Source organism: Nuphar pumila, chromosome 10 (assembly GCF_984573655.1).
Source record: "Nuphar pumila chromosome 10, dmNupPumi1.hap1.1, whole genome shotgun sequence".
NCBI lineage: Eukaryota > Viridiplantae > Streptophyta > Magnoliopsida > Nymphaeales > Nymphaeaceae > Nuphar > Nuphar pumila.
The window spans coordinates 79,574,157-79,646,245 of NC_143258.1; the positions used below are offsets into that span (position 1 = coordinate 79,574,157).

Below are 72,089 nucleotides of genomic sequence, written 5' to 3' on the forward strand. Positions count from 1 at the left end.
AGTACGTGCATGCACAATCACAAAGGGAGCAAAGAAGCAAGGATGCAAAAAGCTTCTTTATAGATACTTGAAAGCAAAGTACATCAAGAGGAGAGGAGAGGGTCCGAATACACAGGGTTCTTAAGTCGTAAGCCCTTTTGGGGCACTTGAGAGTGCCAAAGAGGTATATACATCATAAACAAAAAGGTGAAAAACATGACTATCCAAAACAATGTAATTTCAGGGCAAAAAAAAAATCACTTGACTTTTGTCGCACCATCAAATACGAGTTGGGATTCGGGAAATGCATTGCATGACACTAGCCATTCACATGACAGCATTGCATGGGACCCATAACAACAACAGATTCCAGGCCCCACATGAAATGTTGTCAGCTGTGTCGCATTGCCGGTTGATAAACAGGACGCACCTAGTCAGGGACCGACCGACTGGTCCCTGCCCGGGGCTGTCCTGCGTTTGATACATGCAGACAACATGCGCAGCACAGGACGTGCTAGTCCTATGCAACTGATGTATCCAGGAGCAAATGCCGCAACACACAGGGTTTGTCTCGTGTGTCAAACACGCCCTTGAGTACTCCCTGGATCCCCTTTTCCATCAAATGCACCCTTAATGTATATCTGGAAAAGCTAAAGTTTGACTTCACAAAGCTTGTAAAGTTCACATATGGACACAGTTTGAGCTCCGGAGCTCTGTAATTTTGTCCCTAATTCAGCTTCATCCAAACCCACATGATAACTTGCATTCATGCTTAGGTGCAACTCAAGCTAGACCACCAGCTCATAACGAGACGAAAAGCTCATGAGCTGATGACGAGCCAAATTTGCTCGCTATATAAACGGCTTGAGCGGCTTGTTAACGAGTAGCTCGAGCAAATTGGTTCACTTGAGCCAGTTTTATAAGCTCAAATTTGCCCGTGACAGGGCCGAGTCAAGCCAAGTGTGGAGCAGATGCGTTGGCCAGCCTGACCTATATTAGAACATCTTGTTCTTAAAATGGAAGGGCAAGATGCTCCCCTTGAGGACACAAGTATTGATGCTAATTGTCAATAAAAGCAGGCAAGTGCTCGCTGATCTCTCTAGCTGCAAACCAAACCAATGGGCTTCAGATGATAGTACTTGGCATAGATCATTAATATGAGACAAGAGGAGGACCCTGCATTTTCCTTGAATACCGGTTGGGCGGTTGCTCTTCTCCGTGGTAGTTCAGTCGTCTCGACATCTTTTCTTTGTATCCTCAACTCTGCAACAGTTGCATGCATCTAAATTAAATAGCCAAGGAATATTTTGTTTCATTTAGCAAGTGGCCGATACACGTGCAAAAAGGATGCATCTGGATGGTTAGGATCAGACCACGTCTAGGTTAGAATGTGCACTAATCCTGTCCATTGGTTGGACAGCTAGGATTGGTTGTAAAATAATTTTATCACATGCTTGAACAAACTGCAGGGTAGGTCATACTGGAAAATGTGGGATGTATATTTTGCTATATGTACAATATATTTGGAAAGTCATAGTTGCAAGTCGTATCTACTCAATTCGACTTTATAGATGTGTCCAACATGGTTTATTTCCTAGGATCATACAAATTAAAATGTGCCCTTCGTGTCAATAGGTGATTGTCCCTTCCAAAATGAATCCAACTCCTCGGGTTTATAGTGACAAAAGTTTAAAACGGCAATTTATCGACATGATTTTTCTAGTGAGATTTTGAAAATTTTTATTTATCTCACGTTTTTTCAGCAAACTAGCGGCTAAAATAAATAAATAAATTAAGTTTTAAAAAAATATGAGGCAAAATAAAAATATTGAAAAATGATCCAAGTTTAAGAACTTGTTGAAAATTCAAACTTCTAGTTAAAATAATTCAAAACCTTTAATTTTCACAATGGATTTTAGGAACATTTAAGGCCATCAATTTCCAAGATGAATTCTAAGAAACCGTTTATATTCTCAACACTCACCAATCATGCATTTTTTAAAACTCGTTTGGTATTCTTGGTAGATGAGAGGACTGTTTAATAGTATTGAATGAGAGAGAGATGCATTAAAGAACAATTTAATGATATTTTATTCACCTAAAGATAACGTTCTTAGTGCATTTTAATTAAATTTAAAGCAATCTTTCTCCAAAAAATTAAATTTAAAGCAGTTAACTATCTGTTAAATAAATTAAGGCAAAATAAAAATGTTAAAAAAATGATCCAAGTTTAAGAACTTGTTGAAAATTCAAACTTCTAGTTAAAATAATTCAAAACTTTTAATTTTCACACTGGATTTTAGGAACATTTAAGGCCATTGATTTCCAAGATGAATTCTAAGAAACCGTTTATATTCTCAACACTCTCCAATCATGCATTTTTTAAAACTCGTTTGGTGTTCTTGGGAAATGAGAGGACGGTTTAATAGTATTGAATGATAGAGAGAGATGCATTAAAGAACAATTTAATGATATTTTATTTACCTAAAGATAACGTTCTTAGTGCATTTTAATTAAATTTAAAGCAATCTTTCTCCAAAAAATTAAATTTAAAGCAGTTAACTATCTGTTAAATAAATTAAGGCAAAATAAAAATGTTAAAAAAATGATCCAAGTTTAAGAACTTGTTGAAAATTCAAACTTCTAGTTAAAATAATTCAAAACTTTTAATTTTCACACTGGATTTTAGGAACATTTAAGGCCATTGATTTCCAAGATGAATTCTAAGAAACCGTTTATATTCTCAACACTCTCCAATCATGCATTTTTTAAAACTCGTTTGGTGTTCTTGGGAAATGAGAGGACGGTTTAATAGTATTGAATGATAGAGAGAGATGCATTAAAGAACAATTTAATGATATTTTATTTACCTAAAGATAACGTTCTTAGTGCATTTTAATTAAATTTAAAGCAATCTTTCTCCAAAAAATTAAATTTAAAGCAGTTAACTATCTGTTAAATAAATTAAGGCAAAATAAAAATGTTAAAAAATGATCCAAGTTTAAGAACTTGTTGAAAATTCAAACTTCGAGTTAAAATAATTCAAAACTTTTAGTTTTCACACTGGATTTTAGGAACATTTAAGGCCATTGATTTCCAAGATGAATTCTAAGAAACCGTTTATATTCTCAACACTCTCCAATCATGCATTTTTTAAAACTCGTTTGGTGTTCTTGGGATATGAGAGGACGGTTTAATAGTATTGAATGATAGAGAGAGATGCATTAAAGAACAATTTAATGATATTTTATTCACCTAAAGATAACGTTATTAGTGCATTTTAATTAAATTTAAAGCAATCTTTCTCCAAAAAATTAAATTTAAAGCAATCTTTCTCCAAAAAATTAAATTTAAAGCAGTTAACTATCTGTTAAATAAATTAAGGCAAAATAAAAATGTTAAAAAATGATCCAAGTTTAAGAACTTGTTGAAAATTCAAACTTCTAGTTAAAATAGTTCAAAACTTTTAATTTTCACACTGGATTTTAGGAACATTTAAGGCCATTGATTTCCAAGATGAATTCTAAGAAACCGTTTATATTCTCAACACTCTCCAATCATGCATTTTTTAAAACTCGTTTGGTGTTCTTGGGATATGAGAGGACGGTTTAATAGTATTGAATGATAGAGAGAGATGCATTAAAAAACAATTTAATGATATTTTATTCACCTAAAGATAACGTTCTTAGTGCATTTTAATTAAATTTAAAGCAATCTTTCTCCAAAAAAAACTAAATTTATAGCAGTTAACTATCTGTTTTTTTTTAATCTCGCGACTAAAATGTAAATATCGAGATAAAAACGCAATATTTAGATTTTGACATAAATACCACGATATTTTGAAATTATCACAGTATTTAGAAGTTTAAAATGGTGAGATAATATATCACATTTTTTTGGCAATATTTCCAAAATATCACCGATGTTTGTCACAATGCTCGCCTCTCAAACCAATATAACAGTTTTTTTATTAACCCTTTTGCTGCATGGTCTTGGAGACCATGGCAGATGAAGCACTACAAGCACGTCAATTAGGACCACCAAGTCACGTAACTCTTACCCGTGTGGAACTTGTGTAAGATCAAACATATGGCTGTTGATGCAGCATATGTAGGTGATCTAGTTATCTTCATGCACATGTTTTATGGCTTGTTTGGTTGAGATTCTAAAATTTTAATTTTCTACTTTTGGGCTGTTATGTTTAAAATTTCAGGTTTTTGAAATTCTAGAAAAAGTGAAGTGTTTGGATGCACTTGGAAATCTGAAAAGATATCCAGATTTTAATTTTTCGCTTTGGTGGTTTATGTGGAATCTCTCTCTCTCTCTCTCTCTCTCTCTCTCTCTCTCTCTCTCTCTCTCTCTCTCTCTCTCTCTCTCTCTCTCATGAAGTATGGGGAAATTCAAGCTTAAACTGGAGCATATTGGCTTCGTTTTGTAGTTTCTTAATATTTGATAGGGAAGGCCCAAATGAAGAGGCAACTTGTCAACAGATAAATGAGATATTAGAAAAAAATATCATATATTCAGAACAAAAAAGCCCCTATCATCAAACGTTCCTAGTGAACGATAGAAATAACTTGAACCGCATGCATGTTATAGCTCATGTTCTAAAAGGTCAGTTACGAAAGATCCGCAAATACAGGAGCAGCAGCAGCACGCAAGGGCAATCAAGTACTAATCACATGTATACATAAAGAACCAAGCGTAACCATATTCTTTTCACAGACTAAACATCTAATAAATTCTACCAAGAATTTAAAACACGCCAGGAAAACATAAAGACCATAAACTTTCAGTAAATTTGGACAAAAGGGTAGTTCAACAAGCCTAGGCACATAGCAACTTATGAGGGAAGATTTGTTGGACCAACTGTCATGACAGCACTGATCCTATCTGCTCACTGTTGGCAAAACTCGGAAACTTGTCCCCCCAACAAGGATTTGTTTAACATCCGAACAACCAAGACTGGGTCAAGCTGACCTAGTCTTGCCAACTCACCATGCTGAAAGGTCAGCTTTATCCACCTGATCCACAATGTCTGAAACAATTACCATATCAGAAAGAGGGGATGCACAAACAACAGATAAATTAAAGAGGCTCAGATCCTGCAACTAGTTTATTCTTAATCAATAACCATCATTTTCATTAGATAGCATATTCCTTTGCCTTCCAAATTTATCATTCGGCCAACAGGTCTCCTACATGCCCTGAGTTGCATCATGCGAATTTCAAGATGAAACTACACTCTTTATGAAAGAAAAAGTGATCAATAAGGTCAGGATATAAATCTACTGGTATCTTCCATTGGGTTTTCTGTGAAATCAAAAAACCTTATGCAAGCCTACATCTTTCATAACATAGCAAATCACCTTGAGTTGGCCCAGCCCATAGTCTGTGATTTTGTTTTAGTCAAGCAAGAAAAAAATTTACCTTGAGATAGTGTCCACAAGCTAAAGAATCAAAATTTGGACTATGACTTCTCGGTTTTGTCATTCCTTGTAGTTTCTAATCATATTTTGGCAGGTAAAAATAAATTTTCACCAGATGATGAATGTCCTAAACCGATCATCCTCACCACCTTGAATCAGGATAAAAAGAAAAAGGACAAGCACGCCGTGGTTGATTGGTAAGGGCAGAGTTAATCAATAGGGTACTGCTTGTTAATGAAAGGTATCTTGGCTTATAGAAACCATTCTCAAACTGAAAACATCTGTGGTGATCCTGTGAACATCCTCTGTGAAGGAGCAAGTATAAGAAAGCTAACTGTGACAGTCAATATGGGATGACACATCATATTGGCATTCGGTTGTATCGTTGTTTGAGTGTTTGTTTTATAGCTTCTCAATGAAACCTGCTTATCCTATTTCCTGCTGACTCCCACTTGTGCACAAAATTTCTTGCCTTGCGTTGTTACTTTAGCCTTCACTTTCTCTCTTTGTAAATCTCCTTGAAACCAATTATTGTGTAGCCTATTGTCAAAAGCTTTATTTTGATTTGAAAAAATCAAATTTGTAAGTATGTTTGCAGAATACACATTAAGTTGTATATGCTTTGTTGGAGCGTGGAGCATGTTTCCTTCCTGGATATAAATCCCTAATTTTCGCGGATCCAACTTCGCAGTAAGTTGATGGAGGTTGAAGGGGAGTAATGCCCCCTGCCCATAAGGTGCGGTTTGGGGGCATTAGCCCTGAGGTAATTTTTTTTAGGGTAGTTCTGTAATTTTACCCTAGACTCTTTGTTATATTCAACAATACTAGTAGACTCTTGTAAAACTCTAAGACTCCTATTTAAATGAGGCAATCCGGCTCTTGGATTGTATCTCAATCAATAAAGAAGGCTCAGTGCAGTCGAATGCGTCGAATGCAGTAACAGAAAAAGCTCTTGATGCCCTAATCCTTCGCGTTGACAGCCCTATTGAATCCTAGATCTTGGATTTTGGAACATCATTTTACTCCACCCCATGTAGAGAAGATGTAGAGAAGGTATGGATAATTATGTTGCTGAAAATTTTGGAAGGGTTTATTTTGTTTATGATGAACCATGAATAAGAGAAACATTGTAGCAGTTACTGATTCAACCCTTGATTCTAAAATTTGGCATTATAGACTCGAGCATATGAATGAGAAAGGGATGAAGATACTTTCATCAAAAAGAGAAGTTATCTGGCTTGAAGACTCTGGATGTTGATCTTTGTGATGATTATATTTTCGAAAAGCAAAAAAGGGTCAGTTTCTTAAAGGCTAGGACACCAAAGACAAGAAAATTGGAGCTTGTGCATACATATGAAGTTTTGCTTATATACCATATATTGGAAGCTCACGCTATTATGTTACCTTCATTGATGACTCTACTCGAAAGGTATGGATTTATTTTTTCAAAATACATCTGATGTAAAAATAAAGTGTTTGAATTCTGATAACGGGAGTGTGTACAATAGCAAAGAATTCAAGGAGTTTTGTGCACTTAGTGGGATTTGAATGAAAAAGACAGTTTCAAGAACCCCACAACAGAATGGAGTTGAATGCATGAATAGAACCTTGAATGAGCGAGCCAGAATCATGAAGATACATGTTGGATTACCCAAAATGTTTTGGGCTGAAGCAATGAGCACAACAATTTACTTGATTAACCGAGGGTTTTCTGTTCCTTTTGACTTTAAACTACCAGATGAAGCATGGACCGACAAAGAGGTAAATTTGTCACACTTGAAAGTTTTCGATTGTATTTCATATTTGCATGTAGATTCTGATGATAGGATAAGTTGGATCCAAAGTCTATAAAGTGTTTTTTCATTAGATATGATAATAAAGATTTTGAATATCGGTTCTGGGATGGTCAAAACAAGAAGATCAGAAGGAGAGATGTTATATTCAATAAAAATATTTTGTATAAAGATAGATCTATTACAAAATATGAGAATGCAGGAAAGAGTGTGCAAGTTGAATTGGAGGAGATCTCTGAGCAGGATATAGCAAGGAGAGTTCAGAAGAATCCTAGAAACATTATGCCACCACCAGAACCTAGTAATGGAGCTGAGAAGATCGTCTAGAGCATCTAGACCTACTCAATGATATTCTCCTTATTTGCATTACTTATTTTTGACTGATGGTGGTGAGCCAGAATGTTTTAGTAAAGCAATGCAGGTTAATGATTTTCTCCGGTGAGAGCTAGCCATAGAAGAAGAGATTGACATGCACATCAAACATGGGTTCTAACCCAACTGTCAAGGGGCAAAAGGGCACTTCATAACAAATGGTTCTACTGAATCAAGGAAGAACTTGATAGCAGCAAGAGATACAAAGAGGCGTTGGTTGTGAAAGAATTCCAATAGAAAGGTAATGACTACACTCAGATTTTCTCCCTTGTCGTTAAATTGACTACAATAAAGCTTGTATTAAGTATTGTTGGAGCTAAAAAATCTACACTTAGAGCAGTTAGATGTGAAAGTTGCTTTTATTCATGGTGATCTAAAAGACATTTAATAATGCAGTAAGAAAGGTTTACCGTGCAGGGTAAGGAAGAGCTTGCGTGCAAACTAAATAAAAGCTTGTATGGCTTGAAGCAAGCCCCCCCCCCCCCGACAGTTATATAAGAAGTTTGATGGATTCATATGTAACCACGGTTTCATGAGATGCCAGATGGATCATTGTTGTTACCTTACGAGGTTTGATGATGGATATATTATTTTTCTCTTGTATGTAAATGATATGCTTATTGCAAGATCTAACATTCAAGAGATCAACAAGTTGATACATCAATTATCAAAGGAGTTTGTAATAAAGGATTTAGGAGATGCAAAGATAATACTTGGGATGAGAATTTCTCGAGATCGAGAAGTTGGCTCTTTGAAGTTGTCTCAAGCAAATTATATTGAAAAAGTGTTAAGCAGGTTTCGTATACAGGGTACAAAACACGTAAGTACTCCTTTGGCAAGTCATTTCAAATTATCGAAAGAGCGACTACCTATGTCAAATGAAGACTATAAGTATATGTCAAAAGTTTCATATGCTTCAGCAGTTGGCAGCTTGATGTATGATATGGTTTGTACCAGGCTAGACATAGCACAAGCAATAAGAGTCGTGAGCAGGTACATGGCATATCCAAGGAAGCAACATTGCAAAGTTGTGAAATGGATCTTTCGATACTTGAAAAGTACCATGAACATGGCACTTTGTTTTGACAAAGGTGACACGATTTTGCAAGGTTTTGTTGATGCATATTTAGGTAGTGATACTGACAATTATAAAAGCACCACATGTTATGTTTATAATTTCAGTGACATTACTATAAGTTAGGTCTCTCAATTGCAGAAGACTGTGGCTCTCTCCACCATCGAAGTTGAACGTGTTGCTATTATTGAAAGCAAGGAGATGATCTAGTTGAATAATATTCTGGAAGAGTTTGACAGAAAGCAGAATAGTAATGTCCTTTTCTGTGATAGTCAAAGTGTGATTCATCTGGCAAAGAATTCAATATTCCATACCAGAATGAAGCACATTATCACTTTATTCATGATCTATTGGCTGATAGGGTAATATCACTTGAGAAGATACGTGGATCGAAAAACCCAACAGATATGTTGACCAAGACCAAAGTTATCGGAAGCTTATTAGGTAGGTGGGAAGCTCGCTTCCCGAAAACTCGCTTCGAAAGCGCGATACTCCTCGCTTCGGAAACTTCATGGGAATCTTGATTCCCCCACGCTTCTTCTATGCTTCCCACACACATGGTCTATGCTTCCTACATGCTTTTCTCATGTTTCTTTTCATGTTTTCATGTATTTTCTCTCACGCTTTCACTCACTTTTCATGTACTTTATTTAAATTAGTAACCATTATTGTTAGATTTTAACAAAAATTTAACTCTTTTACTCAAAATCATGAAATATAAGAATGATCAATTTTATTTTAGTTTTTATTTGTTTCTTGTTCGATTCCTATTCAATTACCATATTGCTTCATTTTTTTTTAATATTTCGCTTTTAAATTGATACTTCGCTTCCTGCTTCCTATAAATTTTAAAATGCCTCGCTTCTCGCTTCAGCTTCCCGTATTGTTTCCTGCTTCTGCTTTCGCTTCCTAGTTTGGCAACCTTGACCAAGACAGTTATTGCAGAGAAGTTGAGGTTGTGAACAACTTCGATTGGCCTTCATAGAAAGTAGTTGAAGGTATCACACTGAGTTTTTGGATTGCATCAAGAGAGAAGGTCACAAGGTATGGTTGTTGAAAGGAAATCAATCTCCAAGTGGGAGATTGTTGGAGGAGTGTGGAGCCTATTTCCTACCTGAATATAAATCCCTAATTTCTACGAATCCAACTTGCGGGGGGTTGCAGAGGGGTCGGGGCCCGTAAGGTGGGGTTCGGGGGCATTAACCCTAAGGCAATTTTTTAGAAGGTAGTTCTATAATTTTACCCTATATTCCTTGTTATATTCAACAACACTAGTAGACTCCTTGACTTTTATTTAAAGGAGGCAATCTGGCTCTTGTATTTTATCTCAATCAATAAAGAAGAAGGCTCAGTGCGGTTGTGAACGTCGGCAATTCTTGTCGACCCATGTAAATCTTTGTTCTTCGTGTGGGGTTGTTTTCTCCTGTTGCTTTTTCTCGTGTTTGTTTCTTCGATCCATCAGTAATTTAAAGCATCGTTCCCTAACATACGTCAAAGCATGTTTTAATTTTTCCCCTTGGAAGTCCAAGATCGATATGAAAAAATTTATCCAAAATATAACGATAATCAATGGGGCCCACCATATTAGTCTTTCATATAAAGTACATTACACTTGAGCCATGTGTAGTGTCACGGGCTAAATTTTTTGCGAGACCATGCGGTAACAAATAACCCAATTTGACCAACCTAACCGCATTCAACCTTGCACAAACCCATTTTATGTTTGTCGATTCGATCGTTGGCACTACACACTACCCCATGCGCAGCTACCTAACAGATGTTCGGCCTCACATACCACCCCATGTGCAACCACTTAGCCCAAGCCACCAATCTGCGCATCTTCCTTATACGCAGCGCCACACTATTCCTCAACGAAAATCCGAAAGCAATCATCGTTCGAGTTTCGAGGAGGGGGCAACACTTATGCCCCTCTGAACCGACAACCCAAATCCAAATCCAACAGCAATGTCATGCCACTAAGGCCGCGATGTTGTCTCCTGAAGGCGTCACTCAAGAGACCTACAGGTATCTCAACGAACGGAGGAAGGTCGTTCCCATGACCGCCCAGTCTTGCGATCAGTTGATAGTTGTATGTCTTAGTGAGCAACGCTAGCCAGATCACTCATCGATGCCTAAGCTTTCACTCGCCTAGCCCTGTCACCATACGCAGTTGGGACCACCTAACGTGATCCCTGAGAGAATTAGCACTAACCCACGCGCACCACCATGCAAACCTACGCCATGTGTGGGATATCTCATTTCAGTAGAGAGGTACTTAACCAAATCTAAAAAGGCAACATCCTGTAATTTGTTGGCTCACTGCTTAACCGAACAATGTTTAAAGTCTGTGCCGCCACACACTGTCACATCAATGACGATACCATTGTCCATCGCATGTCATGCTACTACCGCACGTCACTGATAGCCCAACGCATACTGCCCGTAACTTCATCCGATGCATTTTCCACTCAATGGACCTCAACATTGCGTTGCCACATTACAACTCTCGCACAACACAAAACAATGCATACATAGCTCTTTCCCAAAGCCCATTCTACCTGAACGCCGAGGGACTTTCTATCACCTGTGTGACAGCTTGTGCCCTCAATGCTACCTCGCAAAGCCCACTGTACACGGCGAGGTCTGTTCCCCCCGAGACTAGGCATACACATCGGTCCGCCAAACATCAGGTGCCCTCTTTCACCAGCATGCCAACAGTGCATATGAACTTGGTCTGTGACATGTAGTTTGAAATGCATTAAATTATTTTCTTGATCAACTATTTGTTCTGCACTTTCTTCTTGAACCCTTCACATTATCAAGAAGCAATCTCCTCTTCAGTTCAGTTTCATTGCCCTGCCAGCTGTCACACAGATATTCTATTTATACTCCCGTGTTGTGTCCCTTTCTATAGTATGTGCGACAAAGAACTCCACAAAAATGGCTGTATGATCTACAGCATATCCACGTGACATAACCTGCCAGCTGTGTGGCTGCAAATCACTTAAACAGATTTAAAGTTTATTTCACTTTTCTTCTTAGCCTTTATATTTCAATGACCGTAGTTAATTAAGGATAACCTACGTTTATGAAGGCTGTTATTAACAGATTTAAAGATTGAAACAGATGCTCACAGCAGCTCATGGTTTCTTAACTGAACTTTCTGTGTTTTCTATATTTGCAAGGTAAACTAAAAGCTAATATAATCACAGGAAGATGTTGAGATCCAGCACTGCTACATCAGAGGTATGACTAATCAATGTGTTGTCAAATATGGCATGCCAGTGTGTCTTATGAATGACATGTCGATAGGATCATAATGTGCCAGACACTTGGCCTATGTCAAAAGAAAATTAGGTTGGTACCTATGTCACATGGGTGCAGGTGCAGGTGCAGGTGCAGGTGCAGGTGCGGCGCAATTTTAAAAATTTTGGACACGGGGACTCGGCTATATATATATATATATATATCCTGTGTGCATATATGTGGATATTGTCCTCTAAAGTTTGGCACCAGCATGAGTGTTTTTTTTTCTGGGGCTTATGTTTGAGACTCATGCTATATATATATATATATATATATATATATATATATATATATATATATATATATATATATATATATATATATATATATTAAAAATATATATATAATAATTTTTTTTGTTTTTTACCCTAAAATGGACAATTTTTGGACTCGGTCAACGTTGACCGAGTCCAAAAAAGAACAGACTCAGCCTCGACTCGTTGACCGAGTGCGACTCAGCGTTGACCGAGTCCGGGCCGAGTCCGAAGCCGCACCCGTGTCGACTCGGGTGCGGCGCCTCCCTAGCCGAGTCCGTGTGACATAGGTTGGTACTCTGTCCAACACCGAGTTTATGTTAATGCAGGCATATATAACTGGTAAGACTGGAGATCATGTTGATCAGCTGTACATAATAGCATATCACATATACTGTCCACATGCTGTTCTGGTCCACCTGAAAAATCGCTGGCTTCCAAGAACAACAGCAGAAATGCTAAGTAGATCCCACTGACCAATATATCAGTATCTCTTACTACTGATTTGCCTTGTTAATTGATTGTTAGACTAATTAATCCAAGGATGAAAAATCAATTAATATGAGACATACCATTGCAATTTAATGTTCAGTAGTACTCATGTTTCAGTGACTGGGAAGACTGAGTTAGGTGCCAGTGCTATAATCTCAATTGAAGAAATGTTTCAGTAACTGGGAAGACTGAGTTAGGTTCCAGTGCTATAATCTCAATTGAAGAAACACTAATTATAGTATCACACAGCGACTTCTGGTTGAGGAAAATAACTAAATGACAGAATTAATATAAATGTATAAAAAGAAATATTTTCTAATCACAGCAGGGTAACAATTGCTACAAATTCATTTCTATTTCCCGGGAGCAGAAAAACAGAGAATTTGGTATGTATACCTCAAGTTAGGCACTTCAGATCCTGCGAGCGTGAGCTAGAGACCATGCAATGAAACAAAGTTAACATTCAATCAGACAAAATGTCACAGAAAAGGAAATGCACAAACACATTAATAGAAAAAGGATTATGTTCCACTATCAAGATCCTTTTGAAACAATTTATCAAGATCTTATACTGGCGACTGGCGAGGTTCCAGTATAGGAGGAGCTCGTGAATGACGGTGCGGTTGTCTTTGGTCTTGGAGAAGCCGGAGCAAATCTTCTCGACATTGCTCTTCACCTTCCGCAATGCAGCAAGAGAGAGAGAGAGAGTTTGGGGCGGGGAGGGGAGGGGAAAGATATGGCCCGTGTTTTAAGATATTAGAGAGCCCTAATTTTTTTATTGTTTTAATTAATCCAGGTATCCCTTGAATTAATAAATTTCCAGATTTTTTAACTAATCCGATTTTCAAGCATCTTAATTTGCTATCCAAATGATGGAAAAATATAAATCTAATTTTTTATTTTTCCAGCATTCCATTTATTTGGATAATTCTTGCTAACCAAACGGGCCTTTAGGTTCCACATTCATGGAGGATCTTACACAAGAGAGCTTGGTGAATGTTCAAGTATGTAAATCTATCATAACAAAATCATCAATTTGTGAGGAAACAAAAGAAAAAGGAGAAAACAACCCAAATCACACGTAGCATCAATGGAGGTCCAACAACTAAGACCCACATTGAAGCTCTCTTGCACCAAACTAGATAGGGGCATGTTAAGTTTCACACAACGGTTCCCAAATTCCATGGCGTTCGAGACCAGTATCATCATATCTTTCACAAGCTAAAACCAGATGTGAAAACACCGCCCAGAACAAAATTGGAAATCCCTCTTTCCTTGTTCTGACATCTTTGAACACAGACTTGAACTTATTCATGTCCCAGAACAGTCTTGCGCATTAATTGGCGGTTAGCCAAACTTGCATGGGTTTTGAGACCAATTCGGACCATGGCTATCACAAGCTAAAACCTAATGAGCAAAAACTTCAAGTCCTCTGTTTGTTCTTTTCACTGACATCCCCCACCTTATGTCCATATCTACATCCATTATCTTTTTGCATAACGAAACTGGACACGCTTCCTATTTATTCCTTTCTGAACAATGTGATCACCCATTGACAGTTTTGGAACGTGAAATCTCGTGTGAATCAGCAAGGACAACCTTGCAAGGATAAATGCTCCTGGGTGACCGATAGCGAAGTACTACCCTGAGGTAAAGGTGAAAAGAACCCCCATTGAGAAGTTAAATAGAACATGAAACCATTAGCTTCCAAAAAGTGGGAGGATAATTTGATCTTTGACTGTGTGCCTATTGAAGAATGAGCCGGCAACACAGGCAGTGGCTTGGTTAAGGGAACCCACGTATTTCCCATGTCACCAGAGGATGGATGGTCTCCAGTTTAACAAATGATATACCGGGCACAATCTTGGCACATGAGTTGTAATTGGTTTGCTAGAACAGAATCTTAATGTTCTTTCTGTTTCTGCTAGTGGAGAAAGAGGACATGAGGAACCTCCATGTTAGCTGTAAGGAAGTTCAACCATCACTTACTAGGAAGGATTGTGCCCATTCAGGAAGCCATATATCCTTCCCTTATGGAATATGCAATGAAACCGCATGAATGTAAAATGGTGGGGGTTAACAATGCTTAGCAAGGTTTAACCAAATTCAATCCTATTACTCCTATCAAGATATAGCTTCAGCATTCTCACTTAGGGAGGAAGATCCTGTACCAGATGCAGAACTGAGTAGATCCTCATCTAAATTTATAAGAAAAACAGGTGGGGCTGGGGTTCTATTTTGAAGGCTACGTTTACCAAAAAACTTAAGTCGTCCTGTCTGTTAACACATGCAGCGAAATCAACAATGCATACTGATCAAGGTACCCTCTCTCAAGTCTATATAACTAGTGATAAAAAAAGCAAACAAAACAAATTTCAGTTTGCATTCGATTCCTACATGCAAAAGGAAACACTTTTCCCTGTTTTCCTGCATTGCTCACACATAATACAAAGAAAAGCTTGAGCAAGCGAATGAGATAGAAGAAACATATCTATTGAAGGGAGTAGAGACCCTTCTTCTTGACTGTACAAATCCAAATAAGCATGACTGCACGAGGTACCAGAAAGCAGAAACTATAAAGGAAAAGATAAAAGAAGATACACCAAAAGCACGCGCGCACACACACACACAGCAGAGAATCTGGTAAGACGGGAAACCCCCATCACCATACTTCCGAAACTTCTTGAAAACATGAAGTGGATTGATCAGCTATATAACCGATTCCTCGCCAGCATCTGCTAGAATGCAAGGGGAATGAAAATATTAAAAGAAGACACCGCCGTTCCCCCTCAGGAAGGAAAGGTTATGAAAGACATGGAGAAAAGGAAATACCTTTCCCAGGGACAATGATGACGGGAGCAGATTTGCAGTTGTGGAAACAATACTCGCTCACACTGCCCTGCAAGACACTGGAGGAAGAAAAAGATTGTCAACTTTGGCGCCTCAATTGAGTCCAAATGACAAAAAGTAAGAATGGGTGAATCACCACCCATGCGGATTCTGGAAGGGGTGGTGCTATTGCTAATCACTGTCCCTGACTCGAACATAAAGAAAGGGAAAGATCCAGATGGGTATCCACGGATCCCACCCCGGATTGCATGATGATTCCAAACTTTTTTCTATATAGAAAAAACAAAAATTTGTAGATTCGACATATGGGGGTGATGAAGATGACCTTTGAAACAAGCTTCTGCCCCTGGTTCCCATAACGACAGCAGCGGGCTTTATCCTTGCTGCTTCCTTGCATATCGCTTTGCCAGGATCCCCTTCAACGATCCTCGCCACCGTCTTCACCTGATACAATAAGAGGGACCCCAATCTGAATCTAACTAACTGAACCCTTCAAAAGCGATGGAAAACCTCTCTCTCTCTCTCTCTCTCTCTCTCTCTCTCTCTCTCTCTCTCTCTCTCTCTATACCCACCATGGCAACCTGGAATGCTTCCACGGCTAGCTTCTCCATCAAGATCTGACTGGCGTCGTAAATCACCTCATTGCTTACACCTACAAAAACACATCAACCAATCCGTCTAAGAAGAAAAAGTGAACCATAAGCAGGAGGAGGAGGGAGGAAAGGAAAATTTTGTTATTTCTTTTGAAAGAGGAGAAACTGAACTGTTGACAGCATGGAAGAGGTGAAGAGTGTCAGCGAGCCTGCAAAGATGGACGACGGCCCAGTCGAAGGCGTGCTTGCTGTTGGGGCCGTGATCAACGGCGATGAGGATGTCCCTTCCCCTCCTCCTTTCCCCATTCTCCCTCTCCAACTCCGCCGCTCCCACCACGGGAATCAGCGACGGGAGGACCACCTCCCTCCACTGGAGCTCTTCCTCCTCCATCACCGTCTCCATCGTCGATCAATCTAGCTTTTCGCTTCAGGATGTCGATCGCAGCAGAGATGGGTGAAAACGGAGATGGGACAGAATGATATAGATCACGGACCAGAGAAAGATGCAAGACCAATTCCTTTATTATGCATAACGTAAGACATTATGGGAAAGGAGTTTGCGTAAGGTAATTTAAGTGCTGGCGGCTGCATCAGCGTATCTCTAACTTTAGTTTCGTGTATGAACTAATGACACATACCCACGCTCATGATACTATTGATTGACCCAACCCAAATTTTATTTTAGATTTTGAGAAAAGGAAGGACTGGTGCGTAGCCCCCGGGTCAACGGGGCGAGGCGGGGTGGGGCTCCGCTTTCCCCCCCGGTCCACTGCCATCCCTAGGTGATAGAGACAATTGAGAGCGGTGGGGTGAAAAATATTTTTGTTTTTTGTTTTTAACGTTTAACTTAAGTAGAACTGGTTGATAAGGATATCATAGGCTTCTCCATGAAGTTCGTTCCATTCATATTCATATGTGTTTGGTCCTTAGAAAAACTAGGGGTCTTAGATAATGATCCAGATTTGCAAACCTCGTTTATATACTTCAAATGGGCCTCAAATTTGGACATACAGGTCCTTTCACAATTCTTAATGTGCTCGTAAAATTTCAGCAAAAAAGCACGAGTAAAAAGTATAGCGCTAATGTAAATTGACAATTTTGCCCAATCAATCACAAGCTTGTGCACATGCACAATACCATCCACAAAGAACCTCCCCAAAGTGGTTTTACGAGTAATGGACAATGCACATGCCTAAGGACCAATTTATTTGCAGTTTGACCCCGCTGCTCCCACGGATCTCAAACCATACTCGCTGGACTGTTCACTGTGCACACAAGCACAACTCAAATTGGTGCACACGGGTGCTGAGCATGTAAGGCACGCACAAGAGCTAGCTGGAGTAAGCACACACAGACGCTGAGCAGAACTCGCGCATAAAGGCACTGGGCGGGACTCACGCATGCAGGCACTCGATCGGCAATGCGCACATAGGCTCATAGTCGACGATGCGCACACAGGCATGCAGTGTGTTTCAGGACTTTCTTAGCATATGCAGTTGTAGGTTGCGCACACACTATGCGGTTGATGATGCTCACCAACGCGCTTAAGGTGACTTGCATATTCATTTTCAACACTTTCCCTTGATCAACTGTCACAAGAGGAGAGGAATGGATAAAATGCAAAAGGAATCTATAAGATCTAGTGAGTATACAAGAAAAATATCCTTGCTGAATAGTTATAAAGTTTTAAAACTAATATATTTTGAAACAAAAATATAATTTTTTAAACAAAAAATAAAATAATTGTTTGAATCATTAGATAAGTATTTAAGATAATCAAAAGGAGTATCCCTCATAGAGGAATTAAATCATCAACTCAGTTTTCAATAAACCATAACATTATTCATAAGAAGATTTAATCATTATATGACTCATCAAGAAGAGATAAACAATTGTGCATAAAAATATCTTAAGCATTTCAATCAAGCATAAGAAAGAGCCAATTAACTTTCATGCATACAATTATGTGAACTAAGTTAATACACACATATATGTATGATGCAATTAAAATAATTTTAATGCACATGAAACAACAATAAAAAGATAATTATTTTTATCAACAAAATGCACACAATTCACCTCAACAAACCTCTATGATTCAACAATAATAAGGTTAAAAAGATTGATGCATCATATAAAAGTCTGTTATGGACAATAAAAATGCCACAAGAAGTCAATAAATAGTCACGAAAATCATTTTTCAAACAAGTGAGTTCAAATATTGATTTGAAAAGCAAAGTTTCAAATCAAATTCAATAATGATAGATGAAAAACTTGGACTTATATGCTTATGCAATTATAAGCATTGTTAAGCAAGCTATATAAAGAAATAGCTCAATCTAGTTCATAAAAAGAACCAAAGTTCTAAGTTTAAAACTTCAATAAAGAAGATGAAATCTTAGAATGAATGTAGTGCAATCATATGTCCAACAATATGTCCCATGATAATTTTTACGATCTTTAATAAGCAAATAAGAATCATGCTTATTACAAGTAATTCTTCAAAAATAAATTCATGAATACATCAATCAAGAAATAAGTGCACTAAGGCATAATATAAAATTTTATATTTTAAGTATACAATGGGTCAAGAGTTTTAAACATGAACACGCATGTCCACCAAGTATGCAATACAATATTTAAATTATATGCAAGGCATGTAAGATAATTCCATGCGATACCTAATATCATCACTATTGCTATACACACAAGTTTAAGTAAAATTATACTTTGTGAAATACAACATCATTATTTTGAAATATTAAATTATTTTAAGATATGTACCTATACGAACATGATTGACTTTTATAATCATAATTTGTTCAAACGAACCAACTAAGACCAACAATACATGCTCAAACATACATGATTATATATATATATATATATATATATATATATATATATTAAAGCAAGTTTTTGAGAAATTTAAGACTCAAACATGTTTTTAAGACATACATATATCTAGTTTGCTAAAAAAATAACCAAAAATAATAAGAAAACAAGTTCAACGATGATTAAAATACTATTTAAAGATTTCAAAACATACACATGATTTCAAAACATACATTTATTTTTATTTTTTAAAAATAACATAAAATATATATATATATATATATATATATAATGATAAAGAAAATAAGTTTTTTCTTATGTGTAGTGCATGAACTAAATAACACAAAAAATACTTAAAAAATATAAGATACATATCGAGTAAATATTTTTCTTGAATCCAATCAAAGAAAAAGAGAAGAAAGGAGAGATAACGAATACTCCACCACCAATCTTTTACGTGATCACAATCTCACAAGAGCTTGAATAGGAATTGCAAGAGAGCTTCACCTTCTTTTCAAATTCTGAATGACACATTTTTTTATGTATCAAAAAATAAGTTTAGCTCGATCTTAACCTTGCTTTGATACCATATAAGGAAATAGGTGAAAATACAAATAACAAGTGATAACACTTGAAGGTCCAATAATGAACAAGAAATCACAAGCACATAAAGTGCAAATACACAAACCCACTAAGGGAAAATCACAAGCACATAAAGTGCAAATACACAAAACCATTAAGGAAAAATGCCAAAAGGCAATAAATGAATCAATATTATTGAGAAGAGGTGAGAGAACCACATTCAAATGTGAGGGGGTGCACCCCTTTATATACAAAGCAAAAGAGAGAGAGAGGCAGCATTGGGGCTCCCCACAATAGAGTCGTTGGGGAGCCCCAACGGTCATATTTATGACCGCTGAAGACCCCAACAACTCCCTTTGTGGGGTCCCAAATGATCCAATAAAAAGGAAAAAAATAAAAAATAAAAAATAAAATAAAGAAAAGAAAAACCTAAAATAAGTTGTAAACAACTTATATTACATGTGAAAAGATCAAAATACCCCTATCGGGTATTTTGGATAAAACATATATATATATATATATATATATATTAACAGAAGGAGGCATAATTGCTACTACTTCATCGTTTTTCTCAGAGCTCTTCTCCCTAAATATAGCATTAGACACTGAAGCACTTCCTCCCATTCTTGCATCTTTCCTCTTTAACACAGGACAACTCCTTTTCATTTGTCCCATTTCCTTATAATAGTGGCACCTAACTCCACTCATATCAAATTTGGGTGCCCTAGATTTTGCACCCCCAAAACCACCAGTTTGCTTGGATACCACCATAGCAAAATCACCAGTAGAATAGGTTTGAAGAGACTTCATCTTAGTCTTTTCTACAATAAGCTCAGATAGAGCTTGTGTGACAAAAGAAAAAGAGGTCCCGTGAATGATAGGACTTCTGACATTGTCAAATTCTGAATGGAGCCCTATAAGAAACACTATCACCTTTACAATCTCCTTAGCTTGACTTTTTGTGTTCATACTGGTTTAGCAATCCGTGCATTTGTCACACTTGTTACTTTCCATTATTGCAAGTGAGTCCCACAGTTGCATCTTGAATAAACTTATTTCCCTGCCTCAAATACCTTAATTCTTGCATTAACTAGTATTGCTTTGATCAATTCTCTTGCATCTAGACTTGTTTCAAGTAGCCCCATGCATCTTTGGTTTCTTGAAACTTAGAAATGTTCATAGCAATCCTTTGCTTTGCCGAGTCAGAAATCTAAGACTTCATCCTCATATTAGTCATTTTTCATTCCTTCATCGCTAACTCATGATCCAACGTACCAGTTTTGGGTTTCACTATCGTTCCATCCAGATATCCTCTTAACCCCTTTTAGGCATAATTGCTCCCATCAAGTTTCACGAGTATAAGCTGAATCGAGTTTCCTTTTTCATACTCATCACACCCTCCAAATTACAAAATTCAGTAGGCCTATACAAAAAATATCTACAACACACAAACCAATGCAAAGTATACTGACCACAGCTGATGCAACTAAGGACATCCAAAGGCAAAAACACAACAACAAAATAGATATTTAAAGGTCTCAAAAATAGACCCACTCAAATCACAATAGCACTCACAGTGAGCCAATATAACCCTTCTTAACAACACACTATCAACCCTACTGATACCACCCAAAATCACAAAAACATGATTATTGTTCGATACACACTCATAAAAACTTCAACAAAATTCTCAAATACCAAGTGCATATCACCCAAAATCACTCCCAACATGATTCTCTACCAAAAATGACCCAAATTCAGTAAAATAGAGAAATAAAAAACCATCGATATACTCAGAATAGAGAAAACTCTCAAATCTGAACAAAAAACGTACCTAATCTAGAAAATATTGAAAAATCTGTAGAAAATCCAATATTTCACTAAATCCAAAGATTATTGATTTGATAAACTTTTAAAATCAAGAACTAGTAAATCCCCAACACAAAACAATCAAATTCTACCAACTCTGCTAGACTACTGAAGGTTTGATGCTATGCCACATAGGTGCGGGTGCGGGGATGCGACACTTTAAAAAAACTTGGGTGTGGAGGTGTAGGGAGGGTGTATATATATATATATATATATATATATATATATATATATATATATATATATATATATATATATATATATATATATATATATATATATATTAAAAGTTTTAAGTTAACATTACGTGTATGTTTGTGCATTTACGTATTTATATATATAATATAGATAAAAATGGACTTGATTAGGGTTAATTGAATCTACTTTTGGATAGAAATGAACCTTAGTGTGGTTGACTTCACCTAACACAAAGGAAGCTATGTCCAAGTGTCTCACCCGCCTGAGTGCAGGTGCGATGCTGGTGCGGTGCCCTATTAGAAGAGTCCATGTGACATAGGTCGGATGATGTTAGCAACACACAATCCAATGCAGAAATCTGGCCGACGTGGAATGAAGTCTCCTTCGCGACTAGAAACCTTCTTCAATCTCTTCTTCGAGATTGGTATGACTTTGATACCATATTCAATCATTGGCATCCATTAAATCATAAGAAAGGAACAAGAAGAAGATAGAGAAGGCTTTAAAACTCAATTAGTTCTAAAAGAATTAGAGAACACAACACTTGTGGGGTGACCTCTTAGGGTTACACTAGAAGACAAAAGTTATTGACTATAATCCCTATGGCTAAGCTGCAAATGTACTCCTCTATAATAAACATATGTATAATGATAAAAGAGGGTAGTATACACTTGTGATTTGAATATTACATTCTTCAACAACATACACATCAGAAAAACATTATCCAAGGGCTAGCTTATACTAAACGAACATGTAGATCACATTTGCAGGGTCAGAAGTGCCAAAAAAAGGGTAAATAACAATAGAAACTGAGAATTTTTCACCAAGGAGTTTCGAACATACAAGGGTAGCAAGCATATGCTGGTTATACAAATTTGAGATTATAAACTCTCAGTACTATATATACAGTTGATCTGATGTGACACACATGTGCTCTACTTTCTCTTCATTTTGATATGCAAATTTGGTTTAGGCATTCATATTCATTTCTCCATTTGTGCAGGAAATCAAAATGATGGAACTTGAGAAGACAATTGGTTGGATTCACATACCCCTTTCTAGAAGTGACCCTAGGTAAAACATTTTTAAATTTGTTTGGCATATTTACATGAGTTTGCAATTTCTCAAGTTTGTGCCTCCTTAGGTTATTTGCTGGTTTACATGATGGCATTTATATCATACTGATCATGCATAATATTTTGCATTTTATTCATACTATTCTATGCATGATCTAGTAAAAAATAGCATTAAAAACTCATTCTTATTCGTGTTTTTGAGAAACTACTTTTAAATTAAAAATAAAGGTAAAATCACATATTTCAAGCTCTTTTCTACATTTTTTAGTGTTTAGTTTAGTTTAAAACTCTTTTAATTATTAGTCCTATTAGTTTAGAGGTGTTTAACTAGTATTTTATTTTATTTAGGAGTGTATTTTTGAGAAACATGTTTTCTAGAGAAGCCTAATTAAAATATATAAAAATTTAATGAAGTATTTAGAAAAATCATGTTCTGACCTAATTTTAGAGTATAAAATAGATTTTTCCAGCCATAGAACACATTTTTTCCTTCAGAGAAAATGCAGGCCTTTGTCTCCCTCTCTCTCTCTTCTCTTCTTCTCCTGTTTCACTCTTGGTCGGTTCCTCCCTCGGTTCTTCCGTTCTTTCTTGTTTTGTCTTGCTTCTAATCCTTGCTATCGTCAGCTTCTCCTTATCCCCATCATCGAAGGTACGCGCAACTCAAAGGTAAGATCACTTTCTTATTCTCAACCGCTCCATCAAAAATGGATCGAAAGATATGTTTATTATCCCCCATCTCTCCGTAGTTTTAGTTTTTGCATAGCATACATCATATCATTGCATGTAGTTTTGTTTATTCATGGCATATTCATCATATCTAGTTTTTATTAGTTTTATTTTTCATCATCTAAAACAATAAAAAGAAAAAAATATAAAATAGTTTAGTTTAACCGATTTTCTAGATTTACGTATAGAATAATATTATTGTATTCAAATCAGTAGATTTAGCATAGCATTTTCTGATATTTTCATGAGTTTTAATTCAGTTTATGTTAGATCTAGGTTAGATTTAGTCCAAATTATGTTTTTAATATTCAGTATTAACTAGATCAATTAATTAGTTTTTTTTATTATTAGCCAATTAAGGTTTTTGATAGAAATTGCAATTCTTTTTAATTTTTAGTACTTATATCTAATGTTTCCAATCATATTTACTAGCAAGTTAGTTTTTATTAAGTAAATCATGTCTGGATAGTTTTCATCATGATTAAATCAATTTTAATTAATTTTAATTGTCATTGTTTAGTGAATAATTAGAGATCGATAGAGTAAAGTAGATAGAACAATTAGTTATTTGATTTTTTTTAATTCAGCTGAATAAGATAGTTTAATTTTTGTTAATTAGTGGTTAGTTAAGTTTACTCTCAATTACAAAATTGCAATTCCAGTATTTAGCTTAGGATTTAGATTTTTTAATTATTAATAAATATCGCATATTTAGTGTATTTAATTCTAGTCGATTTAGATAGTTTTTAATTATATTCTTCTATTAGCAATTTTAATATCACATTTTAATTCCTGTTTTCATGATAATTAGATCAAAATTAATTTAGTAATTTCATTAGATTAATTGACATTAGTTTAGTTTGATTATTCAGCCAAATTCTATTAGCTTTATATGCATCAATAATTAGCTAGTTTAGATATTTTCATTCAGTTTTGTGTTGATTCCAGAATTAATTAGCTAGCTTAGATTCTTCTAATTGTTAGTTAGTTTAGCTTTTAATTTCATGTGTAAGTCGTTTAGATTAGATTAGAAATTCAATAGTTGATTCTTGTCTTGTGTGTTAATTCATGGAACATGTTAATTAGAATAGTTAGTCTAGGTTAGTTTTCTTTGCCAGACTTTGTAGTTAGTTAGATCTTAAAATTCGTACAACATATAGTTGATTAGATTCACTTAGTTTGTTTTAATTTTTGTCTTTTAGTAGTTTGTTGCATAAGTTAGTTTCTTGATTGTTAGTTAGTTAGTTTTGCTATTTTGTCATTTAGTGCTTAGTTTGTTACATATTAGTTTATATTTGTTATATGTAGTTAGTTTGTTATAGGTTAGTTTGATTATTATTTTTGTGATTTTTTATCAAACTAACCTTGAATTTTTGTTTAGTTTTGTATTGTTCTGTCATGTTTTGTGTGTTTTGTTTTGTTGGGAAGCGGTTGAACGTGCGGTGAGCTCTCAAATAAGCCTTCTGAGGTCTCCAAAAGGCCCTTCAAGCCCCTTAGAGAGCCGTTAAGTACTGATCATATTAAGATGTGTGAGAAACATAAGCATTGAAGATCAAAGGGACTAGAAGCTCAAGCACTTAAGACCCTTTTTCCTTTTTTTTAGCTTAAGGTTATTTTATTTAATTCATTGGGTTTGTAATAAGGCCACTTAATTAATTTGTTTTATTTGTTTAAGTCCTCCGTAGAGGGTCGTACGCTTAGTTAATTAATTAATTAATTTTTTTATTTTTCAAGGCAATAAAGAGTAGATTAGTTTTCTGTGGAATACAAAGTGTTTCTCTCATTCCCTGAGATCAACCCAGATCTCATCCTAGTATGAGCCGATTTTTAGTATTTGGTGTCTGGCTTGCATAAATCATTTTCTATCAAAAATATCCTTTAAAAATCTATTTCATAAAACTTACACCAATTTTTTGGCACCGTTGTTGAGGAACACCAATAGAAATACGAGTATTCACTTTATTGTCTATTATGTATTCTTGTTTTACTTAGGATTGCTAGTTTCATTTTTGTTACTTATTTAGGACTGCTAGTTTTTTTTTTTTGCTTATTACTTAGGATTGTTAGTTTATTTCAGTACTTAGGATTGTAGAACGGCGTGCTTATGAGACCTAGAAACCGGTTTACTATTCTTGCATGACCCACCTATTAGGCTACCCCTAGGCGGTGACTATGCACGATTGGTACAGTGCTCATAGTATGTTTTTTGCAAAATATCTGTTTGGGTGCAAGTGTGTGGTATGTGTTTACTGTTTTCTTTCCTTATTTTATTTTACTCGCTTCGTGGTTTGTTGTGGTTTGACCATGTTGCGCGTTAGGTAAATAGAAAACTTTGTTTTAGGGTGGTTGCTATACTGGTCTACCCTAAGGTGTATGCAAGGACGACACTCACTTGACCCCGAGCTTGTTGAGCCAGTTGAGGACCTCCAGTCTATTATTAGGAGAGCCCATCGATCTGACCCCATAGCTAAGGATCAACAATTGACTCATCTCTTGAGGGAGTATTTCATTGCCAATGAATATACCCCCGCCTTCTGCATCGCTGGACCCGTTGTAAGAGCACCACAGTTCGAGATCAAGGCCAGTATAATCCAAATGTTACCAGCCTTTTATGGTCTTAGCAACGAAGACCCCTACCGTCATCTCAATAAGTTCCTCGAGATCTGCTCTATGGTGCGGATCAACAATTTTGGGCATGACACATTGAGGTTGATGTTGTTCATATTATCCCTCAAGAACAAAGCCAAGCACTAGCTGAAGGCCTTAGATATGGTTCAAATTACCACTTGGAAATGCATACAGTGAGAATTTCTCAAGAAATACTTCCTAATTGGTAAGACGAACCAGTTTTAGAAAGCCATCATCAGCTTTTCTCAAATTGAGGGAGATCAATTTCATGAGACTTGGGAGAGGATGAAAGATCTTCTCCTGAAGTGCCCCCACCACTAGGTGCCTTATTGACAATTGGTGCAATACTTTTACGATGGCCTGACCGAGAAGGACATGCAGATGGTTGATTTTTTGTGTGGAGGCACGTTCATGCTCGAGAATGAGGATGAGGCATAGGCCCTGTTCACGACGTTAAGTGAAAATGCTATGCACCATGCCCTGTCCTCGAGACTTGATTGGACCACATATGTTCCTAGTGGTCTTAAAAGGAGAGAGATTTATGAAGTTGGGTCTCAACATGAATTATAAATCAAAGTGGACCAGTTGACCAAGAAAGTTGATCAATTACTGGCCAACCTAACTTCATTAAATCATGTAGGAAAAGTATGTGAGCTATACGCTAACTTTGCACACTATGTTTTGGACTGTCCGACAATGCCACTTTATCCTGAATTCGTTCAGAAGTAAGTGAGTGTTGCCCAAGGTTTCGCCAGACTGGTGCATGATCCATATGCAACCACCTATAACCTGGGTTGGCGAAATCACTCCAACTTTGCATGAAGCAATCAACAAGTGACACCCCATCTACCTTTCCAGACATAATATAGACCGGATAACCCCCCACAAGGTTACCTGCGGTCCACATTCCCATAGGCCCCTCCTCAGCTTAGCTTGCCTTCTCCCTAGGAGCCCACATCGAGTCAATCTTTTTAGAAGAAGCGTCTCGAGACCTTCTTTGACATCAAGGTGAACCTCAGTTTTTATACGTAGTCGATAGCGAAGCTAGAAACCCAGATGCGACAATTGGCTGAGGCCTTAAGCAGGCGAAGCGAGGGAAGCCTTCCAAGTGAGTCTGTTATCAACCCGAGAGATAAAGTACCCATGCACCATGACCTGCATCTCACAGAGTCTCATCAAGAGCAGGTCAACTCTATTATTACCCTTCGGAGTGAGAAGAAACTCCACCCTATTCAGAAGAAGACTAGAGAGCCTAGTGACAGACCTATTGATCAGTCGATCTCCTTTACCAGGCCTAAAGAAAGCGGGCAGGGTCCACAACCTATGTTTTCTCTTTCGTATATTCTTAAAGGCCATTTTCCTCAAGCTTTGAAAAAATTGAATGATTTTGGTAAGTAGGGGGCTAGAATGCACGAAATGCTTGACATATTTAAGTATGTTCACATAAACCTTCCCCTGCTGGATGTCATTCAACAAGTGTCTGCCTATGCAAAGTTTCTTAAAGAACTTTGCATACAGAAAAGAAAGTAAAGATCGTTGTCCAAGAAGATCTTCTTGACTAAGCAGGTGAGCTCTGTGTTTTGATACCAAGCCCCACCTAAACTGATGGATCCTGGAGCATTGATCATCTCTTGTGTCATAGGAAACATGACCATCGAGCGTGTATTGCTTGATCTTGGGGTAATTATGAGTATACTGTCAAATTTTCTTTATGACATTTTTGAGATTGGGAATTTAAAGCCCGCGACGACCATCTTACAATTGACCAACATGTCTACCAAGCTCCCCCGAGGAATCTTGGAAGACATGTTAATCAAGGTCAAGAACTTTTATTTTCCTATTGATTTTATCATTCTGGATATGGAGGGCACTGATGTCGCTCACCAAACCCCCATCATTCTTGGCAGGCCATTCTTGGCCACTGCCAACGCTCGTATTGATTGTCATACCGGGGAGTTGGATGTTTCTTTTGGCAATAAGAGACTGCGGATAAACATTTTTTATGTTGTCATAAGAGCAATAGGAAATGACGAATGTTTCCATGTGACAGATGTTAAATGAAAGCAATTAATCTGATCCACCATTCGATGTTTGCATAGATAGAATTTCAGTTTATGACCCACCATCATGTGAGAATAGTCTTCACGTGGAGATTAGGCTCATTCTTAGCAGACTAGAGAGCCATTGTACGGTCTAGAGGGGTAGAGTTGGAGAAAATATTGTGGGCAGAGTCATAGATGAAACTATTTTCCTCAGACCTCCCGATTGAGCATGACTCATCATCCATTGATCTCATGAACGATGAAGGACAACTAGAGATTCGTCTAATTGAGGATATAAAACTTTAGCACTTTATGGGAGGCAGCCCATATTAGTGTTGTAATATTAGCAATTTTTTTTTCTTTTTTGTTTTTCTTTGTAGTTCATGTGCATAAAAGATAAATCATGTATACATTGCACTTATGCATTTTTATTAGTTATAAACATTGAAACAAGTGGAATCTCTGCAGAGCCAGTACATGGCAACATCAGGCAAGATTCCACAGTATGGATCAGGTGACTTCTACTACTTTCCTCATATTTATTTTTTATTTCTCATGTGCATTCATCTAGTTTCATGCAAGCATAGGGGAGTGTCACTGAGGACAATTTCATTCAAGCATGGGAGAGGGTGTAGTTTGCACACCCAAAGTTTTTTTGTCTTTGTATTGTACATTGATGAAAACTCATAAAAATTGGGCTTTTAATGAATGAGTTTAACCTTATATAAATGCTTTACATAATCTAATGTTTTTAGAGAATTTTTAAGCCTCACAATTTTTTTAACACTAATCTAGAAAAACATGGTTATTTATGTGGATTTTAAAGAAATGGTGATAGATGCACGTTGGAGATTATTTTGAATCATAAGTATGAATATGCATAATTTTATTTTTGAAAAACTAAGCAAATGAATAACATTGAAAATAAGACCTCAAAAAGTGAAAAAGCACATATGTTTAGTTGTTTGATATCTTCGTATTCTATAATAGCTAGGCTCAGACACAAGTTGAAGTTTTTGATTCCCATGTCGAATAGGATAAGGAAGAAAATCACTTCTTTGTCTAAGTTGATATCTGTGGCCTATTTGGTTCGAGCAAGTAGAGCCTGATGGGTGTTTACACCTGGTGCTCTAAAGCCATCTGGTTTGAGAGCCATTAGCCTGAAAACCCGTTACATGAACTTTATAGAGAGCCTAATAGATGTCGACATTGCACATGATAAGAAGCAAACTATACATAAAACTATGAAAATAGAAGGTCTAGTGACTCAAGCAATAAAGTCTAAGAGATACTTTATATCTGGTGCCCTAATTAAGGTCATCTGGCTTGGGAGTCACTGACCCAAAGCTCGTTACATGAGTCACAAAAATTGAAAACTTGATATAGTGCTCAACAAAAAGAAATAAAAAAGGGTGAAAAGTTAAAAATCTAAAAAAAAAATTGATAAAAGAAATCAAGAGCATAAAGATAAAGTTCACTGCTTAGAAATAATTTTTTATAAACCTGTGCAGAAAATATGAGTGAAGATAAATAAACAATGACATGTGTGTTTGATTTTCTGAGAATAAAGCATAAATGATTATGATATTTAGAAAAGTAAAAGAAAGACTTTTATTCTATGGTGGCCTGTAAAAGACTCTAATTATATTTTGATAATGTAATGACCTAAAATATTTGTGAAAATGAACTCCTTAATTGCCTAATGATTCTTGAATTAAAATCTTTATGCATACATGATAGAGGTGTTTGTGGGTAACATCATTGTAAACCCTCACGAGACCTTACTCGTCCACTAGAGTAACCCAGGGGTTTAAAGAGCTTGTTGCATATGCTAAATGCAACCGTGATTCCTACAAAAATGAGTTAAGTTTTTGCTCTATTTAGTTGTCTTTTGCTTTTTATTTAGGGTCAATTTCCTCGAGGACTAGCAAACGATAAGCATGAGAGAATTTGATCATGCATAATATTTTGCATTTTATTCATACTATTCTATACATGATCTAGTGAAAAATTACATTAAAAACTCATTCTTATTAGTGTTTTTTAGAAACTGCTTTTAAATTGAAAATAAAGGTAAAATCATATATTTCAAGCTCTTCTTTGCATTTTTCAGAGTTTGGTTTAGAACTTTTTCAATTATTAGTCTTATTAGTTTAGAGGTGTTTAACTAGTATTTTATTTTATTCAGGAGTGTATTTTTTAGAAACACATTTTTCTAGAGGTGCCTAATTAAAATACTTGAAAATTTAATAGAATATTTAGAAAAATTGTGTTCTGACCTAATTTTAGAGTATAAAATAGATTTTTTCAGCCATATAATACGTTTTTGCATTAAGAGAAAACACAGTCCTCTGTCTTTTTCTCCATCTTCTCTTTTTCTCCCATTTTACTCTTGGCCGGTTCCTCTCTCGGTTCTTCCTTTCTCTCTTTTTTCGTCTTGTTTCTAATCCCTACTATCGCCAGCTTCTTCTTGTCCCCGTCATCAAAGGTACGTGCAGCTCGAAGGTAAGATCACTTTCTTTTTCTCAACCCCTCTGTCGAAAATGGATCAGAAGATACGTTTCTTCTCTCCCATCTCTTCATAGTTTTAGTTTTTGCATAGCATATATCATATCATTGCATGTAGATTTGTTTATTCATGGCATATTCATCACATCTAGTTTAGATTAGTTTTATTTTTCATAATCTAAAAATATAAAAAGAAAAATGTATAAAATAGTTTAGTTTAATCAATTTTCTTGATTTATGCATAGAATAATATTATTTTATTCAAATCAGTAGATTTAGCATAGCATTTTTTGATATTTTTGTGAGTTTTAATTCAATTTATGTTAGATCTAGGTTAGATTTAGTCCAGATTATGTTTTTCATATTTAGTATTAATTAGATCAATTAATTAGTTTTTTTTATTATTAGTCAATTAGGATTTTTGATAGAAATTGCAATTCTTTTTAATTTTCAGTCCTTAGATCTAACGTTTCCAGTCATATTTACTAATAAGTTAGTTTTTATTAAGTGAATCGTGTCTAAATAGTTTTCATCATGATTAAATCAGTTTTAATTAATTTTAATTGTCATTATTTAGTGAATAATTAAAGATCGATAGAGTAAAGTAGATAAAACAATTAGTTATTTGATTTTTTTTTAATTCAACTCAATAAGATAGTTTAATTTCTGTTAATTAGTAGTTAGTTAAGTTTACTCTCAATTCCAAAAATTGCAATTCCAATATTTAACTTAGGATTTAGTTATTTTAATTGTTAATCAATATCACATATTTAGTGTATTTAATTCTAGCTGATTTAGATAGTTTTAATTATATTCTTTTATTAGCAATTTTAATGTCACATTTTAATTCATGCTTGCACATTAATTAGATCAGAATTAATTTAGTAATTTTATTAGATTAATTGACATTAGTTTAACATAATTAGTTTAGTTTGATTATTTAGTCGATTTCTATTAGTTTTATATGCATCAATAATTAGCTACTTTAGATATTTTCATTCAGTTTTGTATTGATTTCAGAATTAATTAGCTAGCTTAGATTCTTTTAATTGTTAGTTAGTTTAGCTTTTAATTTTACGTGTAAATCGTTTAGATTAGATTAGAAATCCAATAGCTGATTCTTGTCTCGTGTGTTAATTCATGGAATATGTTAATTAGAATAGATAGCCTAGGTTAGTTTTCTTTTCCAGACTTTGTAGTTAGTTAGATCTTAAAATTCATACAACATATAGTTGATTAGATTCACTTAGTTTGTTTTAATTTTTGTCTTTTAATTATTTATTGCATAAGTTAGTTTCTTGATTGCTAGTTGGTTAGTTTTGCTATTTTGTTATTTAGTGCTTAGTTTGTTACATATTAGTTTATATTTGTTATATGTACTTAGTTTGTTATACGTTAGTTAGATTATTGTTTTTGTGATTTTTGATCAAACTAACCTTGAATTTTTGTCTAGTTTTATCCTGTTTTGTCTTGTTTTGTGTATTTTATTTTGCAGGAAAGTGACATGGACGTGCGGTGAGCCCTCAAACGAGCTCCTGAAGAGCTCTCTGAGATCTCCAAAAGGTCTCCTCAAAAGGCCCTTCAAGCTTCTTAGAGAACCCTTAAGTACTGATCATATTAAGATGTGTAAAAAATATAAGCAACTCAATCACTGAAGACTCATTTTCTTCTTTTTTAGCTTAGGGTTATTTTATTTAATTCATTGAGTTTGTAATAAGGCTACTTAATTATTTTTTTATTTGTTTAATCCCTCTGCATAGGATCGTACTCTTAGTTAGTTAATTTTTTTATTTTTCAAGACGATAAAGAGTAGATTGATTTTCTGTGGAATACAAAGTATTTTTCCCATTTCCTGAGATCGACCCGGATCTGTGAACCAGTTTTTAGTATTTGATGTCGGGCTTGTATAAACTGTTTTCTATGAAAAATGTTTTTTAAAAATCTATTTCATAAAATTTACATCACTTACAACAACAAATCTTGTGCGCCTCTGGCAAAACATACTGTCATATAGGCTTACTGTTTTTTTTTTGTATTAGTTCTTTTAAACTTTCATGTACGACGTTACAGTACATGCATTGCAAGAAAAGTTGCTTGTTGCAGTAATCTAGTCACAAAGTAAAGAATATGGGATAAATGGATTTAGAATATATGTTTGGAATATTTGACTGTCCTGGATTAAACTTGTTTTAGTCAGAACAACTAGTGAATGGAACTAATATATGAGTGCGAACAAGGCCTAACTGCCTAAACCAAATTTATTAACTAAATGGGCCTAATTTTTTTTTGTCAGCTGAATCTTTTGGATGCTTGCTAATTAAAACTAATGTAGCCTTTTTTTGCTTGTGTATGCTGGCCAGCTTATGGAATGGCTAAAAATATATTTGTCTCTTCAGACCGTATTTCCCCTTCGCTGTTATTGCTAGGATGGTGGGAAAATCTGTTAAGCACATCATCGTCCAATTGTCCTTTACTCAAGGCATAGGTTTGCTGCATGGTGAGGTTACCATGCTTGGGTTGTTAGTTAAAACATTTGTGCTTTTAGTTGCCTCAGATTGGGTTATTCTTGAGGCACAACTCGTCTGCCAGATTAATATTTTGGCCTGCTCTTGATTTTTTTGCAGCTCAGCTCTACTGCATAGTTTATTTACGGCCCATGGAAATTGGTGTTGGCACAAGATTATGTATAGCAGTTCACATCCCAAAAATATATTCTCTCTGCAAGAAGCCTGGGAAGCAGTTTTTTTTTTTTTTATTAACATTTTGCACTGCAATTTTCCAAGGAAGGCTTCAACAATGCGACTCTGATGAAAAAATTCTTTGTTATGCATGTTTTTCATTTGACATGTCTATGCCTAGGAAATGGAGGAGCGATCAGTCACGTCACTCATAGAGCCGTAATATATTACTATGAAAAGAACAAATGAATGGTCAGGGAATCGACTGTTCTGCACCCCTGTTATTTTTGTATAAGACCTTGTTTCTCCCGACATGTGAAGTCTTTCTTTATTCAGAATAATAGAAATTCTCCTCTTCAGGTTCTCCCCTTGTTTCAATGTGCATCAATAGCCTCTTCGGATGAACTCATTCAAGCGCTTCAGCTCTTCCTGCTGCTCCTCTACTATGGCTCGAACAACGTCTCTTATGGAGACTATCCCCACCATCTTCCCATCTATGACTGGCACGTGCCTGATTCCGTGATCTGTACTTTCACGTGCAAGCAATAGCAGAGCATTAGAAGCCCGTTTGACACGATTGCATGTCAGGAGGTAGTAGTATTCAATAAATCCTCCTCTAAATTACCTGTCATCAGTTTCATTGCTTGCAGAACATTGGTGTCAGAAGCCACGGTTATGAGCTTGTTCTGCGAATAGTTCAAAATTATACCATAAATAATGTAACGAGGAACTGAAAGACAAAAACAGGCGATGCTTTGTTAAAAAGAGAAGAGTGCAACATACATACCTCTTCGGTCATGATGTCTCCAACCTTGGTGGCTCTGCAGGGTCTTTCCTGTATAATGATCTTTCTCAAATAGTCTGCAGCACCATTCCTTTGCAAGACCATCAAAAAAAGAAAAAAACCAAAAAGAAAACCCCTCTACGACTATGATAAAGAAGAATCAGTAACCACCTCTCTCAGTAATGATTCCTGCGATCAATTTGCGCTCTCCAGGCTTGACGACCACCAAGGCTCCAACATTATGTTGTGTCATCTACAAAAATTTCGAGCTCAGTTACGTTGACAGGCCGTGCTTTTCATCCGTTTTACGCATGGTCCACAATTTTTGCTTAGCACGGATCGCTCTCTCCTACATAAACATGCACCCCATTTGGATTTACCAACCAAAAGCTTCCACAGACTCTGTTCTGGCAAAGGAAAGATCCCCTGCGGAGTCTGGGAAACACTTGGTAGATGACAGGTTACACATCAAAGTATGGCGCAGTTGTAAAGGCACCTTTGCGGGTTCAGCAAATCACGTCTGAACACCACCAAGGGCTTTTTTCTTATTCGAGTGAAACCGATAGCATTGAAGAACTTCAACTATGCCCAGGATTGAGAGAACAGTGACCAAACAAACCTTCTTGGCTGCATCATATACACTATCATGAGTATAGCACCAAGCCAACGAACCAGAGTCCTCTTCTTTTGCTTTCATGATATCTTCAATTGTGGTCTTTACGAGTCCATTTCCTCCATTATGAGTTGCAGAGGAAAGAAATCTAAAACGCGAAAATACGTTGTGCTTGAAAACTACATTACTGCTCATATTCAGATGCTGCAAAGCTGCAAGCTTCGGCGCCTGCCCACACAGGAGGATGGTTCTAATGCAGCTTCCTCTCATTTTTGCAGCTTTTGTCACTTGACGATCATGGCGCCGCGCACTTATCCTTGGACCAATATTGGGAAGATTGGAAGGAAAGCAAGCATTATCCCCTGGGTGCTGCATTGTGGTTGCTTAGCAATTTGGTTAATTCTTTTCCTGTGAAGAGGGTTCAATCCAGCTTTCATTTCTTTGGCAACACGCAACGAAGAAGTGATGATTTCTTTAAGACCTTTTTTTTTTCCTGCCCCAGCCGATAGACGAGTTGGGATTAGCCCCTTTAAAGACAGGGAGAGCACATTCATGTGTGCACGCAAACCTGAGGAAACCAGATTTAGACCCATTCAAATGCAATCAAACAAAACCAGATCCAGACCGTTCAATTAAAATCAAACCAAGCGAAAAATTCTTCCATTTATATCCGAATGAACATATATAAATGGATCCAAGCGGCTTTGCATTTTGAGTCCAAATGGATCCTAGTTAGAATCAGACCCAACCCGTTGCAACCCACGTCATATCAACTGCCTATTAGGTAATTTTTCTTTCTTTAGCCCTTTCCATTTAGGGAACCTTTTTGGTACATGCAAAGACTTTGACCTCCTAGACATTTTTTTTTCTTTGTATAAAGTTTTCTTCATTGGATGCATACAAGATAAACGGTAGCACTTCGTTTGGTACCGTAGAGATGTGGAGTATCACACTCTAGTAGATAGTTTTGGTTTGTATGCATTACTGAGTCAATTAGACCAAAGTAGATATATTTGTCATGGCTACTTTGGATTTTAACTGATTTGGTGTAAACCTTGAATGCTTTTTACATTAAGAAAAACATCAATACACATCACTGGGGCTGGTAAACGAACCGAGCAGTTTGTGACTGCGCTAGGTTCAGCTTGTCACGTACTCGTTTGTGATTGGTTCATATAACTGGCGAGCCGAGCCACAAGCAGCGCGTTCAGCTTAAATGAGTCGAGCCTGAAACACAGGGTGTTTGACTCAACTTGGCTTACGTACGCTCGTATAGATAAAATATGTACATATTTTATGTGTAATATATATTTTTAGTGTAATATATAAAGATAAGAATGTATAGAACATAAATATAAGAGAAAGATGCATGAAAAATATATACAAATTACATGCTATTATATATAAAATACATATAATTTTAAGTATAATATATAAGCATTATATATATATATATATATATATATATATATATATATATATATATATATATATATATATATATATATATATATATGTTCTATGTAATAATTAACATGGATTATTTTACATGAACAAGCTCGTGTTCAGCTCATCTCGTTCATGCACCAGCCATGCTTGAGCTCGGCTCGACTAAACACAAGCATAAACATGTGGATCTGTGGGAATTCCACCAAAAAGGCTTTTAATAAAGATAAACAAGGTTTTGAAATTGGATTTTTAAAAACTGTGAGTGCTTGGCTTGCAAGTTGATCGTCTTTCCTCCCTAAATGTTGAGAGATCTATTCCAACGGGTTCGTAGCTCTTCAGATCTTCACGTATTCGAGTGTGCATACCTCTTTAATTTTCTGAAATAAGAAATGAGACCTCGGTGATACCAGGCACCACCGAAGCTCAAGGAAAACATGAAAAACAAGGCAAAATATAAGATAAAACAAACTGATTTAAAAACAATAAATGAAACAAATAAAAAAATTAGAAAAAATGCAGGAAAAAGGGACTCACCACGCGTTTAGGTAGCCTTCCTAGACGACATAACAAGTGTGGCATGACTCTGACCGAGCTTTCATAGCGTTAAGGCTCTATGGACTTAGGTTTGCCAGAGTGAACCCAGTGGGCTTAAGGAGTTAACCTGGAACTAATTAGATTGGATTAGATGGTTTAGTAGAGTAGGGTTGACCTAGGCTAAGGTTGGATCTTCAGTACAACAAAAGTCTCCTTACTCTAGTTCTAGATACTGAAATAAGGGGAGTAGTTCTTTATTTATAGTTTTTTAAGTAGGTTTGGACCTTGAATCTAATATCCAATATCAAGATTTCATTTGACTTTGGGCCTATTATCCAAATTCAACTACTACATAGTAGCTTGAATCTGATTGGCTGATGAGAATGCATGTCAAGCTTTGGTTCGCAGGGATGCATGACTTATCCTAAGGGGTTTACTTAAGAAGAAAGAAAAAGGGCTTTGACATGATTATTATGTTTATCCAAAGATTTTGGAAGGCCTAAACTTGAAAATCTATGATTTAGTTTAGTTGGTTTGGGCCAAAATATATTTTTCTAGGCATTATTGGTCCAAAATAGTAGGTTTGAATAACTTTACTTGTTTTTATCATAACCTTCAAAATAAAACTCATTTTAATGTGTTTTTGAAATATAACAAATTTATCAATAACTTTTAATTTAATCTCAAGACTCGAAAACATAATTTGACAGGTCAAAAACGTGTACTAAATGAGGCCTAGCTGAAAATCAAGGCCGGTCTTGGATAGACTCAACTAATTTGGTTACAAATCCTTTCCTGAATATCCAATTTGACCTAAATTTGTTTTATTTAGAAGGTAAAACACTATAGGACATTTGACCTTTTTGAGAGAAAATGTCAAAAATGCCATCTTGTGGGATAAAATCATGTTGCAAGTAATTTTTGTCATATTTTTATCCCAAAACAACCCGTTTAAGAAATCTGATCCAAAATTTAATTTACCCAAAATCCAAATGAGTCAAAATTGGGGTGTCTACACAGCCAAGTCACGAGCCCAAACATACATGTCATGTTTGGTTCATTCAGCTCTTTGACCAGCCCTACACCACCTAAATGAGAGGCTTACTCGAAAAACTTGGAAAGCTTGCATTTATGAAAATAAACTTCATCGATATTGGAAATACTTTTTATTGTTAAACTGTATTTTCTTTTTAACATGATGTTTCATTCTAAAATATACATTTGCATTGAATATTTTTTGTAAAAAGCTCAATTTTCATTTTAAATGAGAATATAAATATTAACTACATTTTTATGGATTTTTCTACCCATTCCAATTGTCCATTCATTTTTTTCTTTTCCTTTTGCTTCCTAAACACATCAATTTTATTGTATCCTAGCATTTCCTAAGCATGCACTTTTTGACTTTGAGCTAGGGCTGGTTAATGGGCCAGCTCGACCCATCAACAAGCTGGGCTGACAATGAAGAATCATATGATATCAATGATGATGTATATACCATGTTGATAAGAGTTGAGAATCTGAACCCTAAGTATGTTGTATAATTATATGAACATTTGTTGTGCAGTATAACTTATTTATATTTTTACACTAATGAGAAATGGTTGAATAAGTTCTCGTTCAATGGAGTCATATAATGAAAAACAATTGAAAATCATTAAAGCAGAGACATTTCATTTGTATGACCAATTGCGTAATGAAAAGTTTAATGATTGTGAACAATCCTAATGGCTAATAACAGACTCAAATGATCGAGAAATTGCTTTGGGCAAAAGGTTTAATGAACTCCAACATTGTCATGAGTTTTTGAAAAATCATGTGATGAGAAATAACTATAAAGCAAAATTCTTAAAGAGTTGTATACGAGAAAGAACTCACACATGATGGTTGATATATGCGTTTTTTGTAGTTTCAGTTTAAGTGGAGTTTCACATATATGTTTATGCGATTTCATAAAGTCTATGTGAAACAACATAATTTTTAGGAAAAAGTAGGATTTATACAAACATGTTTATGCAAATTTATTTGAATTATATGAAAAAAAAATAAGAGATTTTTATTTTAGTGATTTCAATTTAAGTGAAGTTTCACATATATGTTTATGCGATTTCGTGAAGTATGTGCGAAATAGTAGGATTTTTGCAAAAAAGGTAGGATTTATGCAAATTTGTGTATGCAAATTTGTGAAGTATATAAGAACAAGTAGGATATTTGCAATTTTAGTGGTTTTAATATATATGCACAAACAAATTTATGTGAGATATTTTAGTGATTTCACTATTTTGGAGCAAGATACATGCTTTGAAATAATTTCTCATTAATAATAACAACCCAAATAGCAATGAATATAAGCAAATAGTGCAATATACATTAAGGTCAAACTAAACGTATAAATTCATGACATTTGCATATTATATAAAAATTTATTCATACAAACATATAAGTCATAACAATATTCAATAAAACCCCATTCAAATGACATTATATACAATCAATGAGTTACAATGTTTATCTTCAAATACATACAAAACAATAATAACATGAAGTTACTGTTGAGGATGCTGTCATTGGTGCGACCATAGCTCCTTAATGACCTTATTTGCATTCTCGAGAAGGTCAGTTTGAGTAAATATTATATCCTTTAGCATGCATATTTCTTCAAGTGTGATGCAACTTTTTTAGTAAAGCATTTTAAAAATATATTTTCAGTAAAAATGTTTGTACAAACCGTGCATCAAATAATAAAAATTGGTTCACACTAGTGGTGGAGTTTGGGTGAATCTCAAGGAATAAGGAAAATACTTTGTATTCCACAATCAACTAAGCTACTCTTTATTGCCTTGAAAACTAAAAGAATTAATTAATTGACTAAATGAGAGTACTGCCCTCTGCAGAGGGCTTAAACAAATAATTAAATGATTTTATTACAGACACAAATGAATAAATAAATAAAATCCTAATCTAAAAACAAGAGAAAAGTCTTCAGTGCTTGAGCTTTGTCCCTTGATTTGCAATTGTTGTGATCTTCCTACTTCTCCTTTACTAATTCTTATGTTGTATCCATACAAAATTTTTCCTTTGCGAGATCCTTTCGCATTTCAACATTTTTGAATGAAAAATCTTTTTTTTTAGAAAATAACTCACCTCCATTTTTGAAAAAGATGGGAAATAGGGACTCGCTCGTTGGTATGAGGTTCGACCGTTCCTAGTGCTTTTACCAGGGGTAATCGAACCAAGGATCAAATCAATGCCTTTTGCTTTGCCTAAATTTGACTAAGAAATTATTCTAAAATCCTAAATGCACATGAATCATGCTTGTGTTATGAACTTTGAAAAATAAAGGTTTAAAATATGATGCATGCTTTTGAATTTTGAAAATGGAAATCAAAAATAAAAGTTGAGTTTGAATTTGAACTTAGAATTGACGTTGAAATTGAGATTTGAAATTGAATTTGAAAATTGAAATTTAAGTTTAAATTTTGAAATTGAAATTTAACTTTGAAATTGGAAATGAATTTGGAAATTGAAATTTGGAATTTAAAAGTAAACTGTGAAATTGGGATTTTGAATTTAGACTTTGAATCTGAAATGGAAATTGAAATCCAAAATTTAAAACTATATCTCGAAATTGAAGTTTGAAATAAACTTCACTTTATTTTGAAAATAAGTTTTTGAAAATGAATTTCAAAAATGACTTAGAATATTTTGAAATTAAAATTAAAATAACTTGAAAATGAAAAATGATGAAATGATATAATTTTATGATGAATGAATTTAATAAAAGAAATTTAAAAGATTTTATTTTTAGAATATGATTTTGTACCTTTATAGAATTTAAAACAAAATTAATTTTTAATACATTCATGACTATGACCACAAATATATCTCAAATTAATTTTTATTTGAAGTTCTAATAAAGAAAATTGATCTTTGCAAATATGATATTTTTAAAAAATGACCTAAAGTGTAGATCGAATTTTATTCAATAAAAGATAAAAATCCTAAGTATTGTTCGCATTCTGACTATGGCCAAAAATGTGAATCGTCTACTTAGGGTTATTTACCTTTTATTAGAATGGTGTGCGTGCCATTCGTGTTTCACCATAGTGATCTTTTTGAAAGAGAATAAAAAGAAAATGCAACAATTGATTGTGAAAACTAAAATGAATCTACATGCTCATCCATTCTAATCTAAGTCCAAAAATAAAAATTCTTATTAAATGAAATTATTACAACCCCAAATTTAAACTGAACATTGAAATTTTCTAATCTAAAGGAGAAACCAGTATCTTCCGCGCTTCCCTGCAAAACACAAGATGATACAAAGCAACAGAGATACGAGATACAAAAATGTAAAGTAAAAGTTGCGAGAAAGTAAATATGGAATCTAAATGGTTGCAAATTAACATGCACTAGATGAAAAGTAAAGATTATGTTGTGAAATTAAAAGTGTAATGACATGAATATGTAGATGATAAAAGAAGAACAAGATATAAAAGGCTAATTTACAAAGGGAAATTATGAAATGCAAAATACACAAAATACAAAGAAGATACAAGGCTAAAATGCGAGATGCACAAAAAAGGAGGAATATGGAATATGGAATATGCGAAATGAGGATTGGGTATAAATGCAAAAATAAATTTGTCAATGAACTTAAGCACTAGATGTAAACATTCATTCTCAAAATTGAAGTACTAAAAATGTTCATTCTCAGATGCACAGATGGATGTTGTGTAGCATATACAAATACATGTCAAATGCAGAGTAAAGGCAGTGGAATGGAAGTGTTGTGGGTGAAGTGTTGTGAGTGAAGTGTTGTGTTTTATATTTTGTTGCAGAGATGCTGCTGATAATGATGCTACAACATAAATGCAGTGGATTCAAATAAAAAATGCAAATGAGGATGAAACAGAAGATGAAATGCACATGCCGATGGACTATTCAATGCAGATGCAAAGGAGATGAAGATGCTTATGCTAATGAATTAAGATGCAAATCATAATTGAAATGCAATGTACATGTTGTGATGTAGTTTAATGCAAACAGAAACACACTGATGTAATGAGATGCAACGTGAATGAAAGAAAGAAAAAAAATATAATAGGGAAACTTAGATGCAAAGGAGACAGGAATTGCAATGCTGGATAAAATGCAATGAATGATCAAGATACTAAATCACTCAGAATGATCAATCTCGATGCAAATACAGAATTCCAAATACTCAAGGGATGCAGGGATACAAATCAGATGATGCTGAATAAGCAAAATGCGATGCACTAATGGAAACTGATAAAAAAATTTTGCAGAGATGAAGATCAAATGATGCTGTGACGAAATGCAAAGATGTAGAGATGAAAATCAAATGCAGAAGAAATTGTAAAATGCGATATGCGATGAAGATGAGATGATGCAATGCAGAGTTAAGAAAGGGGAATTGCATAAGAGTTTCACGGATGAACAGGATGCGATGCGCAAGTGACTGATGCAAATGAAAAATGTGAAATGCATAAAATGAAAGACAAATGCAGAATACAATACCGTAAGATGAAAATGTCATGAAAATGGAATAAAATGCCTAAAATGAAATACCGTAAAAAGGATGAAATGAATATGCCGTGAAATGGAATGCCTAAAATGCAATGTAGTCGTGAAAATTCAGAATCAGGTGTCGTGAAGCATGAAAACAAACCTCAGTCATGAAGTGGATGTGAAATGGGATTTTAATGCAGAGATTGAAGTTGCCGTGAAGATACAACTTAGGTGCTAGAAATGAGGCTCAGGTGCCGTGAAGTGGCTTTCACGGCAGAAAGGGAAGGTCTAGCAAATCCGGTGGAGCAAATTTGCTTTCACGGCATAGCTTCCGGCAGATGCAGAGGAATTTTGGATAAGGTGCCGTGAAGATGCATTTCACGGTGGCTCAGGAATGAGGATGATGCCGGGATGGACTTTCGGCAGAGTAGAGGAGATGATTTCAGAACAGCAGATCAAATCTGCTTTGCCGGTGAACAGGAAATGTCAGTGGTTTAGAGGAGTTTTGGCTGATCTGATGACTCCAGTAGATGCAATGAATCTGGCAGCTCAATGCAAATTCAGCAGACAGAATGCCTTTGAGGTGCTTTCACGGTAGGTGATCTCATCGTGAAATTACAGGATTTCACGATGAATTTCGGCAGATCAAGATGGATTAATGCAGATGCAATTTGATGCTATGCGATGTTGTGCGACCATGAAATGAAATGAAACAAATGAAGGTGATGTGAAATGAAATGCTACATCAAAAGAAAATTACAGAAAAATTAATGAATTGGAGAGGGAAAAGAAGAGAAAAGAAGAGGAGAAGAGAAGAAGATGCTTATTGGTTCGGATCTGACTGGATTGAGAAGAGAGGGAGCCTTCCTCCTTTGCACCGCTGCCAGATTGGTCTTCTTCAGTCGTGAGAAAAGAAAAGAGAAGCTATAAGAAGAGAGAAAGGGGAAAGAGAAGAAGAAGAAGAGAGGAAGAGAGGAGGGAAAAGAGAGATCGGAAGGGAAGAGAGAAAGAGGGAGAGGAGAAATTGGAAAGGAAGAGGGAAAGAGGGAGAGGAGAGGAGCTCAATTTTCCTTCTCTTTTCAAAAGACCGAACCCCCTTTCCCTCTCCTTTACATGAGTTTATAAAAAAGAGAGTGGTTACGAAATTTTCAAAAATGCTCCTTTTGGATTTTTAAAATTTTAAAAAGAAGGCTTTAGTTGTAAAAATTTTCAAAAACCCTTTCTTATTTAACCTAAAGTCACTTTCTGAAATTTTGCCTTTTTTTTATTTTTTGAAAGAAAATCTAAAATATTATAAAAATGCCAGTGACTCAGAAAATGAGATCCATATGGAGTTTTGAAAGATTTTGCAAAAATATTGAATTTGAAGTTTGAGGATTTTGCAAAGAAGGGCTTTTAAAATACAAGAAAAAATTGAAGTTTAAAAGCGGATCTGGATCCGAGATTTTGAGTAAAGATCGAGTTTGGATCTCAAACTGAGGAAAAATGAGAGGAATGAATCCAAATAGAGATTGGATCTGAATGAAAATACTTGAGTTGTATAGAAAATTGATTTTAGATTTTCAGATTTGGATTAAAAATAGAAGAATCGGGCTCATAATTGGATTTGGATGTCTGATCTGGATCCGAGGTTGGATCTAGTATAGAAAATGAAGTTGGATTTCGAATCTTCAACAAGGAAGTGAATCCGAGAAATGATTAGAAATTGACCCAATTGCCCTTCTGAATGACTCAGAAGGTGGGACCCAAGGTCAGAAAGGATATTTTTTGGAACTTAGAAAATTTGGGTGTTTACATATGTATGAGAGCTCCCTGAGGGGCATTCTGAAGGCCTGAAGGGCCTTTTGAGGAGACTTTTTAGGGACCTCAAAGGGCTCTTTGAAGGTACGAAAAGGGGCTCACCGCACGTCTATACGCTTTCCTACAAAATAAAAATCATAAAATGCAATAAAGCGAAGAAAACTAATACCAAATATAAACTTAAAAATCAGCAAAAACAAGATTTAAACTAACTAGAAATAAACTACTAAAAGGAAAAATATCGAAACTAACTAACAACCTGTTGTAACAACTTAGAAACTAAATTAAAACAATAAATACAACCCGTGAATCTAGAGTAAACAACTATGATCAAACTACCGACAGCATAGACTCAAAGCAAATTAACAATTTCTAATATAGAAAAGAACGTGAACGACACTATAATACAAAAAAACTAATTAAGCATGGCTAAACTAAAACAAATTAATCACCCTATTTTGAATCAACTAAACTAAGCAACATGAATTAAGATGGCTGAATCACCTATGAAATAAAATTCTAAAACAAATAACGTGACATGAACTAATGAAATAAATAACTAAAACATATACCTAATGCAATCAACCACCCATGTAATGAATAACCAAAACAAACAATTACTAATGAAGTCAACCACGACTAATGAAATAAATACTGAAACAATCACGTCTAAGGAAATCAATCACGACTAATGAATAACAACTGAAGCAAGGTTACAAAAAGTATTATAATAATTAAACTAATCTAAAAAAACCGTTAACAAAACAAAACAATTAACCTTTATGAAATATACTAATAGACTAACCTATATGAAATCAATTAATAAACTAAACTACAACAAACATTAATTTTTAGTAGAAAGAAAAGCAACATTAGCAACACAGATTAATTTCACGTTGGTTCGTTGACAACGTCAAACATACAACTAGTGTGTTTGACGTTGTCTATTCAAGAAAAGCTCTTCACAGCGTGAAACACTGTATTGGGTTCTTATAAAAAAAAATTAAACTAATTGTACCTATATGCAATATGCATGCTGCACGTAAACTAAAAAAACAATATCTAATGCACTATATGCTATGACAATGCAAATTTTTATATATGCAATGAAACACAATGAACCTAAACCACGAAGATGGGGGAGAAGAAGCAAACCGTAATTTACTTCCGATGGAGGGGTTGAGAAAAAGAAGATGGTATTTCCCTTGAGCAGTGTGTGCCTCCGTCGAGTAAGGCAAGAAGAACCGGCCGCAAAGATACGTTAGAAGCAAGACGAATCTGAGGAGGAAAAGAAGAGAACGGGGGAGAACCAGTTGGGAACGAAGAAGAGGAGAAAGAGAAGAGAAGAGAAGAGAAGAGAAGAGGTCTGCATTTTTTTTTCAAATGAAAAAAACATGTTACATGGCTGGAACAAAGCTATTTATAAATAAAAATTAGGTTAAAAGACATTTTCTATGGAAGTCCAAAATATTTTCAAAAATTCCAAAATAGGTCTTCTTAAAAAATGTGTTTTTCAAAAGTTTTTTTTAACTAATTAAAATTAGTAACTACTCTTCTAATCTAATTAAACTATAAATCAAAAACTTCTAAATTAGATAAAATACTGAAAAACGTAGGGCAAGCTTTAAAATTGGTGATTTTTTGATATTTTAAATTCCTATGCGGTTTCTCAAAACTAGCAATAAAAATGGATTTTTAATGTAATTTTTCTATGAATCATGCATAAAATAAGATGAATAAAATGTAAAAATATATGTATGATCAAAGTGCAAGAGACAACTCTGCGTTCAATCCACTTAAGGTCCTTTTGTGCTTTTCTCCAACTTTCTCCTCCTTTGTGGAGGAAGAATATAAAACATGTTGGACAACTACAAAACCGTCATTGGTGGTACGTGCCATGAACTCTAATATGATGTCTTTGATGCCCTCGTGACAGTCTTGAGGTTCAAAGAGAAATACCATGGGGTAATCATTTGCCCGATCCTTCATGAAATGCAGCAAAAAATTGCTAACTGCATGAGGGCGACTGAGTGGTTGCTGAACAAAGCAAAACTGCCAAACTACTTGGTTGGTCATTTGATGCTAAACTTCATTCATGTTGTGCAACCAAATATCCTTCCTCTCTATGTTCTTCGCTCCAACAACCACATCGACATTCTCCTCCTCCTCCAACATGCCTTCATAGCGGCACCAATTTACTTATATTTCCTTTATGGTTAGGCTTACAGACATGCATTTATTAAAAAATATAAAAAATATCAATAACAATATTTATGCTTGCCCTAGTTAGCTTGCAATATGTATCTATATATCAAAACTTTAAGATTAATACACATTATGTAAGTATAGTATATAAGTATAAATCAAAAGTTTAGGTACAATAAAGAAATAAATACCTCCAACAATAATATCAATATCTCGACAAGGTTTTTTTTTTCACTGTTCATGCTACTCAAACTTGAATACAAGTGTGCAAGTGAGATTGCTCCCCATGTGTACTGATCGACGCAATCCAGCTTCACCAATATTTTGATGTACGATGCATGAATCAACTTTCCACCAGTGTCGATAAATAAGCATAAGCCAAAGAAGTATAGCAAAAATGCTCTCACCGACATATCCACCCTACTACCACCCTTCCCTCCAACATATAATACTTTTTCCTTCATCCTCCTCACCCTACTAGGTTTATAGTTGTAACGCCCCAAAATTTCAAACTTGCAAACCTTTCAAAAAACATGCAAGAGATTCCTTCAGAGTTTGTTTATGAAAGGTTCACAAGTTTGAAATTTTGGGGCGTTACAATAATAGCTCTAAAGCCATGGAAACATGATCCTTTCACCTTCAAATGCATCATTTGTTTACAAGTAAATAACACACAAGTGCTTGAAATCGCTCTATTGTTATTCACTCACCGGTTCTTATAACACTTCAGTTCAGTGATTTGTGTCACATCTTCCAACGTGATGGCCATCTCAAGATTTCAGAACTGGAATGTGTCAGTTGTCGGATTCTAAAACTGCACAATGGCCTCTAAGAGGGGGTGACTGATATTCCTTAGTATGATTTTTAAGAATTTACAAAAATGCATTTGATCCAACAACTCCTTCGCTTCTTCCGTCAATGTTAAAAACATTGGTGTGCTTGGTTCTAGTAGAACCGCTGCATGCGGGATGTTGACTCTTTCGAATCAATTGGTTGAGGATCCTACAATCAAAATTAATTTTAATGAAATAAGTCAATTTTAATGAATTGTTACATGTTTCACAGATACATGACAAACTAATCAATTGCATTAATGGATAGTAACAATATTAAACTAATCAATATATATGACAATTTAATCAATAATTGAATATAAAATTAAAACTAATTATTACAAAATAACAAATGAACAAAATACCTATCCATGGGCATGAGACCTTATTTCCCACTGTGACCTCTTCATTGGAGCTTGCACTTTCTCCTATGCATGGGGAGAAACATCAAACTCTTGAACAAGGTTCGCTTCTGATCCCTCCACATGACCCTCAATTACATCCATTCCTGAGGAGGGTCCATATTAACCTTAACCCCTTGGTCAGGTACTTCCTTCATTCTCTCACCACTACCACTGTAGGTGGCTGCATCTCCAACTTTATTTATCTGAGCATTGAGGTTAGCGACAACCTCAATGCAAGCCAATGAGTTACCCTCCCCCTCCTTAGATGCTTTCGAGATGGAAGACAAGAATGTGCTCATAAACTGCTCAACTTTTTTTGCACATGCTGTCTTAGATATGAGTTACTTTGAAACTTGTAGTTGTTCTTTGTACGACATTGGAGGTTTTTTTGTTGTTGTTGTCTAAGCTCAACTTTATGTGATTATCGAGGGTGCATGTTTTGTAGAAAACATCAGACACCCACATTTTTGGCTTTGGATGTGGATCCCTCTCTACCCACTTCTACACACTAAGCCATGCTTGCAAATTATTAAGAGGACCCAATTTGTAGTTCTTCATTGGCTTTTGTTGTTGTGTTACAACACTAGAAGATAATGTGGGTGTGGACCCCTTCGACATAATCTTATTATTGGCCATATTGTATTAATAAACATATTCAAAATTTCCAACAATAACAAGACATAAAATATTGAAAAAGCATTGCAAAACACCAACAAACTATTTGCGAGGATGAGTAACTCTCCTAATAAAAAAAGTTGCCATCAATGTCAATATTAAAAAAACATTTCAAAAAACAAACAAAAGGGAAGACTATTTGATTCAGCCATTAAATTAACAAAAGTGAATAGTGTTTAATTCAGTCATTAAACAAAAGGGAACACTGTGCTTACCAAAAAAAATGCCGTCGATGTTCAACAATGATAAAGTGCCACATATGAATAGTTGTCAGAAACTATTGCCAAAAATAAACGTTGAAGGGAAGCAACTTGAAAAAAAAACCTTAGATTATACAAAAATAAGCAAGTTGAGGACTACAATGAGTTTATATATGATTCAAGAAATTCATAAAAAATAAGAAATATTTCATATTTGTCATAAATTCAAAAATATTTAAGTATGATATTTGTGATATAGGGAGATTCACAAATACCGTTATGCGAGATCGTGAAGTAAATGCGAATAAGTAAGATATTTGCGAATTTAGTGGCTTTTGGCATTTTACATATATATTTATGCAAAATTGTGAAGTATATGAAAAAAAGTAGGACATTTGAGATTTTGGTGGTGTCAGTTTCACTGAAAATTTGCAAATAAATTTATGTGAGTTCGTGAGGTCCATAAAAAAAAACATGTGATTCTGGATTTAAGTGGCAGTTTGCAGTAGCCGAAGGGCGATATAATTTTTTCACAATCAGCCATCAATTCACATTTGTGAAGGGTAAAAGGGTCCTAATGATGTTGGATATTTATAAGTTTGGACATCACGAGAATATAAAAAATTGTTGGGTTTTTAAGAAATTATGTCAAATTATTTGTATAGTACAATCATTTTTATGCTCACTGACGAGGTAAGTTAGCATCTTAACCCTAAAGGAGCTATCACAAATATTGGTGATGTTTAAATATTAGAAAATAACCATACTGTGCAAAAAATATGTCTTATTTCCAAAAATGCCTTGCAATTTTTGCTATTCTCCCAATGTCCAAAATTATAAATACCCAAATTTACTATGACCTTTTTAACCCTCACATATATGAAACTAGCAAAATTTGTGTGATATATCGCTCCGCTCCTCGAGTAATGCAAACAACCACTTAAAAGGAGTTTCATATGTTTTTCTTGCGAACATAATGGTCACATAAAATTTATGTATGTACTTCTTATTAATCTCAAACTTCAAAACACGCACATATGTCATGAAGTTCATAAATAATTTTATGCAAACCTTGTTTTGCTCTCAATCTTCAGAACATCGCAAAAAACTCACAAAGTTCACACATATTTCATGAAGTTCGCAAATAAATTATGTGCAAATTTTAAAACATCACACATATTTCATAAAGTTTGTAAATAATTTATGTGCAAACGTTGTGACTATAAAAACTGAAACACCGCAACCATAATATTTTTGCATAATTTTTAGGGTTATCTGCGGTCCCCAACTTGCTTCCTGATGATAACTTTTCTGGCAACTATTCTGGCGTGACTTCATCCACAAGTATTTTGAAATCTTTGACATCATTTTTTTTTGGTAAGCACATATTTAACTGCTGAAACATTTACTTTTTTTAAACATATTTTTTTTATTTGTTTCGACGATTCATATGCTTCTATTCCATCCACCAGTTTTGTTGTTTATATTTTGCAGATCTTATACAATAAACATGGTATGTTGGCATAATGGTTTTTTGTTGTTGTTTCCTTAACGATTTGGGTTTTTTGTCCACATATACTTGTTGCACATCTGTTTATCTATATTCTATGTCATGGTATTATACAAAATTTTTAATTTATTTAATGCAATATGCAAACTAAGCGGACTATGTCAGAGAAGTCAACACCTGGATCATCTTCTACTGTTAGTGCACAATAGAAAAAATATGAATTGGCTCATGAATGGTACTATGAAACAAGGAACTTGCTTGATTCATGGGTAGAGAGTAAGCCACATCCAATGCCAAGAGTTTGGATGTTTGATATTTTCTATGAAAAAGGCACCCTTCATAAACTCAAAAAATTGCGCTCAAACACTCAGTAGAAAATAAAAAGCAAGTTGGCCAAACAACAGTTAGCCATTTCACAGTGGCCCATACTTAAGAAAGAATGTATAGAAAAAGTTGAAGGGTTTGTGACCACAATCTTATCTCCCATCCCAGAGTATCTAAAGAGCGGGAGGGTCACTCAACAGTAAAGAAGAGTGGCCCATTGGCTCACTCTAATATTATTGCAGACCTTAATGCTTAGATAGATAAGGCTGAAGATGTGGCCAGCTGTTGTGGCAGTGGCGAGATGAAGATGGAGGTACACCAAGTAGATAATGAGAAACCCAAGCTTGAGTTTCATGAAGTATATGTATTCCAGGGTCCTGTGGTTTTTTTGGATGCTGAGGGTGATGATCAAGCAAAGATGGAAAGTGCACTGAACGATCGTAAGGAGGATCAACCTCACGAGTCAGACAATTCACTCTTGGAGGAGAAAGTGCAAACTTCAAAGAAGATGTTGCAACGAAGAACAAAGTCTGATGCGCTTGGACAAGTATCAATTATATATTTCTCTTCTAGTTTAATTCAATGTTTAAAATGCTATATATATGTGTGTGTGTGTGTGTGTGTGTGTGTGTGTGTGTGTGTGTGTGTGTGTGTATTCTATATATATTATTTTCTCGTTGATTCATGTATGTGTGAAACATGTTAGGATAACTAGTTTCATTCTTGTAATACAATGTGTAAACTGCTATATATATATATATTGTAAAATGATTCATTTTACTAATTCTACCAAAATTAATTGTGATTGCAAGATTTACAACCAAAAGATTCAAAAGATCCATCATCCCACTTTCACCAGTTCTACTAGTTCCAAGCATATCAGTGGTACTTAAGACTAACAGAGGAAGCAAATGAGTTTTTGCATGTGTTGCATTTTTAATAATTCTTCGAGATCATACCATGAAACATCAGTCACCCCCTCTTAGAGACCATTATGTAGTTCTGAAATCCAACAACAAACTCATTCTATTTTTGGAGATTTTGAGATGACCATCACGTTGGAGGATGTGACACAAATCATCGGATTGAAGTTCCCTGGAGAACCAACAAGTGGACATCAATTGAGAGATTGCAAGCATTTGTGTGATATTCATTTTGGAGTGAAGAATGATGTGTTCTATGGAGAAATGATTAAGCTATAATGGCCAAGGAACCTTTTTGTCTGTAGAAGGAGGGGGGGCACAAGATGAAGCTATCGTGTGTGGAAAAGATGACCAGTAGCAGGGTGAAGAATGAAGTAAGAGCATTCATGCTCTACTTCTTTGGGACATGATTATTTATCGATATTGGTAGAAAGTTGATCCATGCATCATATATGCACTTTTTGCAAGAACTGAATCATGTCAATCAATATGCATGGGGAACAGTCTCACTTACATACCTACATGCAAGTTTGAGTAGCGCAAGGAGTGGAAGAAAAAATATGGCGGGAATGTTGTTGTTGTTGGAGGTATTTATTTTTTTGTATTAATCAAACATTATTTTAAATTATTGATTACTATACCGTCTATTAATCTTTGAAGGTTTGGATATGGGATCACATAACCACTACAAGGCCTCCAATGTGTAATTGTATACATAGATTTCTATGTGTTGCAATATTTTGTTGATAACGTAGTGAAGAGATGACCGGTGAAAGATTGATGAATCATCAAATGTCACGTGGCCAATTTATAAATTTATTGTGCAAGCTGAGTATGGCAGATATAAGTTTTGTTGATGATTTTCCTATTTTCTTATTCATAATGCAATATGTGATTAACCATGAATTATTTAAGCTTCTGTAGGTAAAATGGTACCCCTATAAAGACGTAATGATGGGGGAGGAAAATGCTAATGTGGTTGAGGGGGAAAAGGACATCACGAAGAGGGAATTTGGTTGCACAACATAAATGAAGTAGATCACCAAATGACCAGTTGAGTCATCCACCCGATTGGATTTGTTCAACAACCCTGTCTCCTTTGCAGCGTATCCAAATTTGTTTCACTATAAACAATGGATCGGACGAAAGATTACCTCACTTTATTCCTATCTAAAATTGAAAAGTGGCGCAATGACAAAAAATACATCAGCTTATCATCTATGGTACGTGTCATCGATGACGAAGATGTACCTATTGTATCCTAGCAGGTTCTAGCCAATCCCTTCGCAAAGAGGGTCATTGAGGAGGAGGAGGTGGAGAATGCCACGAAGCAGAGAAAAAATGATTTCATAGTGGAATCTCAGTTAGCACTTGCACTAGACAAAATATGCATGCTGAAGCAGATCTTATGAACTCAAGTTGGCGTTTTCGAAAATACAAATAAGGTTAATGAGGAACTACGAGTGCATATAAGACATTTACAATAACAGTGACTGTGGATTTTTTATTATTTTATATTTTTTAATATAATTTAGATGTTTTTTATATAAACAATATTGATATTCATATATTATTTATATATATTCACAGTTTGTACGAATTTGAATTGTGAATGTAAATTTAGAGTTGATTTATGAATGTAATTTGTATGAATTCAATATTGAATTAAATGTTGAAACACAATCTATAAATTTCATAGTTGATTTTGCATGAATTTGAATTTGATATGATCTGTAATTTAAATTTGTTAAATGTTCTATATGTGATTTTGTAATTTCACAATTCACAGTTTTTAATATCTATTTACAGTTTTGATGATATGTTATGTAAATATGTTGAATGTTTTGTAAATTCTAAGCAATTTTTCGTATTCTGAGTTTTGATTTTGAAAAAATAAAGTTTGCAATAAATTTATGCAAAATCGGAAAGTCTGCAACAAATATATGTAAAAACAGGAAGTCTGCAACAAATATATATGAAAACAGGAAGTCCACAACAAATTTATTGCGGACTTCCGGTTTTTACAACAAATTTGATACATGCTTCTTGTTTTTGCATATATTTGTTGCAGACTTTCTAATTTCACATAAATTTGTTGTGGACTTTATTTTTTCAAAATTAAAACTCAGAATACATAAAATTGCTCAAAATTTAAAGAACATTCAATATATTTACATAACATATCATTAAAACTGTGAATAGATATTAAAAACTGTTAAGTGTAAAATTACAAAATCAACTGTGAATTCATATAAAACATTTAACATATTTAAATTATAGATCATATTAAATTCAAATTCATGCAAAATCAGTTATAAAATTTACAAATAGTGTTTCAACATTGAATTCATATAAATTACAGTTCTTCATTGTCAATTCAAAATAACGCTGGTGCAAGTATCCATAATTCAACTTTCGCAACCTCGCCAGCCAATATCTCACTGTCTGTATCATCTTTGTTATGTTGCAATACCTCATTGATTGGTTGAAATTTTTGCAATAGTATTTTTAAAACATTATTTTCAATAAAAGCTTTGGAAAATCGTCAACCAAAAATATAAAAACGACTTTCCACTTTCGTGGCGAGTACGGGTCGAATCCTCAGGGAACAAGAAATATTCATAATTCTCTCTAAAAATTACAATTTATCAATAACAGAAGTGTTTACAACTAAGTCAAATATTATAAATCTAATTAAGTTACAAACTAAAAATAAAAATCAACTAAAAATAGGTGCTAAGTCTTCTACGGATCGCCAGGGGCATTTTTATCTTTTTACCACACGTGCATTCACACTCTCATTCTAAATACACATGTTGACCTGTATTGAACTTATCAACCTAAAACAACAGAAAAGAAAAGTCAGTAAACAATTCAATAATTAATCCTAACTTACAACTAAAACTAATTTTGAAATTAATTACTAAATCTAAATTACAATTAAGCTAAAAATAAAATAAAATAAAATACAAAATCAAATTAAACTAGCTAATGATGTTAATCCTAACTAAGAAAACTACTGTAAGTACATTGACATTATGTAGAAAAACAAGAAAAATTAACGAAAATCAACTAATTAGCTAAATGACTATTTTGCCCTCAATGAAGTGCAAAATGGAATTCTGACAGGCTTTTGAAAACAATGACTTTGAAGGGGCAAACGAAGTCCAAATTTGCTGATTTTTCTTTTGTTCTGTTCCTGACAAATTCAAGAATCTGTCAGACTTTACAGATTTGAAAAAATCATCCGAAAGCTCCGGATATAAGCATTTCAATTCTGATAAAATTCTAGAAATCATTTGTCCTGAAATTTCAAAACCCGAAAAACCTATTTTTTTTTTGGAAAATGCTTAAAAATCAAACCAAATCAACTCAAAATGAGCTGAATTTTAGTTTGTAATCAGTTAATACCCAAATGAACAGAATACAATACAATTTTTGGGAAAACTCAAAAAAATTGCACATAAAATAACGAGTGCAAGTTGGTGTAAAATCCGGTTTTTAATTTCAATTCACTATTCACATAACAGAATGCAATGCCTATACGTTTGGCTTTAAACACACACACTAACAGTCACTAACCTACCTAATGTTAACTAAATAACAGAAACTAACATTAATTATTCTATGAAAATGAAATCTAAAACACTAACTATGTTACTTGAAAGAAACATACAACAACAACAACAACAACAACAACAACAACAACTACGCCTTCATCCCAAAACAATTGGGGTCAGCGATATGAACCAAAAAAGAAATTCATTTTGGGTCTTCCACATGAATCCTTTTCCTCCAATCATTTCTATCCAATGCCATGTCCTCGGTGAGGTTCAAAGCATTCATATCCTTTCCTATCATCTCCATCCAAGTCTTCCTAGGCCTACCCCGACCTCTTTTAACTAATATATTTTCCCATTTCTCCAACCTTCTAACTGAAGCATCATTAGGCCTTCGCCGAATATGTCCAAACCACCGTAAACGATTCTCTCGAATCTTATTTTCAATGGGTGCAACACCTACCTTCTTACGTATCTCCTCGTTCCGAATCTTATCTTTTATTGTATTTCCACACATCCATCTAAGCATCCGCATCTCAGCTACACTCATTTTTTGAATATGATGTCTCTTGTTTGCCCAACATTCCGTACCATATAGTAAAGCGGGTCTAATAGTCGTCCTATAAAACTTTACCTTCAACCGCAATGGCATTCTACGATCGCACAACACTCCAGTTGCACTTTTCCATTTCATCCACCCAACCTTTATCCTATGATTTACATCTCCATCAATTTCTCCATACTTGAAAGAAACATAAGTTACTATTTAACATAAAAGGCTAAACTCTACGCGAATACTAAACTACGTTAATCTATGATATAACTAAGGATTAGGGCATTCAAACTAATGCAATTAGCAAACCAAATGCACTTAATTTACTAGAAATTAACTACTTGACTCGATAAGACAATTAATTTTAAAACTAAACTTAAACCAAGGTTAAGACTAACTTGAACCTAATCGGGTTAATTGACCTAGTTAGGGTGCTAAGGGCGACTTAGGGTTAACTTGACTTTAGGGCTCATGTCCCTTATTGGACCTACTCAATCCCTCAAGACTAAGTGTTACATGCAAGAATTAATTGATTCAATAAAATGCACCCCATTTAATCCTAACCATGCAACATGAATGCCTTCTTAAATGCACTCCTAAGTACTAACGTTTGAAACTAGAAGGCTTGGACTAAAGCATCTACAAAAAGAGGTCTAAAAATAATTAGACGAATTTGCCATAGTTGTGGGCTCCACACAATATTGCATTGGAAACGTTTTTAGAAAGCTTGAATGTTAAAAACGTATGGCCTCAAGGACCATCCGTTTTTATGTTTCTCAAGGGAAATATCTCCATTAAATCACAAATGAATTAGGTAAGTGATTGGATTTTCAAATCACCTTACCTAATCCGTGGTCAAAGAGATATTCTCCTTGATTACTCTTTAAATGATAACCAAACATTACCAACTTGAGAGTACCTGAATTTAGAAACTCCACAAAAATTGCCAAAATCGACTAATTTCAAGAATTCCTTACTTACCCTTCATTCAAGAATTCTAACTTGGGAAGATGACTAATAAAACTATGCGAACTATGTAATAATTTAGCTAATCACTAGATTACATGTAGGGGCTAACTTGGAATGAAAAGATAATTCGTTAATTGTTACTACAAAGCAAATTACCAAATCAAATATCTAAACAAGGATTAAGACTTACCTAAACCGAAATGCACTGAACCTAGACAGCTAAAGAGACTTTCCTAACATGACATACACTACACGCTTTTAAAAAAAGAAGACCTAATTAAAAGTCAACACACAAAAAAAAATACGAAAATGCTATCCTACCATAAATTGATATTTACCAAATCCAAACCAAAGATTCACATTTAATTTACCTACAGCTGAATAAAGGACTCACAAGGACTTACCTAAGACAATACTACCTTATACGAATTTCAGTCATCTAACTAATAGTCAAATCTTACTAAAAAGGGTCATACAAAAAATTATCTATGTTACCCTATTAGACTTTACTATCTACTAAAATGATACAAAGACTAAAAACTAATTTACCTAAAGGCTGGACAACGAAATCAAAAGACTCTCAATATGCAATTCACGATTTTTACTAACCTATAGAAAAAGTCAAGTGCTAAAAGTTAACACACAGAAATTACCTATGCTAATTTGATATACAGCTTATAATAAATATGTAGTGCTACATCTATTCAAATTACCCTAAGCATATCACATACATATCAATGACAAAAAAAATACTAAGAGAAATATGCTACCCGGCTAGTAAAAAAAAACAAAAGATTAACTATGTTAAAATGCATAACGTGATAGCCCCCTAAACTAACGTCATCTACTGTTAAATGACTGCTAACACAGAGAAAAAAAAAGGAAAAGAAGAAGTTAAAACTTAAGTTATTGTTGACTGTAAAATTAGTACTAATCTAACCTAATGACCTTATTCAGCCGGTTGGCTCAAAAGATTGAAATCGATTGGAATAGACTCAATCGGCTGAATTATCAACTTCGGAAATAACAGATCTAAGGCTGACACAATACCACTGTGACCTACTGAAACTATATATAAAAAAATCAGAATATTAACTTGAAAAACGGCTAGACTTTGTCTAGCCGGTATTGCAATTTTTGACACACAATGAAAGTGTTCCGGACCGCCATGTTTTTCACCTTTTTGCTCTGATGTGTATACCTCTTTGGCACTCTAGAGTACCCCACAAGGCCTTACGGCCTAAGTACCCCGTGTATTCGGACCCTCTCTTCCCCTCTTGATGTACTTTGCTTTCAAGTATCTATAAAGAAGCTTTTTGCATCTATCTCTCTCTCTTGTGCTTGTGCATACGCGTACTCTTGCTTCCGCTCGTGCGCGTGTGTTGTGCGTTGCTTGTGCGCTTGAAAGGCCTGCCTTCGGTGTGTGATTGCCCGAAGCTACGTCACGGGGGGCTTCGCTTCCCAGCCCGTGACAAGTTGGTACCAGAGCCTTGTCGACATTGGGAGTGACAATGGCGCCGAAGAAGATTGCCATGACTCCTTCAAGCAGTGTGGTTCCTACTGAAGAGGACTTCATGGCCGATGATCGGGTGTCAGCCACCTCGCGCGATGTGGCGGAGCTGACTGGGTCAGTGACCAAAATGGAGAAGTTGGTTAATGGAACTTGTGTTGCTTTCAGAGATCTCAATGCAGAGATCAAGACAGCAGTAGAGGGAGTGGAAGACTCGGTGGAAAGTCTTGCCACTAAACTTAACTACTCGGTGGAGGACTTTTCCACCAGATTTGATGATTTGTTGGGTCGGTTCAACATCATGGCTGCTGAATTGGATGTTGTTCGACAAAAGAATGAACAGTTAGAGCGGCAGTTGAGAACTGCCCCGACTGGCGGTGTTGCGACATATGTGGAGAGACTACGTTACAGACTACCTGAGCCCGCAAAGTATAAAGGCACGCGGGACTCAAAGGATCTCGAGAATTTTATCTACGAGATGGACCAATTTCTAGAAGCTGCGAGGATAGAAGAAGACGCAGATAGGCTGCGCACCGCAACAATATACTTCGCGGATGAAGCGACCCTTTGGTGGAGACGTCGCTTAGGTGATGTTCGACGGGGATTGGTTGCTATAACCTCATGGGAAGACCTCCATAAGGAAATGTGAGACTACTTTCTACCTAAAAATCAAGAAAAAATGGCCCGCAAAAGGTTATTGGCATTGAAACAGACAGGGTTAGTACATGACTATGTCAAGGCATTCTCTTCGATAATGTTGGAAGTGGAGAGAATGGATGATGAGGATCGGTTGTTTTACTTTGGCAACGGGTTGCAAGGATGGGCAAACCAAGAACTTATCCGGCATGACCCCGCAACACTAGCTGAGGCGCTTGCGGTTGCAGAGAAACTTGCTGAGCTGGATAGGAATGACCCTGCATTTCAAGGCAGACAACAGGGAAATGATCGCAACAATCGAAGAAATGACCAAGGACAAAATGCTGGTTGGGGAAATCAGCAGAATCATGGCCGTCAAGATGGCCAAAATAATAATCAGAATTGGAATAACTTCCAAGGTGGTAATTATCGTCGCCGCGACTGTCGCATCTGCCATGGGGATCATTGGCAGGATACATGTCCCAATAGAAATCGCGGTCAAGGGAATGGAGATAACCACGTACCCCGAGTTGCGAATGTTGTTCAGGGTGAGGAAGATGATCAACTTGCAGAAGCGCCAACAGTTGGCGCAATGCAGATGATGAATGCCGTAAAGGTCGCAACTAGTGTGGAACCGATGGTATGCAAAGAATTGATGTATTTGGAACTTTTGCTCAACGGAAGACTTACCAAGGCATTGGTAGACACGGGTGCCACGCACAATTTCATCTCGCGTGAAGAAGCAGAACGGTTGGGATTACTGTGGAAACAAAAAGAAAGCCGCATGAAAGCGGTTAATTCAGAGGCTAAAGCCATCTATGGCGTTGCTCGGGATGTACCAGTGCGGATCCACAACTGGTTAGGAAGGATCGCGCTATCAGTCGCACCCATGAATGATTTTAAAGTCATCCTCGGGATGGAATTCTTGAGAAGCAACAAGGCAGTGCCGATGCCCCACCTCAACGTTGTCAGCTTTGAGAGTGAGAGTCAGCCCTGCATGGTTACTGCGATGACAAAAAAGCCTTGTGAGTGTTTGGTGTCTGCGCTCCAGTTAAAGAGAGGCATGAAAAGTGGTGACGAGACTTTTCTTGTCACAATCCTGGCTACAGATGAGGTAGAAAAAGTCGTAGATGTCCCAGAGGCCTTAGCGCCAGTATTAAAGGAATTCAGTAATGTTATGCCCGCCGAGATGCCGAAGAAGCTACCTCCGAGGCGCGAGGTAGATCATCAGATTGAATTAATACCGGGTGCACGGCCACCCGCAATGGCTCCTTATCGCATGGCAATTCCTGAGCTGCAGGAATTACGCAGACAATTGGATGATATGCTCGAAGTAGGAATCATCCAACCATCCAAAGCTCCTTTTAGAGCGCCCGTGCTCTTTCAAGCAAAGCACGATGGGTCGAAGCGGTTGTGCGTCGACTATAGGGCACTGAACAAAATGACGGTGAAGAACAAGTACCCGCTTCCTTTGATCGCAGACTTGTTTGATCAACTTGGAAAGGCGAAGGTCTTCTCTAAGTTGGATTTGAGATCGGGCTACTGACAAGTGAGAGTTGCAGAAGGGGATGGGGCAAAGACTACTTGTGTAACGTGATATGGGGCGTTCGAATTCCTTGTCATGCCCTTTGGCTTGACGAATGCGCCCGCTACCTTTTCGACCCTAATGAATAAGATCTTCTACCCGCACCTCGACAAGTTTATCGTCGTCTATTTGGACGACATAGTGGTGTATAGCGACTCGATGGAGCAGCATGTTCAGCACCTTCAGATTGTGTTTCAGACTTTGAAGGACCACGAATTGTATGTCAAGCGAAAGAAGTGCCTATTTGGTCAAAAGGAAGTCCATTTTCTGGGGCATATTGTTGGAGGAGGCACTCTCAAAATGGACCACAAGAAGATTGAAGCTATTCAAGCATGAGAGCCGCCCTCTAAGGTTCCTGAGTTGCACTCTTTCTTGGAGCTTGCAAATTATTACCGACGCTTCATCAAGGGATACTCGCAGATTGCGGCTACGCTCACAGATCTGTTGAAGAAAGATAGACTATGGCTATGGTCTGATGCCTGCCAGAAGGCTTTTGATGGGTTAAAACATGCCTTGACAAGGGAGTCAGTGCTGAAGTTGCCTGACTGTCGGCAACCCTTTGAGGTGCAGACCGATGCGTCTGACTTTGCTATTGGTGGGGTGTTGCTCCAAGAAGGACATCCCATCGCATTTGAAAGCAGGAAGTTGAACGACGCTGAACGTTGATATACGGTGCACGAGCGCGAGATGTTGGCGGTCGTGCATTATCTCTGCACATGAAGACACTATCTCTTGGGATCACATTTCGTTGTGCGCACTGACAATGTTGCGACAAGCTACTTCCAAACTCAGAAGAAGCTGAGTCCAAGGCAAGCACGTTGGAAGGATTTCTTGGCAGAATTCGATATGGTCCTTGAGTACAAGCTAGGCAGGACCAATGTTGTGGCCGATGCCTTGAGTCGAAAGGCGAAACTTGCAGCTTTGCTCGCTTGGGAGGGCAGTGTGAGCCAACCGACGAGCGATCTCCTTGAACAAGTGCGAGAAGCTTCGAAAAGTGACCCAATGGCTCAATAATTGATTGCATTGGTAAAGGAAGGAAAGACGCGGAGATTTTGGCTAGAGGATGGTTTGCTCCGCGCTGCGGGCGATCGTCTATATATTTCGCGACAAGATACGTTGAGGAGGCGCTTGATGCAGGAGTGCCATGATACTACTTGGGTGGGTCACCCAGCACAACAGAGGACCTTGGCATTGTTGGAACGTGCATTTTACTAGCCGCAGATGCGCGATGACGTAGATGCCTATGTGCGGACTTGCTTGATTTGCCAATAAGACAAGCCCATCAATCAGAGACCCGGTGGACTACTAGAGCCCCTACCTATGCCGAGTCGCCCGTGGGAGTGCATAACCATGGACTTCATTATAAGCTTGCCGAAAGCACAAGATTGCAGTTCGATTTATGTGGTTGTGGATAGGTTCTCGAAGTATGCTATCTTCGTGCCTGCCCCGGCCACCTGCTCAGCCGCTGATACTACAAAGTTATTCGTGCGAAACGTAATTAAGCATTGGGGAATTCCAGAGAGCATCGTCAGTGATCGTGATGCACGCTTCACTGGCAAGTTTTGGCGATAAGTGTTTCGCTTAATGGGGATGAACTTGCACTTCAGCACAAGTTTCCACCCCCAAACCGATGGACAGACAGAGAGAATAAACGGCATGCTGGAGGAATACCTGTGGCACTTTGTTAGTACCAACCAAAGGAATTGGGTTGATTTACTTGATGCGGCTCAATTCTGCTACAACCTTCAAAAGAGCGAGTCATCCAGCCATAGTCCATTTGAAGTCGCAACTGGACAACAGCTGCAGACTCCGCACTCCCTTGCTGCGCGAGGACGTGGAAAAGCACCTTATGCATACCAGTTTGTCAGGAACTGGCAAGATCAGACAGAGTTGGCGAAGGCATATCTAAACAAGGCAACCAAGCACATGAAGAAATGGGCAGATGAGAAGCGTCGCCCAACAGAATTTCGAGTTGGAGACAAAGTGTTGGCCAAGCTCTTTCCTGACCGCACAGCTATCTTTCGGGGCCACCACCGAGGCCTTATTCGCAAGTATGATGGCCCTTCATCATTATCAAACGTGTGAGAAACTTGGCGTACCGGCTGGACTTGCCAGCAAACTTTCAAGTGCGCCCGGTATTCCATATATGCAACCTGAAGCCATTCCACGAAGATGAAGGAGATCCTCAACGGAGCATGCCTCAACGTGCTCCGATTCCGCAGCGAGCTCCTTCAACAGTTAGTGTACCAGGCAGAGATCCAGATATCATCCTCAACCATTCCAACAACTATCTAGGGGAAGTCAAAAAGTACTTAGTGCAGTGGAAGGGATTGCCAGAATGTGAAGCCACCTGGGAGAAAGCCAACAACATGTTTCAGCATCGACAACTTGTAGAAGGCTACCATGAACAATTGGCGTCGAGGACGGCGCCAACTTAGGCGGGGGAGCGTGTTCCGGACCGCCATGTTTTTCACCTTTTTGCTCTGATGTGTATACCTCTTTGGCACTCTAGAGTGCCCCACAAGGCCTTACGGCCTAAGTACCCCGTGTATTCGGACCCTCTCTTCCCCTCTTGATGTACTTTGCTTTCAAGTATCTATAAAGAAGCTTTTTGCATCTCTCTCTCTCTCTTGTGCTTGTGCATACGCGTACTCTTGCTTCCGCTCGTGCGTGTGTGTTGTGCGTTGCTTGTGCGCTTGAAAGGCCTGCCTTCGGTGTGTGATTGCCCGAAGCTACGTCACGGGGGCCTTCGCTTCCCAGCCCGTGACAGAAAGAGTGCAACAAAATAAAACCTAATGAACACTCAAACTTGATCTTAAAACTACTAGAAATACTGATTGGCAGACCTAAATTTGATAAAAAAAAATCAGAACTACAGAAATTAAATTTGGGTATTTACTCGACTCAAACAAAGGTGGACACGATCTACACTAAAAGAAAGGAGGAAGGGAAGACCTACCTCAAGGGCAGTCCGACGAGGGAGGAGGTGAGGTAGAGCGATTGATGGAGGTTGGATTCATGCCCAGCACAACCTTGCACGCCCATGCAGTGGATCCTTGCTGCTGCACCCGTCCGGAAGGTGATTCAAGAGGATTAGGAAAAGAAGAAGAAGGCCGCGTGGGAGAGAGGATCGGCCACCCCCCATGGATGTAGATGGCACACCGACGGGGAACCTCCTTAGGTCTGCAACACCTGCAAGAACACAGCAAAAACATACAAGAAGGAATTACAAAACACAGTGGAGGAAAGAAAAGGAGGAGGAAGAAGAGAAATAAGAAGAAAAGAAGAAAGAAAATGGTGGAAGGATGAGAGGATGGAAAGGGGAGAGAGAAGGGAATAGGGGGCACTTTCTCCAGCTCCAAAAACGTCCAACCTAAAAAATTGATACTATTTATATTACTAGTTTAACCTAATTCTAAAAGCCACCTAAAAATAAAGTTACTTTTAACTAAATGCTAAAATACATGCTAATTGCATCTAACTACCAAAACAAGTTAAAAAGAGGGGGTTTTCAGAAAAATATTTATGAAAACTCTTTGAATCATGTGGGTTTGGGTAAAAATAAGGTTTGGATCCAGTCCAAGATCCGAATTTGAGCTTCTGAATTGAATCTGGATCTGCTCTACATCGAAAACCAATCCAAAACCCTAAAAATGCGATGTTTTTCTCAATTTAACTCTGATTTCAGCAAAATTTGAACTGAGACCTCTTTGCATCTAAATACATCCATTCATGGGTTCTAAACCATTAAAAACATGTGAAAATGCATGAATATTGAATAAGAATGATGTGCATTTCATGCATCATCATTGATCATACCATCTTCATTCTGTCACGATATATCAGCCTTCTTCTTTAGCTATTGATAGAATTTTATCATGCGCCAGCGAGATTCTGTCATAGTTGTCTGAGAAAAAGATTATTAGCAAACAACAAACTGTAGATTACATCCCAAAGAAGTGAAGAAAACATAACATATAAACATGTTCCTATGTGAAAGTTTAATGCCCAATTTTTGGATATATACTTCATATACGTGAGGACAAATATACTACAATCAATCCTATAATAGTCATATATAAAGTCATGAACAACATGCAAAAAAGTTAACAAACATGAAAAAAAATTACTTGTTTTTCTATTGAAAAATACCCCCCATGACCTCAGTTGTTCAATCACTATAATAATTCACACCAAATTGAGAAGCAAAAAATATAACCTGCAAAAAACACATAACATACAAGCAAGTTAACAAACTTATGCAACAGAACAAAAATAAATAACATACAACAAAAACATACTAGTTATATGATGTTAATATCTGCACCATCTAGGGTCACCATGAAATTGTATAGCTTGAACACCTTTCATACATGTCCATTTTCCATAGAACCCAGTGGTAGTTGTTCCAGTTGACAGGAATCAAAATCTGCAACATAAATTTAGTTTAAGGTTGTTGTATATTATGGAATTATGTAAAGTTGTTGAATGAATACCTTGTCAACATCAAAGAATTGATATGGTAGGTTGTCTCTCTCCAAGCACGCAGTTGCTTCATCTTGTTGTCATTTAGTTGCGATCATTTACAAATTTCTTATAACTACTATTTTTGGAGAGCAGTATAGATCTCCAAATTGGGTGATCATTGCTACATTATTATATATCATTACGTACCTATAACAACCATACAATATATATCATTTATCTTTAAAAACTAGTATGTGAGAAAAGGACATCCACACACACACATACACACACATATATATAGTAATATGTTCCTTAGGCCCCATTTTCCATTAGGTCTCATTAGGTCCCTTAAAAAATCCTAATTTTATGTATTTTTTTTCATGTCTAACACTGTAGATGTGATCTATAGGTTTTGTTTAGTGGGAACCAACTTTTGCATCATCAAGATCTGACCTGTATATAGGTTTTTCTGGTGATCCAAAATCAATGGCTATGAAGGTACTAGTTTTTTTTAACTCAGAAAAATATGTTTTTTCATCGAAAAAACATGATCCAAGAGTCGATTCCCACTAAATCAAGCATGATAAGCATATCTAATGGTTCAGATCTATCATAAAATACCTAAAACCTATGGGGCAGAACAAGAAATAAGGCCTAATATATTCCATTCTCTCTCTCTCTCTCTCTCACACACACACACACACACACACACACACACACACATATATATATATATATATATATATATATATAGAGAGAGAGAGAGAGAGAGAGAGAGAGAGAGAGAGAGAGAGAGAGAGAGAGAGAGAAAGAGAGAGAGAGCTGCTCACATGTTAGGTGCAAAATGAATGTGCTAAATGGGTTTTTAGCCTTTTTTCATTTTACTTTAAAATTTTGACCGTACAAAAGTGATCTATGTACTTGATTTTATAGGGATTGACTCTTGAAGCATTCGATTCTGACACATGGGTGGGTTTTTATAAGGTTCAAAAAATCAACGGTCCAAAATCTTAGTAAATTTTTTAGGCCCAAGTATCATTTTTTCATAAAAAACACATGATTCAGGTGTGGACTCCACGTAAATAGACCATGCCCGACATATTTTGGGGTTGGAACTACGAAAAAAAACACCAAAAGCCTAACATGTGAGCAACTACCAATTTCTATGTATATGAAAAAATCATAAATACAATAAACCCTAAATGGTAAACACAAGAAAACACACAAAAAAGATCAACAACAATAATCAAATACAAATAAATATATACATATAAACATCAACACATGTCATTGTTAAATCGTGTTTCAAAACAATTGTTTAAAAAAAATTGGTTCATCAGTTAAATATGTGCTTACCAGAAAAAAATGTCATCGAAGATTCTGGAATACTTGAGGATGAAGTCTTGCCAAAATATTTTTCGGAAAAGTCACTGCGGGGAAGCAAGATGGAGACTACCAATTGGAGACCACAAATAACCCTAATAATTCTAGGTTGCGGTATTTTAATTTTTATACTCATGACATTCATACGTAAATTATCTGCGAACTTCATGAAATATATGCGATGTTCCAAAGTTTGAGCAAAGTTCACATAAAATTATTTGCAAACTTCGTGACATGTGCAAACTTTGTGACATATGTGTGATATTGCCACCTTCGTGATGTCCGCAAGAAAAAACATGAGAAACTCCTTTTAAGTGATTGTTTGTGGTTCTGGAGGAGCGAAGCGATATATCACACGAAGTTCGCTAGTTTCGCACATGCAAGGATTAAAAATCTCATAGGTATTTATGATTTTGGACATTGAAGGAATAGTGGAGATTGCAGGGCATTTTTGAAAACATGTCATATTTTTTGTATAGTAAAGTCATTTTCTGTTTAAATATCACATACTTTCAAAGAATATCATGACTGTACTCCATAAAGCACTTTCACACATTTTTAAATTTTTATATGTTGTCTTTATAGCTCCATATGATTTTACATTCGTAATATTTACTTGAACTTTTTGGCGTTTTGTTTTGGATTAGCAAGCTGGGCTTAGGCAGGCCCCTACCAGAATACAAGGCTATGCAAATTACGTATCAAGAAGTGAGGGAAACCAATTTGGTGGTTTATTCGTAAAAATGATCAACTTCAAGGCTCCATAAATAAGCTCGTGAAAAGGGAACATAATTATGTTCCTTAAGAACCTAATAACACCAAAATCTATGAAACTGCAAATATGAGTTCAAAACATCAGGATAAACTAGATGATTGGAGCACACCCTTGTAGTGCCAGATAAACAGATTCCACAATGTCTTTCTTAGATGATTCAACTATAACTTAGAAGGATGTTTAAATTTTAAGGAGTGTCCTTCCACCACACTCGTTCATTCTGACTCAAATGAATAAAGTGGATCAGCCAGCCAAGCTTCAAAAACTTAACCAAAGAAACCATACCTAGCTTAAAGACTTGATTGCGCTGGCTCAGCTTATCATACCTACGGTCGTCGTGCTGGTAGCGTAAAACTCTAAGGCAAGAACCCCTGCACCCGAGGCATATGCTACACATTGGCTTGCGCAGAGGAACGACACCCATGAGAATCAAATTTTGACTGCCCGTCTAGCAGCTAAGGCCCCACCCGCCTCGGGGCAATAACCATGCCAACTTGAAACATGATTAGATTTATTTTAAACTGGTAAAATATGGTCTCTGATTTTAGTCAAGATGTCAATAATCATTTAGTCAAGAGAGATATAGCTTCCTCTAAAAAGGATATAATTTCTTGCTTCCCAAACATATCTAACTAACAACTGATAACAGAGTAGCCAAGCAAATTTAGAATACTTATATGAAAAATGGACAGTGCCCCAACGATGAAGACCATTAACTTTGTACGAGGTATCATTCATACATAAAAGGCCAACTCTATTCCAAATCGAATTGTTGAAAACTTTTAAGGCCAAAACCACCTTCAACAACTAGCTTACAAGCTTTATCCCAATCCAACAAATGAATGTGACATTTAGCATTAGAATCACACCAAAGAAAGGCACGAGCAATAGATTCCAATAAATGGTAAAGAACAATACTGCTTCAATAATAGTAATTCTTCTTGCCATCGATAGTAATTGTGCACTCTAGGCTTCAACATGAACTCAAAATTTATCAACCAGAGGGCTACTATCACGGGTCTACTTCTTTAATAGGCTAGTGCGACATGATGGTCCTTTCTTACCGCTGCAAGCCTTCTGGTTGTTCGCTTGCCGCTGTGGAAACTTTGATAACTAAGAGTGTAAGAGAGCGAAAGAATAGAGAGGAAGAGAAATCACAATCACTTGAAAGTAATCACAATAATGGTGAACAAAAGAAAGCTTTTTGCATTTGCACTCATTCATAATTTTGCCGACAAGCTCATTACAGTTCATATCTACGGGCTAACCCTTCAGGGTATTGATCAATCTGAACCAAAGTACAAGGGTGGCCCAGAGAAAGTTACAAGAGACTCGACACTTGACATAAAGACTCAACCAAAGCAAAACATGCTCTAGACACAACTGTACAAAGTAGGTCACAGGGGAACAGGTTCCCCCCTTCAAATCATGTGCCACCCTCGGTGTCATTTGCTTTATGGTAGGCCCTAACTTCAGATAGATAGCGACTCTTCATCCGAAATACTGGCTCCCACGTCAGCTTCACTGTCTCCTTCTGTTGCACCAGATACTTCTTTGCTTCGCCCAAGTAGTTGATCTTATGGTGAAGGATCTTGCTAAGACGCTTCTCAGCCCATTGTGCAGTCGGGGTCATCTGCAGGATAGGAGCGCGTTGTGGCACGCTATGTTCTGGATTCCCCTCATCCATAGAGAATGACTTCAAGTTACACACGTGAAACACTAGGTACACCTTGAAGTCTGGGGACAGGTTCAATGTGTACGCTAGGTTGCCCACTTTCTTGGTGATGGTGAATGGTTCCTCGTACTTCCTGATTAGTCCGTGGTGTCATCCACGAAAGATGCTTATGCGATTCGGGTAAAGTTTCACCAACACTTGGTCTCCAATATGAAACTCAACAAGCCAACAATGCTTGTCTGCCCACTTCTTCATCCTCTTGACCGCTTTGTGTAGAAATGCCTTCGCCAACTCGATCTGCTTGTGCCAATCTCAAAAAAACTGATAGGTAAAGGATGACCTTCCCTTCTTCTGTGCAGCTAGAATGTGTGGGGTCAGCGACTACTGTCCCGTAACTATCTCAAATGGGTTGTGGCCTGAAAACTCACTCTTTTGAAGATTATAGCAAAATTGGGCCACGTCCAAGAGCATCACCCAGTCCTTCTAATTGGCACTAATAAAGTGCTTGAGGTACTCATCCAATAGTTTGTTGATACACTCCATATGTCTATTGGTTTGTGGGTGGAAACTTGTTGAAAATAGCAGATCAAAGTCGAGTAGGTAGAACACTTCATGCCAAAATTTGCCTGTGAAACGAACATTACGATCGCTCACAACGCTTCTTGGTATACCTCAGTGCTTTACAACATGCTTGATGAATAACTCTGCAGTCTTTTATGTAGGGCACTCTTTGAAAGCTGGGATAAAGGTGACATATTTAGAGAAATGGTCCACCACCACTAGGATGGAGCTGAAGCCATCTACCTTCGGCAAGCTAATAATGAAGTTCATGAAAATGCTTTCCCAAGGACGTTCTAGGATAACTAGAGGCTCAAGGAGGCCAACAGTCTTCTGGTTGGTCCCCTTGTCTTGCATATATCATATATAGTAACCACACTTAAGTGCTAAGGTCCACCCTTAGCCTGGATGATTGGCCCATAAAGTATCATGGCACTCCTTAAGCAATTCGCGATGAAGACTTTCTCACTGTGACATGAAGACGCGTCCCCTTTTAGACATAAGGAGGCTATCTCGTAGCCAGAATTGTCGAGTCTTTCCCATCTGTGCCAGAGAGACAAGGTGTTGCGCTGTTGTGTCCTGCTGCATTCTTTCATATATATGGTCCAGCAATACGCCCTCAAAGAGAACTTCAAAAGGCTCTACCCGCATAACTGCTAGTTCTGCCTAGCGACTTAGGGTGTCAGCAACAATGTTGGTCTTCCCCACCTTATACTCCAAAGTGAAGTCGAACTCAACTATAAATATTTTTCATCGAGCTTGCTTGGGTGTCAGCTTCTTTTGCGTCTGAAAATAACTCATGGCAACATTGTTTGTCTTGATGACAAACTGGGTACCCAAAAGATAGTATTACCAGGTCCTAAGGTAGTGCACGATGGCCATCATTTTATGCTCGTGCATAGTGTAGTGCCTCTCTGCATCCTTTAACTTTTGACTCTCATAAGCAATTGGATGGCACTCTTGCATAATAACTCTACCGATGGTGAAGTCTGAGGCGTCTGTGTGGACTTCAAAGAGTCTTGAATGGTCTGTCAACCACATCACTGGTTCCCTCATCAGGGCCTTCTTCAAGCCGTCGAAGGCATCTTGTCCGGCTCCTGTCCAAAGCCATACCCGATTCTTATTTAGCAAATCTGTAAAGAGCACAACAATAAGGGAGTAGCCTTCTATGAATCACCGATAATAGTTGGCCAAGCCAAGGAATGATCGCAACTCTGGCATCTTAGTTGGTGGATTCCATTCTAGATGACTCTTATCTTCTGCCCGTCTAAACGCATCAAACCACACCTCACAACATGGCCAAGGAAGTTGATCTCCTCCTGACCGAAGAAACACTTCTCTCACCAGGGCCTTCTTCAAGCCATCAAAGGCGTCTTAGCAATCTCTTGTCTAGAGCCATACCCGATTCTTCTTTAGAAAATCTGTGAGGGGCGCAACAATAAGAGAGTAGCCTTCGATGAATCACCGATAATAGTTGGCCTAACCAAATAATGACTGCAACTCTGGTAACTTGGTTGGCGGATTTCATTCTTAGATGACTCTTATCTTCTACTCGTTCAAGCATAGCAAACCATGCTCCACGACATGGCCAAGAAAGCTGATCTCCTTCTGATCGAAAAGACACTTCTCTCGCTTGACATAGAGGTCATTTTTCTTCAACACCTGAAACATTATTCATAAGTGCCTGATATGTTCCTCTATGATGCTGCTATAAATAACGATGTCGTTGAGATAAACTATCATGAACTTGTCTAAGTAAGGGTAGAAGATCTTGTTCATCAATGTCGTGAATATGGCCAAAGCATTTGTCAACCCGAATGGCATCACTAGGAATTCATAGGCACCATAGTGAGTGACACAAGTCATCTTGGGCTCATCACCATCAACAATTCTCACTTGTTAGTAACCCGATCACAAATTTATTTTTGAAAAGACACGGGCACTGCCTAGTTGGTTGAACAAGTCCGCTATCAGTGACAATAATTACTTATTTTTCACCATAACCTTGTTCAACGCACGGTAATCCACATATAGCCGTTTGGAACCATCATGCTTCACCTGGAAGAGCATTGGGGTGCCAAAGAGTGCTTTAGAAGAACGAATAATGCTTATCTCCAACATCTCGTCTAACTGCCTATGCAACTCCTTTAACTCAGTTGACCCCATGCGATAAGGGACCATGGCAGGGGGATTTACTCCAAGGGTCAACTTTATCTTTTGGTCGACCTCGCATCTCGATGGCAGACGCTGTGGTAGTTTTAGGGGCATCACTCCCTAAAACTCAACCAATAGTGGGGCAAGAGTCGGTGATACTACTATTTTTACCTTCCCTTCTTCAGTGCGTACGACGATGAGGAATGTCTGCTCTCCCCGCTTAACACCCTTCTTCAATTGCATAACAGATAATATTGAAGACTTGGCTCCAAGAGTAAGGCATTGCACCGTGTGTGAAGAGTTTGGCTTCATGATTGTCAATGAGTTAAACTTCAGCATCATCATCACATTCTGGCTGCGAAGAAACTCCATGCCCAAAATCATTCAAAAGTCATCCATGAACATCACTGAGAAGTTTGACCCAACTCCCAATTTGGATAGCCATATCTCTTGCTTCACCAATGATTGACTTGGCCTTAGAGTTCACTGTCCTGATGGTCCTCTACTTTAGCCCAAGTTTCAAGCCCAACCGCTCTGCCTCCTTTCGCGAGACGAAGTTATGCATGGCCTTAGAGTCTACTATTGCCATGGTAAACTTTCCATTCGCAATGACTTTCAGATACATGCGCTCTTTGCTCATCGGCATGATCTCAACTGCATAACTTCTAACTGCGTTTATTGTATGCATGACTCTCATCCTTGTTTGCATGACCTCGACATCACTACTCTATGCTTGCACTGCATTGTCCTGCCCGTCGTCCCTCACGAGGTGCTTTGGACATTGCCTAGCGATATGTCTATCGCCACAAAACCAACAAGTCACAACTGACGCTTTGTTGCCATTATTGTTGTGCTTTCTATAATTTTGTCTCTTGTCAAAATAGTGTTGGGTCGACACCTCACCTTTATTGTCACGTCGATTCTTCTTCTTGCCTCCGTGGTCTGACTTCTTCCCAACCTTAGTCGATGGAGTGAAGGACTTACGCTATGTATCCACTAGTCGCTCGGCCGCCACATACATATCTTCTAAAGTCTCGGGATTACTTCTTTCCACTTTGGACTGTGCCTAAGGCTGTAGTCCCACAATAAACCAGTTGATTCTATTTTCATCTGACATATTGGGTACGTCTAGCATGAGCTTCTGAACGTCCTGATGTAGTCTATCAAGACTTCAGTGTGCTTGAGTTCTGCCA

The 72,089-nt window shown here is 36.5% G+C and overlaps 3 protein-coding genes across 5 annotated transcripts; 1 reads left to right on the plus strand and 2 right to left on the minus strand.

Annotated features, from left to right (window-relative positions):
* Positions 1-4,651: 4,651 nt before the first annotated feature.
* On the minus strand, positions 4,652-16,731 carry RD2 (Adenine nucleotide alpha hydrolases-like superfamily protein). 3 transcript variants are annotated; one of them, XM_090019083.1, is made up of 6 exons: positions 16,315-16,730; positions 16,123-16,202; positions 15,876-15,994; positions 15,533-15,609; positions 13,097-13,131; positions 4,652-5,017 (listed from the first exon to the last, which is right to left on the minus strand). In XM_090019083.1, exons 1-5 carry the CDS (start codon positions 16,544-16,546, stop codon positions 13,112-13,114), a joined length of 528 nt encoding a protein of 175 aa, XP_089875209.1. In that variant the 5' UTR covers positions 16,547-16,730; the 3' UTR covers positions 4,652-5,017; positions 13,097-13,111. The 3 variants fall into 3 exon arrangements, with proteins under 3 accessions (XP_089875209.1, XP_089875208.1, XP_089875207.1); XM_090019082.1 differs by lacking the exon at positions 4,652-5,017 and having other exon boundaries at positions 12,857-13,131; XM_090019081.1 differs by lacking the exons at positions 4,652-5,017; positions 13,097-13,131 and adding an exon at positions 15,059-15,435 and having other exon boundaries at positions 16,315-16,731.
* Positions 16,732-27,704: 10,973 nt separating this feature from the next.
* LOC149826966 (uncharacterized) lies at positions 27,705-28,118 on the plus strand. Its single transcript, XM_090018403.1, has one exon. The coding sequence runs from the start codon at positions 27,705-27,707 to the stop codon at positions 28,116-28,118; it is 414 nt and encodes a 137-aa protein (XP_089874529.1).
* Positions 28,119-33,669: 5,551 nt separating this feature from the next.
* Positions 33,670-35,057, minus strand: LOC149826967 (CBS domain-containing protein CBSX3, mitochondrial-like). Its single transcript, XM_090018404.1, has 5 exons — positions 34,689-35,057; positions 34,241-34,322; positions 34,073-34,146; positions 33,911-33,971; positions 33,670-33,809 (listed from the first exon to the last, which is right to left on the minus strand). Exons 1-5 carry the CDS (start codon positions 35,055-35,057, stop codon positions 33,670-33,672), a joined length of 726 nt encoding a protein of 241 aa, XP_089874530.1.
* Between the last annotated feature and the right edge of the window lie 37,032 nt (positions 35,058-72,089).

Bases quoted from the DNA above. Each gene is read 5' to 3' on its own strand.
- RD2 (XM_090019081.1), bottom strand. From the start codon at position 16,546: ATGGAGACGGTGATGGAGGAGGAAGAGCTCCAGTGGAGGGAGGTGGTC. The intron at 15,995-16,122 runs GTGGGTATAGAG...TTATTGTATCAG, and splicing joins AAGCATTCCAGGTTGCCATG to GTGAAGACGGTGGCGAGGAT. The intron at 15,436-15,532 runs GTATTTCCTTTT...GCATTCTAGCAG, and splicing joins CATCATTGTCCCTGGGAAAG to ATGCTGGCGAGGAATCGGTT.
- LOC149826966 (XM_090018403.1), top strand. From the start codon at position 27,705: ATGACCATCGAGCGTGTATTGCTTGATCTTGGGGTAATTATGAGTATA.
- LOC149826967 (XM_090018404.1), bottom strand. From the start codon at position 35,057: ATGCAGCACCCAGGGGATAATGCTTGCTTTCCTTCCAATCTTCCCAAT. The intron at 34,147-34,240 runs GTGGTTACTGAT...ATGGTGCTGCAG, and splicing joins AGGAATCATTACTGAGAGAG to ACTATTTGAGAAAGATCATT. The intron at 33,810-33,910 runs GTAATTTAGAGG...GTGAAAGTACAG, and splicing joins AGCAATGAAACTGATGACAG to ATCACGGAATCAGGCACGTG.